The 72,089-nt window shown below is 39.9% G+C and overlaps 1 protein-coding gene across 1 annotated transcript; it reads right to left on the bottom strand.

The window, feature by feature from the left end:
- Positions 1–20,287: 20,287 nt before the first annotated feature.
- Positions 20,288–57,402, bottom strand: LOC115915402 (chondroitin sulfate proteoglycan 4-like). Its single transcript, XM_030968785.1, has 10 exons — positions 57,382–57,402; positions 51,939–52,102; positions 47,793–51,353; positions 46,452–46,922; positions 45,441–45,617; positions 39,435–39,633; positions 35,294–35,425; positions 31,027–31,199; positions 26,428–26,611; positions 20,288–25,934 (listed from the first exon to the last, which is right to left on the bottom strand). Exons 2-10 carry the CDS (start codon positions 52,065–52,067, stop codon positions 23,884–23,886), a joined length of 7,077 nt encoding a protein of 2,358 aa, XP_030824645.1. The 5' UTR covers positions 52,068–52,102; positions 57,382–57,402; the 3' UTR covers positions 20,288–23,883.
- Between the last annotated feature and the right edge of the window lie 14,687 nt (positions 57,403–72,089).

Genomic DNA, 72,089 nt, shown 5'->3' with positions numbered 1-72,089 from the left:
CTTTTTTCCCACACTTTAGGGAGTTGCCTCCTCAGAAACCTCTTGTATTTGAATATTGTGATGTGAATGTGATTCATTGAAAACATTCAAAAACAAGAAAATTTTCAGCCTCTGTTTATTTAATCAAATAAAGAGTGTTTTATTTGATTATGACAACCACAACATTTGCCCCTACTTCAACCATATATTTTATCTAAACCAGAAAATCAGTTCCCTGACTCGGTGCAGCATATGGGAAGTAGTGGGGCAAGAGGAAAGCAAAGCCACCAGGAGGGGAGGCAGTGCCTCTCTGACCAAGTCTAAGCCAGCAGGGATGCCTGAGGCCAGCCTAAACTGATGATGAGACCAAGGTTCTGGTCAAGGTGACCTTTTTGTGCCTTGTCATTGTCAGTAGATGCAAAACTGAGCTTAGGCCCAGGACTCTAACTTCTCAGCTAAAAGTCTGAATATTCAATACTGTGTTTCCACTTTTGTCCCAGTCCCAGTCAAAGTTGTACCTGCCTGGACTTAGAGAAAGGAGCTGTCAAGCCAAGTCAAACTTACAGTGACTTTTCTATAAGTAGACTATTAATAGAGTGCATGCGTTACTTTCTCCACATCATTGCATTTTTCCTCTACCTTTCTACATAATCTTGCACCTATTTTCCATATTTACCTGCTTCCTCACTATAAATATGAAAACTTCAGATGGAACAGAGTGAAATAAAAGAAGGAATACAGAGTGCACACAAAGCAAATCACAGCATTAGTAACCATTTGAGCAAGCTGTCTTGTACTCTGCACAGCAAGTTAAATCACAACCACAAGAAAAAGGTCCACCTAAATTTAGGATAAATTGTTCTCTTTTCTATGATTTTATTCTGAATTTCAGAATCAATTTCAGAATTTCAATGTTTCATTTCTGCTGCCCCGCTTCACCGGCCCTGCAAAAAATGAGAAAGCTACACTAAATCCCACATATTGTACAAGAACTTCTGTATAGGCTTTCTGTTTCCCTTAGAAGTAGAGTGTGAAAAACTTTTCTATAGTGTAGTGCCAATTTTTTCCAAGGAAAACAGCCCATGTAAAGTATTGCAATTCATCCACTCTTTGCTAGTTCCTGCATGCAACAATAGTATTTTTTAATATATAGAATTTGATTTCTTATAAACAAAAGTCATCCAAAACACACAATTTCAAAGATTTTTTTTAAATGAGAAAACAATTTTTTCCCCTTTTCTTACCTTTCTGGAAAAAAAAAGAAAAATTGAAGGATTAAATTAACTATCAGATAATAGAGACCTTTTGAGTCACCAGCTAGAAAGAATGTTTATCTTTTTAGGTTAAGATTTCTCCTTTTCCCTTGAGACCTTCTGCTAGCCTACTTTGCAGTGTCCAATTATAAACCCAGGAGAATCCTCCTTCCCTTATCTGGCTGTTGTCTGATACATTTTTTGTATTGTGCCATTCTTCTTTCAATTTGAATAATTCAAATGTTTGACAACACATAACAATTAGAAATTTTATTTACATTATTTTATAAAGGTTACTATATTCATGTTTGTTATTGGTGTCACTGGAAGTGAAGGATGAATGCATAACAATATTAACAAAATATTAACACAAAAAAAAAAGCCTATGCAGGAAGTGTGTACAATATTATTACCTAAGCAAATTCAGACAGCAAAAGTCTCCATGTCAGGAAGCTGGAACAAACAAATATGCACGATAAATGAGGAAATGTGGTGGTTTTTTTAGCATTCCGGATGGTAAATATCTGGAGGAAATTATCAGGAACAGAGATACAATCAAATGAAATGATGTGTCCTGACAGTTCCCTGACTCAGTTTCCTTGCAGTAAGACAGGAATACTGATTGTCTACTTTCACGTCCTACAGGACCAGCTAGATCTTCCTAGCTCCTGAGTGGGACAGCACACAGGCAGCCTCTGCCTTGCAGTCAGCCCTCAGCCATAGGGGCAGCCTCTGATCCCTGCTCTGTAGGACAGGGCCACAAACTTTGCAAAGGATTCATCCTGCCATCTTGACCCTACGGAATTTCTTATGTTGGTAAGAGACACAGAATCAGAGGTGCAAGATGACAAGTGATCACTGAAGGCATGGCTGAAGAGGAGAACCTGGAGGGGACCTCAAAAGCTAAAAGCAGGGTTTGAGCTGCTCAGGTGACTGGATTGCAGCCAGGACATAGCCAGACTCTGTTGCATTGTGCAGGGTGTGGCACTGGACACACACCACATCCCCAGCCTCACCACATCTCCAGTCTCACAGCATTCCCAGGCTCACTGCATCCTTGGGATTGCTTTTTCCCAATGCCAATGAGATTAGCATAGCCTCACAAACAGGTGTTAACTGAGTACTGGGTGGGAATCCCAAGGAAACTCTTTGAGAGGTGCCAATAACTTAGGTGACAGCTATAGCCGTTTCCTGTTCCAAGAGAAGGGCTTCGTGTATTATCCACTCAGTCCCAGAAATAGAGATAAATCTTTATCTTAGACATCAAAAATAGCAGATACTGCATTCATTGGGTCATAAATAGGGCAAAATTCAGAAAGATGCACAGGTTAATGTGCCATGTGAACCAGATTTGCTTTCAAATTGTATCTTCTTTGCATGGTCTGGGCTTTTAAGGTCTTTTCCAACAGGGACACAGGGTAATTCAATTAGAAAATTCACTTCCACTCAAGACCTCATTTGTCTTTCAGAAGGAGCAGAGTAAATAAGAACCCCATGAGCCACAGCACAAGAGAGTGGCTCTGCCTTCCACCTTGCTCATTGATCAGACTGACAGAGCACATCTGCCTCCGAGGTCTGGAGTTGGTCTTTGTGCCCCTGGCAGCCTGGCTGCAGGAGTGTCAGCAAGAGCCAAGCAGCTGAAGCAGAAATAACACCAAGCAGGAAACAAGTCATTTCCATGCCACTGGAAATGCATGTGCAGAGAGCAATCATGTGTAGCCTGCAATTGTGTTCATGAATAAATATTTCAGCTATCATTCATATTTATCATTCATAATTATCAACTATCAATACTGGTTATTGCTGGCAGTGGCCTTGTGCTGAACAGTGATGTCACTGGAACTCAGTTTAGTACTCAAGCTCATGTGAAAAACGACAGCAAAGCATGTTTTCTGCCAATTTTAATATGAGCTCAGCAATTAAGCAAAGCATTCTTTACAGATACTTCATTTGGGGAGCAGAGGGATTGTTTTGTGGAGCAAGTTAGATAATTTGGATTAGCCAGTAATGCATCTCTATCAGCAAACACATTTTCTTTTACAGGCATTCCCCAAGGGATAAACCACTTGAATTTATATATTTGTGATGTGTCTTCATTTTCTAGCCATGACCAGGATTACCTGCTTTGAGGGTGACACACCCTCTAAATGCATTCAATATGCATTTAGACAAACAGTACTATCCTATAAATAAGATCCTGACTCGACTCAGATGACTGAAAATATAGAAGGACCATATAGACTGGGACTGGAAAGTGGCAAATCAGAAGAGATATTAAAGACATAGATAAACTCAGAAATACTATGAAGAGATTCAGGCTAACACTCTTTTTTTTAAATATCCCAACATAGTGCTAGTTATTTAGTTATGCATGACAGAAACTTACTTATGCAAAAAAAAAATCACATAGGTTTAGGAAACAACCAAACAAAATAGCAGTAGAGAAAGCTAGAGAAAGTTTGTAAATCTCTTGATTTACATTTTGGGTAGGTATCCAATATTGGCCACTGGTGCACACAGGATAATGGGACAGATGGACCTTTGCACCAGTGTGGCACTTGTTACATATCTACCTTCTGAAATTGCTACTGAAATTATCCCAGTCTTCATGGGTTTGTAAATCATATGGAATCCGCATATGGATTCAATGTGCACATCTTGAAAAATTGGTGATAACATGGAAGAAACAGCACTATTTTTTAAACTGTCTGTGGAAATTACACCTCCAAATGTCTTAAAACTCTTATCCAAGTGAGAAATTTTAAAACATACTATGTCTCTGTCACATACAACACATTTTTCTATAAATGAATCTGTTTACTCAGAAGGAAACAATAGCAAGGCCTTGTGAATTTTAGAGCTAACCTGACTTCTGAGGAATACTAATGTTCAAATGGCACCTTCTGCTTTGTCCATTTGTGTAATGCTTGTAAGTCAATATGTCACTTTGTCTTGATAAAGGTTAAGTGCAGGTAATGGATTAATTGAATTATTTGGTGTAATGAAAATAGTCCCAGAAGAGCACTGATGTAAGGAAACATGAGTAAGATTGTGGACTACCAGCAACAGCTGAAATAACTTTTATTTCAGACATGCAGATCATGACCTGACTTTTAAGTGCAGTGATCCAGCATATGGTTTACAGTGGAGTCTTGGAGGAAGAATCACCATTGGTGGTTATTTTCTGGAATGTCAAGGCAGATACATAACTGGCCCAGTATCATTCAGTGTGAATATTTCAGTCTTCCTGGACTAGCACCATAGCTTTACTGTGACGAGTATGTCACAGTGAGCACTCTTTTCCTCATTTTAAGTAACTCAGACATTATATCCTACCGATGAAATGTCAGAAGTAATTTAAAAGCATTTTACCATGCTCTCTCCTAGTTTACCATTTATAATTTATGATCTGTAGACTATTACTGTGAGGTTCACAAGCAGCAACAGAAAGCCAAGTGAATTTTCAGCAGGCCTAAATTTCCTCTAAATGAGCTGTATTTTTCCATGCAGTGGAAAAGACAGGTGACATCTGCAGATGAAAGAATAAAATAAAATCAAGTTGTGCCATTTCAGATAGAACTTTTTAAACACCTAGTTTTTTCCAAAAGCAGTTCCAATTTTATAAAAGACAACAAGGAACTGATCCATCAGTTAATTCAATACAACCACTTCTCCGCAGAGAAGCAGAAAAGTGTGCACTGTGCTTTTGTTAAACATTGCTCAATATACACAACTGCACACGGAAATTGATGCCTTCCCCATGTTTTAACTGTTAATGCATAAACCAGCACAAACTCTCATGACCTAAAGTCTGCATGAGGAACTTTATTGTTCTCTCACTTCTTTCTTTCACATTGGGATTTACAGAGGTTTTTTTGTTCACGCTACCTTAAAATATCATAACAAAAGAAAGAAGGAAGAAAAATCATTTTAGGCAGTCAGCCTAAAAGATATTTTCTTTCACACTTTTTGAAATGCCTAATGTATGTAGGGCCAAATTCTGAGCCTTTTTAAACATGAAGGCAGGATAAATAATAACAATAACATTAACAATAACTAACAATAACAAAATTTTTTAAAATGTATTATTTCTATGCAGAGAAATTTCCATGTTGGTCAGCTTAACTACTCATTATTAATAATTCATCCATTTCCATTAAATAACTTTAAAACATTGAATCAGGTTGCCCAACTACCTCTCCTACACCACCAATCACACTAAAATGATGTGATCATCTGCAATACTAGTTGTGAATATTTAAAATTTAAATTGTAAAATATTTAAATTTTTAAAAAATTAAATCCCAATTAAGGACAAAGTAGCTAGTATGGAATCAGAAGCTGAATGTGTATAAATCAGGTTCCTTCCACTGAGGTGAAATAATCTGAATTCCCTATGCAGTGAAGGACTATCTTCAGTTCTTCATTTTTAAATGTGTGTTCTCATTTGCAGGACTGTTAGATCATAGTAGAGATATACTCAGTCATTCAGTTCAGTTGTGTGCAACAAAAAGATCAACCTTTCCTTGTTTCTTCCTGGAGCCATGCTGTCTATTCTCTTCCAGCCGAGCAAAATTACTCTAAAAGAACCTAGTTTTTAGTACTCAGTTTGCCATGTTAAAGTGCACCTTGCTGAGAAATTTAATTTAGTGAAGGCAGCCTTAACAGCACTTGGGATGGGTGATAATTGTAGGATCAGACCTTTCTTTCAGGAAACAAACCCCAAGAATTTTGACATTTCTTTTAAAAATAGATCAGAGCTAAGCCGGTAGATTAGTTAACAGTTCCTGTTTGCTGGAGAAGAAATCTTTTCAAACTTACTCAGCACTTTGTGTCAGATGCTGAATGTCTGCGGTCATAATCTTAAATTCCTGTTTCTTTTCAGTCAGCTGTTTTTTCTTTTTTCCATAAAAACAAGTAGTTTCACAGGACTCAGTTTCCCCCAGATGTCATACTTTTCAAGAACAGGGTGTCTTCCTTGAAGAACATTTGTCTTCCTCAATGCTGAGTTCATGAAAATCACTCTGATCACTCATTTCTCTCCCATTCCCTTCACATGCAACATCTTCTAGAGAAGATCTGCCTACTAATGGCTTGTTTCATAAACATAACCAGTACAAAAGCCGTTCTCTTCGTGTTCTGCAGAATAATTCAGTGCTAACAAGCTGTGAGCTCAGAATTCTAAGAGGACTGGCCTCTGTGCCATTAAAAATCTGTTATGATTGATATACAAGCATAGATGTAATCAACAAATGGAACTCTTTCTTCAATGATTCACTAACTGTGATCTTTGGATTCTATTATTACAATAGCTGGTATCTACAAATCATACTATGGCCCCTAAATCTGCCCCAGAGCATGCACAGCACAGCACAGCAGGGTAAAACCCATAACAGCAATTGCCCCGCTGTCTGCAAGACTCCTGACTTGACCTTGGGTCAAACCAAACTTTTCCAACCTCTTTCTGAGGCTTACACAGATGATGTGATGCCTTGTTCCATGAGTACCTTTCAGCGGAAGTGATAACTGCACCAGAAGGACTGGGTAGCCCCAGTACACATCCTTCTGGACAGCTATCACAGGAAAATGGAACTTTTCTTTGGAAAAGAAAAAAAAAAAGAAAAAAGCACTGACAAGTTCTTGTGCTTTTGGAATGAAATTTAAAAGTAATTTTTCCTGGATAGGAAAAGAGAACAAATACCAGCAATAGGAGCTCAGTCCAAAGAAGCCAATAGAAATTTTATTGTTGGCATTTTTATGAACAAAACACATATGAAATTGCCACTCATAAAAACTGGCTGCTTTCTTTCTCAGTTTTGGTCTTCAGATATAGTTGCAGCCACAGCTCTGCAAACTATCGTATTATCAACTTGTAATGTCAGAATAAAACAAAAAAGTACAAGTTTCAGAAAAAGTGAATATCATGCAGACAGTCATCTTTAATCAGTGTATCATTCCTCTAAGTCAGCAAGAGTACTATAGAAATAAATAACTTCAAAATAATAATAGATAAGGACTACCTTATTCTTTGTGCACTTTGAAGCTGCCTTGTTATTTAAGCACTGGGACAGTAACTTTTCCCACTATATTCTTCCCCCTGTATTTCTCTTTCATTTTTTGTTTCTTCATCAGACCAGTGGAAAATAAAATTGGAAAGCATAGGTGCCCATGGAACAAAGGGAAAACCAAGCACTGCAGGAGTGGAGGACAGAGGGGATCTGCAATAGTGAATTTAGTGTAGTTTGTAGCGTCATCTTTCCAGACAGCCCAGCAAGAGGCCAATTGCTCAACTCGTCATGTTTCAGTGAAAGAGAAACCCATGACTATTTCAACCAGGAAATGTTGACATAATGGAGTTACTAAGAAAACCTGAATCTTAGTAATTCTCTGTCTTAGACACATTGCAAGCAAGGTCACCCAAGTTTTATGCACATTAGTACCACCACTTTTTTTTTTGTTTTGCCTTGAAAGGCCTTATGATAGTCAAACAAAATGGTTTTGTTGTCAGCACACAAAATAAAATAGCGTTTTCCACAAACACATGAAAAAGAAAATGTTGAGCCTGTAGCATGGTTGTATCCTGTGAATAGATTCATTGCAAGGAAGGGGAACTGCCAAGAACTGCCACTAGGACAGATTCAGACATGTGTGGGTATCTGCCTCCAGTTGCTACCATTATTGCACTTTTTATGCCCTTGAGGAGACATTAATCATGTATTCAGGAATTCTCTCAGTATTGAAAATTCTGGACAATGAGCAGCCTGTCAGACTACAGCACTACTCCACCATACATTGAAAGAGTCACTAGTGGAACTAGCCATAGCTGGATTTACAGAAGATCAAGACAGTTAAATTCAGCTAAAGGGACTAATTCAACAATTGTAGGCAAGGGCTCTATGGCATAAAGCAAGCAGGAGAAAGGCAGAGTTAGCTGAGCGATCTGAGCAGGATGAGCAAGGCACAGAGAGGGATCAACCACCTCATGGTGGTTGGGACCTCCTGCCCTTGTTATATTACAGGTGGGTTTTTCCCACTGCGTTGGGAAAGGAGGGGGTGGATGCCACTGCAGGCACTGACTGTCTGCCCGCTGCCCACTGCGGTGATTGGCATGAGGGGAAGTGAGAACATGAGTTGTAAAACGTGACTAGAGCCTGTGCCCCTGCCTTGGCACCCCAGACTGCTGCCAAGTCCTTGCAGGGACCTCTGCTTTCAGACCACTTTCAGATCTCTCTCTCCTATGTTCTCCTATTAGCAGCAATTCACTTTCCATGCTCTCCTCCTTTTCTGAGACTGTAATATGACTGAATTGCATAGATTTAATCAAATTAAGCATCAAAAAATTCTTTTCAAAACATAAATATGTAAACCTTTGTGTCAAGTCAGCAAAGATGATCATCATTCAGAGTCAAGAAATGGTTTTGGGGACAAACAAAAGATAAGATGTAGGTGTTTATTTAGCCATTGTTTTCTGATGCTCTTAATATTTAGGCACTGGAGATGTGCGCAAATGGTCTCCATATGAAGACAGTCTCCAGCTAAAGACCCTGACTAAATCAGTGTGAATTACAATGCGAAGCCAGATTTCTAAAATCTTGACAGGCATATTTAGCTACCTCTTATTATCTACTTCCTCCTATTCAGAGCAAGTGATCATGGATAAATCACAGGTCTGCACATTTTGTACATGGCGTAAAAATTGTCGAAATAGTTGAACTGAAATATGAGGAGCATATAGATAAAATTTTAATTGCTTGTCTTAATGTTCCTGCCTGCTGCTAAGTTTGAATCCTTGAATTCTCTTCAATCCTCGAATGCTCTTCTAATCAACTCAGGAATACAAAATGTGCCTTTTGTTTAGGAAGTCATAGTATATCAACTTCAACTGAAGCAAGCAGAAATGAAACAAACATTGCTTACATTTTCCTGCAAAAGTGAGTGACCAGCAGTAAATTCTGGGCAATGAAAGGGTTTTGTTTCATGACAGAGAGATCTCAGGCAAAACCAACCATGAGTACGTGTCATTCTCTATTTATTGTGAAGTTGAGAGGGGAACACTAGTCTGCCTTTAACATTTGAAAGCTAAAAGTCATGTTCAAAATATTTTCAAGTTATTAGTAAAATTAAGGTCCTTACACTTGCTATAATTCCCCAAATATATAAATACTCTGCTTTGAATATGTACCTCAAATATATAGTTATTGCCATTACTAATGTAACCCAAATAATTGGGTGCATTCTAAAACAACCCATTAGGAGTCTTTCTAATTGATTGGCAAACAATTTCTTTTGGGATGGTATTACCATCTAATGGCCTTAAAAAGCATAAAACTACTGAATAATTGAATCCAATTTAAATTCCACTCTGAGGCAGAAAACCCACAACAAATCTGTTCTTGCTCAAAATAATCTTTTGTTGTTGAGACTTAAATGTTTAATGAATTTTCTGAAACCTGATTTTATTTATTTTGCTGATATATCATGTTTATAAGATACTGCGTATTTTTATGATGGGAAAGGCTCATGTCATTTACTTCTTCAGCTGCAATTAATGGTATACCTGTTTGGGGTTTTTTTTTGTATTGTAATGATTTTCATTGTTTTCACCCTAGCAATTTAGCTATTATAATTCAAAACAGTATTGTCAAAAGACAAATAAGAAAATGAGCTTTCTAAAAATAAATCATCTTGGTTTTATTTGTATTTTCCATCATTTAATTTAACACAAACATTTATTTCCTGATTAAGGTGCTCAGGACAGGCATACAGCACCTACCATGTGGGGCTCTGAGCAACTGGGTCTAGTGACGGGTGTCCCAGCCCATGGCAGGGGCAGCGGAATTAGGAAACTTTAAGGCCCCTTCCAGCCTAAGCCATTCTATGATTAGAAATACAGCAATACCAAAAACTTGGCATCAGGGTGTTTCACAATATTTTTGCCTGAGAAAAAAAAAAGGCAAAAACACACAGGCTCAACCTTACACAGTTTAACAGTCTAAACCTTACACAGTTTAACAGTCTAAAAAAGTTCATTAAGGAAAGGTTACTTACCCTGCATATCCCCAGAGATTCTGACCTCTTTATCATTTACTTTGGTAATTTCCACTGATACAAATACCTGTTCTGACTACTGTCCTTTTTCATTGAGGACATTAAACAGCATCTAGGTGTTATACAATTAAAAAACCTTTTAGGAATTTAAAAACAGAGTGAAAAACATATTTTCTTCATTTTTCCAAGAATGTGAGCAGTATACATAGTGGGAAAATGCAGGCCAAACCATGTAGAATATTTTTCTTCAGTATTGTAGACACTTCCTGCCTTGCTCATTGAGGTAGATAGGTTCATTTTCATGCTAATGTCATTTCCTTTTGAAAAGGAATAGTGATTTCTTCTGTTTAAACATGAGGAATGACCCAAAGGTTTCTGCATTGGTCAGTAGGAGAGCTGCTCTGCTCAGGGAGCACAGCACGGTGACGACTGTCTTTGCTGGGCTTTGCACAGGCCCCCAGCTGCAGCCAGGTGGTTCCTTGACTCTTCCAAAAAAGAGTATCAGTTTACAAAAGCCTAAGGAAGTACAGGGCAACCCTTCCAGATTTGCTCTTTCCTTCCAAGCCTTTAACTTCCTTCCCAAACCAAAACTTGACTAGTCTTTGAGAAAAACATCTGCTAGGACAGAGACTGAATGCACTGGGGCCAACATTAAAATTTAAGGCAGCTTTGATTAGACTCCAAAATGCCTGGCAGAATACTTACACCATAGACTGATTCCAAGAGGTAAAGAGCATTACCAAGAGGTAAAAAGCTGTTATTTTAGAACATTTGACACCAGCCTGTTTGTTAGAGCAAAGTGTGAAATAGTTAAGACTCGAATGATCCTCCCACCACCGCAGAAGCCCATGTGTTCAGGCAGGCAGTACCTACCCTCACTGGACCCAGATACTGGAGACTGTTGGAATGGGAGAAAGTAGAGGCGAGGAAGGGGAGAATTCATGTGTTGTGCCCATAAGGATGTACTCAGGAATCAGGATAGGCCAGCCATCCATCTCCCCCTTCTTCAAGGAGATGAGGTGAGTAGATCTCTTTGCTTGGCTGCTGGCATTCATTTTTTACTTTGTTCTTTCAGGACAGCACTTGAGCTTGGCAACACTTTACTCTGTCCTTGAGTTCATAATTTTTCAGACTTTAAGTCTGGTCAAGCCTGTGTATGTCTTTGGGTCTTCATATTTAAGAAAGGCTTAATCTGAAAGCTCAGTTTGAAGACTTCCCAATAAACAACAGTAAAATGATGTTCCCATGTATGTTTTTGCAATGCTTAAGCTGTGCACCACAAATGATTTCTACTCACTCTGCCTTTTTTTGTTACCTTGGTTACTTGTTAACCTAGTACAGGCCATCATCAAGACAGATCTTGGTCATTTTCTCATAAAGCAAAATATTTGTGACTTACTAATATTCTCACAAGAGGGAGAAATTTGATTTCCTCAAATATCTCTCCTCACTATAACACTGGTCTAGGTTCCTACCTTTACAAACATGGACATCAGCATCAAAAAATCTATTTAATTTTGCTCCTATCAGTGCTGCATGGATATAATGCTTCTTCCTTAAGCTACTAGAGCCTAAGATTATCCTCTTTGACCTAAAACTGGGCTGCAGACCAGGTTAAACTGATCAGGTTTTCTACTGTCATCTGCATTCATGTGCAGGTCCTGTTCACTTATTTCCAGGAAGAGGAAAAACTTCATTTTGGCTTTTTTTTTCCTCAGATATTTTTACGTGTGAATGCAGTTGGAGGTTTTTCCAAAGTCCACTCTCCTCCTGCAAATGAAGGACAGAAAAGAAAAAATGGAGTCAGAAGGGGAGAAAAAAAACCCAAAACCAATAACTAAGAGTACCACAGGAAGAAGAAGGGGAGGGAAAACTTTGGCAGTGTGTTAATAACATCTATCTTTGACAATCACAGAACATGTCTTAAAACAATTCCTCACTCTTCAATTATCTACAAAAATACCATGTTACTAGGTACTGTCAGTGTAGCTGTTTTACATTTCAGTGTTTTAATATAAGAAACATCATAAAATTACTGAACTGAATTGCAATCCTTCCTTTCTAGCTTGTTTTTCCATTGGAACCACCCCTGTACAACCATGCCATCTGCCTGTCTGCCTGCCATCTCCAAATTCAGTGCAACACCCACCTTGAGCGAAGTTTGAGAGAGGTGCAGCATTCTCAAAGATGACAAGTTATTACAAATTCATTGGAAAATTAGCAGCCGAAATGGGGAAAGAAGCCAAATTAAGTATCTCATGGTGAGTCAAAGTCAGATCCAGCTCAATGTCTCTATTTGAAGAGGCAGCAGCCATCTGGCCAGCATGTAGGCACATTTTGGCTGGTTTGTCAAGACACAGAATCACAGAATCACAAAGTAACAGAGTTATTTAGGCTGGAAAAAATCTCCAAGCATACCTTTGACCGATCACACCTTGGCAACTAGACCGTGGTATTAAGTGCCCCATCCAGTCATTTGTTGAAGACATCCAAGGACAGTGATTCCACCACGTTCCTGGACAGCCCATTCCAACGTTTAACAAACATTTCTATGATGAAATTTTTCCTGAAGTTCAACCTGAAACTCCCCTGGCATAGATTGAGGTTATGTCCTCTCATTCTGTCACTAGTTGCTTGGGAGATGAGGCCAACCCACCTGGCCACAGCCTCCATTCAGGCAGCTGTAGAGAGTGATGAGGTCACCCCTGAGCCTCCTTTTCTCCAGGATAGACACCCCCAGCTCCCTCAGCTGCTCCTCACAGCACTTGTGCTCCAGACCCTGCCCCAGCTCCATTGCCCTTCTCTGGACTCTCTGCAGCCCCTCAGTGCCTTTCCTGCAGTGAGGGCCCAGAGCTGGACACAGCACTGGAGGTGTGGCCTCAGCAGTGCCCAGCACAGGGGGACAATCCCTGCCCTGGCCCTGCTGGCCACACCATTGCTGACCCAGGCCAGGATGCCATTGGCCTTCTTGGCCACCTGGGCACAGCCTGGCTCATGTTCAGCTGCTGTCACCAGCACCCCCAGGTCCTTTCCAGCCACTCTGCCCCAGCCTGTGGCACTGCCTGGGGCTGTTGTGACCCAAGGGCAGGACCTGGCACTGGGCCTTGTTGAACCTCACACCACTGGCCTCAGCCCATGATCCAGCCTGCCCAGATCCCCCTGCAGAGCCTACACATGTAGCTCTGGATCAGCAACAGGAAATACAGAATGTTTTCTGTGTAAGACTGGGGGCAAGGAGCTGAAGGTGAAGCTGAACAAGGGCAGAACCAGGGCCTATAAAACACACAACCACAGGAAGGTATTCATGTTGCTGCTCCTCATCTCCCACCATTTAATATTCAAGAAATTACCACCTTGTTAATGAGAACAAGGAAAGGAGAAGCACTGATAAATTCTGGACTCAGTGCCAGATGATCACTGGCTTTAGTTAGTTATTTCACTATAATAAGGAAAGAACAGACAAGACACTGGGAAATTCCATTAAATCTGGAAAACTCAAAGAGATGACAGCATTATACAAACACACCTGTTATGCCAGATTTTCCCAATGTGTAGTCATCACCTCACACCATCCTTACTATATGCAAAAGATCACTGTGCCAAATGAAATATTTGAGCTGATTAAATTTTATATCAGCTTCCAATAAAATCATTTTATTTACACTTGATGGGACCCTTTCTTTGTGCCAATATTGCCCCTAACCTATTTGTAGCTTAGACATGTTTAGCTCTTTGTATTGCTTTCAGGTAAGTACAGAACCAGGTTTTGAAATGCACTGGCCTGAGAAACCTGGCAAGATGTCACAAGGGATTCTGCACCCTTATGTTATTATTCCCACTCTCAAAAAGCAGCATTTAATAAAAGTTCATTCAGCAGCAGGTTTGGGCAGTGTTCTGTGAAGGCTCCTGCATTTTTAAAAGCAAGTCAAAATAACCTCTTGCAAAGTGGTTCCAAAACAGCAGGGGTCTATGAGTGTGATTTTGTGTGGTACTCATCCGAGAAAGAGACTCTACCATGGTGAAATCACATCTGCCAGCTGGGCCCATTTATTGGATGTTAGAGAAAACAGTAGAAGATAGAGCAGCAACTGGAAAACAATCTGTCAAGACAAAGAAGACATAGTTGAATATAACCCATCAAAACTTGAAAACCAAGTAAGCATTGTTGCAAAAGCAATGGGAAAATGTGTCTGTTGGGTAACTGCTGTGTGACAGTAAAATGTCAGAAAATTTGCTTTGCCTGGGGCTGCAGGAAAGTGTGATGATATGATTTCTGTGGGACCATTTATATGAGAACTGAAAATAACAAAAAAGAAGTCGTAAAACAATTGGAAAAGAAAAACCCTTGGTATTAACATCTACAGGTGGTTGTCTGGAGAAGAAAATGTATGCAATGATGTTGTTGCAGAATACCTGAATACTTAGACAAAAACATGCTGGGAGTCAGTGGCTTTACATTAAAAAAAAAAAAAATTACAAATAAAACCATCAAGGTAGTGTGTTAGACGTGGAGCATTAGATGTCTGAAAAAACTTTTCACAGTAGCTACTGATACAGACCTGGAGCTGCCTGTGTCAAACCAAAGGAACAAGGTCTGTGTCGTGAAAGAGAGGTTGGTTTCCAGCTGTGGGCTGCAGGACAGGTCCAGTCTCCATTCACCATGGACTGCCAGCACTCACCAGTTAGTGACTCAGATAACAGCTAAACCAGCTCAGCAGTCCTTCCCAAAAGGCCCTGGAGAATCATCTGCAAGAAAACATATTTTCCCTTGCTTTTTGCACATAGTAATGGAAAAAGAAAACTCACCTGGCTTAGTGAAGTCTTGATTGTCTGGAGAGCACCCTGCATGATTTAGTGTCCTCTTGCTCCTTCAGTATTTTTGGAAAGAGCCTGTATGGCTCACAGGTTTGGACTCTCTTCTGGGAGTGAAGGGGACATTTTCTCAGTCAGAGACAGAAGGTTTAAATCTGGATTTCCCCAATATTACATGAATGCCCCAATCATGATCCTTATCTAACCTCACCAAGACTTTCCCAGAGTATGGGATTTGCAAACCTAGTGGCAAGATGTAGGCTAGAGCTGGATCACTTGAGACCCTGAACTGCCCGCCCAGGCTCTCTCCTCCATCAGTCAGCAGAGTGTAAATCCCAGGCAAGCCCAAAGAAAGGCCATTCTGATTTCAGCATCTTCGAGTGAAACCAGGCACTGTCAGGCTCCTACTGGGGTGTTGAAGGTTTAGTGAATGCTGGTGTATGTCATCAATATGCAGGTATGGTGATTCCAGGTCCTTGTTGCTCTTTATCCTCAGAGTGAAAGAGCTCACTTGATATTCTTCCTTTTTATCAATGGCTACGGCCAACCCAGGAGATTTCACAGGCTGAGCAACACCCTGGTGCCAACAGTGCTTGCTCCCATTACACCTCTGTGTGAGATTCCCCTGAGCCAGGTTGGAAGGAGCAAATTGACACGGAGGAGTCACTTCCAATCAGACAGGCTACAGATTTGCTGAGTAATTATCCAAGTTTCCAGCATCCATTTTATTTTCAAAGAATGTAGGCGTCCTGTTTGTCTGCCCTAAAAGCAAGAAAGGCCATGCTACTTCCTGTGTCTGTGGAATCTTCAAAGGCAGTTTGCAGAGACTTTGAGTCAGGCATCTCCCTCTTTCCATATCACGTGCTTGTGTAGAAGCTATTAGTCACTTGTGTCATCTATTCTAGCATGGGACAAAAACTTGAGCTCAGTCAAATGCTTTGTAAATAGAAGTATCTCCTAACAGGAAAACAACTTTCATTCCTCTATGGAAACTGTAAACAACAAAACAAAATACCTTTTTGAGATACTTGCTGGAAACTTGCTTTTGTATTTCTTAGGCATATGCTGTCAGTATAACCAGCTGGATGATTTACCCACACCGCATCCAAACACATTTCCAGTTACAGCTGCTCTGCACTTGCTAAAGAAAGGCACTCAGTTTTAGTGGACTCTGCACTGGCTGTACAAACAACTGGAATCATCATGTTTGCTTTATTTTATCAATAGCTAAGAAATAAACAGGTCCATGTCTTGCATACCAGAAAAGAGTGTGTAGACAAAATAAATTTTGCTATTTATTTCAAATTATTCTACAGTTACCCACATGTAACAGGGTTGGTGTATTTTTTCCCAAAGTAGTAAAAGTTGGACAAGTTGTCAACAGCAGCCAAGCTATTCTTTGAAATACACATATCAGCTTCAAGATGTCTGGAGTTATAAAGACTTTCAAATATTTGAAGAACTAGAAACCTTCTGTTCCAAAATCTATGTGCAGGAACATCTTGTCAGTGAACTTTCCCATAAAATAAACGTGTATTGGTGACTTGTGGCCAATGAGCAATTAAACCATGTAACAGTTACTGAAGAGAGATAAGTGAATTCCTAGGCAGTCAGACTTGTTAAAGAAATGAAGAATGACTTAAACTATCACTGAGGTAATGGGCAAAACTGCATTCAGTATGTACATCCATCCTATACAGATTGTAGCACTAGTGCCTGGAAGGAGATGCACTGTTTACAACTATTCCAATATCTGACAGAGGGTCTGATTTATATTATATATTTATTTATATATGTGTGTGTATATATGTGTGTGTGTGTTTATATATTATTCTTCTTCTGTGTTTGTGTTTCTCAAAAAAGAGGTTGGTTTTTTTTTTTTTTAAGGAAGATAAAACTCTAAAGCAGAGCACGTACTGAGCCTTTTCTTAGCAAAGTACTGCCCTCTGATTACAGCTGCCAGCCTGAGAACTCCCCAGCAGGGTGGCAGTAGGACATCTGTGAAACTAGATCAGGGCTCCACTGCCTGACAGCCCCTGAGAGTAACTTCTTCCTCTGCAGCTGCACTGAAGGTGCAGGAGAGGGCCTCTCTCTGAAAGCAGGAGTGCAGAGAGGCTGGGCAGTGAAGGCTCTTGCCCTCTGTCTGTGCAGCAGCCTAGTGAGACATGAAATAGGCTGCTAAATGTCCAAGGTCTGCCAAGCACAGCACAAGCTGAGCTTGGTGTTGAGGGAACAAGCTGCTGCTTCCTGAGCTGCGGAGTCACACAGAGGCATCATGAACCCACCATTTTACAACTTTCAGACTTTCTGGGGAACCAAAAAAATGGAAATGGGTTTAAAGTGCCTTTAAGTTTAAATTGTGGGTTCAGATTAGAGTAGTCCATTACAGAGATCGGTGGTGAACAACCATTACCTCCCTCCTTGTTCTTGAATGGCACGCACAGAAGTACTTGTCTTCTGAGGGCAGATTCCATGCTGAGAACCAAGGAGATGTCTCTGGATCCCAGAAATCAGCCCATAGAGAAGACTAAATGAACCTAAGTGCTGCAACCAGGAACAAGGTGACTTCAGGAAGGAAAACTGGCACTCACTGGTGATTATATTGCAGCATTCCTAGAAGCGTATAGGACTTTAAACGGCTAATACACATTGAGTCAATGTCTTGCTCAGATGGTTAATGAAAAAGGCAGTTGTTTGTTCTAGTTGATTCATCCCACTTCTGCTTACTTTTACACCTGATCTAATCATATCCTTGTGCTGCTTTTCAACAGTATTTTGTGCAACCATGTCTAAATGTGATCAGCTCTCCAGATATGTTCATTTCTTCAAAGATTAAGCTCAGGTCCATTTTTGTCTGTAGTTAGCTCAGTGCTCAAAATCAAGACCTCTGCTGCCTTACTTATAAATACCTTTTGTATCTGCAGATTGCTAGATTTACCATTAATCGTTAATTGCTTCCAATTAATACAATCAGTCAAAATCCAAAGCAACTCCATCCTGTTCCTTTCTGCACTTTGACCAAAACACTAGGAACACTGCAATTCTGTTTTAAAGGTAACATTCATGCCAACAGACCTAACATTTGAATTATATCCTAGGCAACTTAGCCAGTCTGGGTGGTGGTTATATAAAGAAGGATTTTAGTGATCTGATCTGATGAACTCCACCAACTGGACTTCTTGAAAGAATCTTCTCAAGTCAAAATTCAGAATGTTCAGGCCATAGATTCTTTATTTCTAACAGAAATAACAGCTCTTTCCAGCTACAGAGCTAACAAAAGAGAAGGCAAACAGAGCTTCTAGTTCTTGACACCTGTCCCTAAGCAGGATTCTCCCTTCTAGGAGGAGCAAAACTCACCTTGACACTTTCTTTTCCCAGGCAGTGTGGCGGATCATAGCCTGCTTGCCTAAGGCACAGCCCAGCACATCATCTCTGTCTTTCAAACAAACCCATGGGTCTGCTTCCAAATTACCTTCCCATTTTTAGAAACTCCATCTAATCCTAGAAAGCTTGCTTCTGTAATCCTTCTGTCTCTCCCTGCCTCTCTAACCAACTCCTTCCTCAGCACTCACTGCCAGCAAAGCAGCTTCCCAGGGGCTTTGCATGTCTCAAAACGACGTCCTACATGCCTCTCCCTGAGAGATTCAATTTCATTGATACGTACTTGAATGTCTATACTTGTATATGAAAAACAAGTTCTTAATTACTTATTTTTTATCCTCTCAAGAATTTTCTCACCAATGTGCTTTCATGCACTACATCTTGTACCTATGCAAGGTGAAGTGTATGAGCTGGAGCAAATCACTCCAATACGTGTGATCAGTCACACGTCTCACGTTGCATAAATTTATTCAGATCTATTGTCTGTGTTCTTGCAAGGAATTTTGACACTCCCATCCCGATTCTCAATCTGCTCCTCCTTTGTTTTTCCCCAACAAATTTATGTGAAGTAATGCCCCTCTCACTGTGAAGCCATGCAAATGTTTCACAGCTAAAACCTCAAACTGCAAATAACTTGAAGTCTAGCAGTGCCTACCCACATGTATAAAGCATTCCCACAGAAACAACCAAGCAGGAAGACTGGAAATGAGGAAATGATCACGTAAAGCAAGCATTTCACCATGCAGAATCTCCCTACAAATAGATGTGAAAATATAGATTTCACCAGTTGCAATGAAAGAACATTTTGTTCTGGGACTGAGTTTGGGATATGCAAGCTCTGGCAGGAATTACTTAGCTTGAAATGAGTGAAGATAAATTAATACACTTTCCATTGAATATGCCAGGACAATTATTTTCAGCTTGTATAAAAATATTCACAGAATGTATTTCAACATAGCATCACAAGGACTGACTTGAAAAAAGCGGTGCAAAGCAGACTGGAGGCCACGTAAGCAGACTCTCTGGTGAATATGGAATCGCAGAAGGTAGCAAAGGCTACTGCAGCAAAAGTTGTACCTGGCCCTCATCCATACGTAAATAAAAGGAAAATGTAAAGGGTTTATGACCATTTCTGTCCTATCTTCTTTTCTTTCCAAAGCAGTATTTTCTGAGGTGTAGGAGGGGGAGACAACTCATTACTGCTGACAGATTTCTGTGCACAGGGCACTAATGCATGGCGTACAGGAAGCTGCTCCCCAGGGCCACCAGCATTTCTGATGTCTCAAGAGGAAGTTCCTTACCCAAGTTTACAAGAACGACTGCAAACCAGCTAAGTTCTGATTGAGAAAAAGAATGGAGTTCAACAGTGCATTTGGAGCGAGGCTGGAGTGACGGGGTACTTTCAATCAAGATGAAAATCAAAGAAGAAACAGCACTAATGTATTAACATGAATGTATTTAAGAACTTGATATTTTAAAATCAGATGCAGTTAAATAACAGAAAATCTTTCTGAAATAAACCCAGTGCAGTCCTGTTTGAGCAAGTTCAAATCAATGCATTTATTTTGAGGTTACATTCCTGCCAGTGCTGGACATGGCCAGGTTAGGTGCACAGTGAGAAGTGTCTCCTTTTCCAGCCACACAGATTAAGTGGCACTGGGCACAGCACAGCATCCACTCCCAGCACATGTGCAATTTAAAAAATGCAACATTAGAAAACTCAGAAGAACACTGTTACTCGTAATGGGATTCTCTTCTGTCTCTGCACTTCAGAGGTCTTTTAAAAAAGAATAATTATAAGCATGGATTATAAACAAAAAGTTTATTGATTTAGTATATGTTTTCAAGGCATTTTCATGTTGCAGTTTATAACTCCATTTGGTAAAAAGGGGAATCCTTCAGAAACCCCATCTCCACTAAAAAAACACACAATTCCAAGGGCAAGGAAAACAACCAAAATATCTAACCCAGATTCTGACCATAAAACATGTGCATTCTTAGAATCTCAAAAGAATCCATAACCACAAAATGGGGTAGGTTTTTTTGCATTTTTTAGATTGACTGTAATTTAGGAAACCCAGTATGAGATTCATCCCAGCTAGATTTTATCATCTCAAACCTCGACTAGCCAAACCAGAGCAGATTTATCTATATTACATATCTATGTATGAACAAGATAAACCATCCTCTGCCAAAGACTATTCTGCACTGTCCAGAGGGAAAGTGTAACATAACCAGAGTTCTTAATTTTGGGGTTTCTTCACTAGGGATTCAGCATGGGATTTTAAAGCTAAATTCTTATGTAGTTATCAGTTACAACATTGTCTCTGCATTTTGCATTAAACCAAGTAATCACTGATTAACAATAAACTTACATTCATACAAAGTTTTCATCAAAACATTCCATAATATGGCAGGCACTTTGGCACAGTTGTCTCACAGTAGCAAAAACTGAGGAAGAAAACTGAATGCTGGCACAGTTCCCTGATTAATTAGATGTTAAGGCTGATTTTAACTATAAAAACAAAAGCAAAACTGAAAAAAACCCTCAATGCTTTAAAAATTGAGCAAAATGCACATGATATAATCCTATAATGGCTAATCTACTGGAAATGAACATCTCTTGTCAACCAGAACCATTTCGGAAACAGAGTACGATTTCAGCCCCTTATGCTAAAGTCAAAAGAGCCAGCACAAATTCTACCACCTTTTTTGATGTTCTTATATAGTGCTTTTCTCTCCTACCATGCAAATGCTCAAACTCAAGAATGCCCATTGAATTGCAGAGTTATAACTGAATGGCAGTTTCTTTGATTATTATGTCACAGTGTCATTTTTTACTCCATCAGCCCTATGTTCCATCTCCACCACACACTAAACACCACAAATTAACATACAGCTGTCTTTACACCGATACACTTATCAAAATCTCATAAATTACACATTCAATTTCTGTATATTTGTTCACCCGTCACAAGCTGACAGTGTGGATTCTGTCACCAGACTTCAGGAGTTTTCGGCAGTGCACTATTTTGGTATCAAACTGTAGGTGCACTGCTTGGAAGGATTTGGAGCATGAGGTGTGTTTTGCTCTTGACAGGAAGGTCCCAGAGCTAGAAAAATGTGAAGCAGGCTTCTTCATGTGTTACAAAAGTGCTGAGATTAAAATTTTTTACTCCTCTTTGGAGTGTGTCCTGGAGTGTGTCAGGTTGCTGCTACTGTCTAGAAGGCATTGGAGGCAGGCTGCACCTGGCAGCTGGGATCTGGAGAAAGCTGGTGTCTGCTCAGTGTTGGTAGAAGGGGTCCCAGCAAATGGCAAAAGACATACAGCTGTACCTCCACAGAGGCTGCAGGGGTGTCCCTGTGGTGGCTGGCAACACCACCTCTGGCTGACAGCTGCTCAGGAAAGTCCCAGAGACCTCCTCTGGGAAAGCAGAAAAGGTCCACCACACAGATCGACAGTGAGATCCAGCTGCGACACCAAACACCCAGAGCCCTTTACACTGATCACATGCTTGAATGCCACACCGGCATCAGGGAAGACAGAGTAATGACAAATATAAAAACTGTGTAACAAGGCTCTAATACATTTAGTTTGAGCATGTGAAGGTTTCATACCTTTAGTCTCTAGTACTCTAGTAACTTGATCAGCTGAAGACATGGCTTGTATACTTTCCACTGACATGGACTACTCTTCTTGAAACGGCCTCTAAAAAATGCACCACAATCATGTCTGCCCATGGCAGAGTTGGTAGTGATGAGGATTACCCCCATTGCTCCTGTGTTCAGCTCCCAGAACACAGCATTAAGCACAGTTTACATCTGGCCCACCCTGTGTGTGAAAATTTCCCATAACTAGAATCTCTAAATGACAGAAACACACTTAATCATCAAAAATTTTAAAAATCATCCAAAACAAAGTAGTATGAGATGAATAGCACCAAGGATCTTGAGGTCAGCAAATCCACTCCATAGAAGTGAAAATCACAGTACCTAAATAAAATTAGACCTAAATAAAAATGATAGTCCAGAGTTTACTGAGTGGGTGCAGTGCTGAGACTGCTGAGAACAGAGTTTTTACAAAGAGGCTGGATGGAACCCGTAGCAATTTAAAAGCTAAAAATAGATGAGAAGTTCATAAGAGGTTGTTAATAAGAGACTGGTTATTATCACAGTGCTATTTCCTTGAAGTCAGTTCATTCTTTGTAGTCAACAGGAATTATATTATTTGTTCTCAGTGGAAATAAAATTGGGCCTTAACTGGAGACTGCACATCACTACTGAGCTTGGATTTTCAAAAAGAGTGAAATATTCCCTTTGCACAGAAATTATTACACACTTTATCACCAGAGCAAAGTTGGAGTACATAGTACTTGGTAGCAGTGCATAAGGCATATTTGTTCAGTGTTCTGGAAGATGAGGGGTAAACTGTGAAACTTCCAAAGAGGATACATATTACCTTGCAGGATTGCTTCTGTCAGTAGCTTCCATGACAGTATGCAGCCCAGCCCAGATTCTACTGCCATCTGCTTGAGTACATAGATTGCAGAGAAAGTTGTGTTTGCTTCACTAGAAGCAGAATTTACCCCTTTCTCAGGAGCAGGAATTTTTATGCACATCCAGACATAATCTAAGCCTAAAGGTAATTAAGCAGACAGGCTGACTGACAGATACTCAGTTTTTGCCATGCAGAGTACAGTTAAAGGATATATTTTAGCAGTTTTCAGACACTAAAGGCTAGAGTTCAGTATAAAATCAGGAAAAAATAAACCAAAACAAAGAACAACAACATCTCACAGTATTCCACCAGAATCCTTATTCACTGCTATACTGTTGTTGCTGAATTGAATTCTGGATATCAAGTTTTGTGACCTGTCAAAATATGCAGTTTTGTTTCTTTACTACTGGCCTCTGAACAGCCTTCAGGTTAAAATTACATTATTGAAATTAGCATCATGGAAAAATACTTATTGAAACAATCTGAAGTTCTACAAAGAGAAGTAGTGATTCAGAAGGAATAAAAGACCTTTTCAGCAAAATCAGTTTAAAAACCCCCCAACAATTCCATAAAAATATATAATCCATGACAGAATATTCTATTTTACCTTTCATGATAAATAAAAAATACTGCATACATGGGGTGCACTCAAAATCCATAAGGCCAAATTTCCCACTGAATTAAGGAGAATTTTGCTGACATACCAACTGCAAATCTTCTGTCATGGCCACTGTAATCAGTAGGATTTCTGTTATTATTATTTCACAGGTTCACAGGTATTTAGATTTCATCTAACACACAGTGTATCACTTGACCTATAATAAATGAGTGTAATAAAGAACAAATTATATGTCAACAACATATATTCACTTTTCCATATGACATCAATTAGCATGACCAAAACTGGTGTAATTATACCCAGTACTGATTGTGCTTCAAAGTTGGGTTTGTTTTTCGACAATACTGGATCATTTCAGGATCAAGATTTAAAAAACTGTTTTTCAGATACCTTTCTGAAGTTGGAGAAGCCACTGTAGGAAGCAGCTGCTCATGTTTTACTGCCACAAATGTAGAGGCTGTAGTCCTCTCAGCCCCCTTCAGGAGAGGAGTCACTGTGACAGAGGGCACAGTCAAACTCCGTTCCAGACATCGATCTGCACTACTGAGGATTGCATTTGTTTGACTTTTGACTAAAGGTTTTGTCTTCTCTTTCTTCTGACACATTAACGAAATGCACACACAAGTAACAGCAATAATGAGTAGCACAGACACTAGGACCAGGGGAATAATAATGTACCAAGGGCTGCTTTCACCTGCCTGCTCTCTGGGACTCCTGGCATTAACCTGGTTTGTAATCTTCAACTCCATGGATGCACTTGTTCCCACGGCCTGATTTAGCAAGGGACTTTCCTCATGTAGGTTTCCCCAGTGATTCTGCCCTGGCCACATGGTTGGCTCAGTCTTCTGTGGTGCTATTGCAGGCCCTTCGTTCTGTGAGGAGACTAGTGCCTCATCCTTTGAGGCAGAGTGAGCCTTGAAAGTGGTCATGCTGGTTGCAAAAAGCACTTCTGTTGTAAAACCCTGCACAAGTGGAGGACTGTGTGGCACAATGGAATACTGAAAACAGCCAACAGCAGGCTGCACAGCATCTGCCTTGAGTATAAATGTAAATGAGTCATTCAACAGATCAATGCCCGTCATATTTGTGTCTATATCTAGAAGCAAAACACCACTATCAATGTCAGCCTGGGTGAACATCTGAATATCTTCAAATACTGCATCATTCACAAACCTTTTCTTAACAATCCTCCCGTGCAAGGGGGGCACTATCACTTCAAATCTAGGATTGCTGTTTGTCAAATTGGCTAGCTCAGAAGCATCCAGGTCACTGCTTCCAAATTTATAAGCTGCTTGATTTGAAATCTGCAGGTCAGATACAATTTGTACTAAAGGCTTCACTGTGATGTTCAGCACTTGTCCTGTTAGATTGCCTTCTGCAGTAAAAAGCATAAACTCCAGTACATCACTGGAAGCAGTAAGATTTGTCAGGTGGTAAGAGAGCCTTCCCGAGTACAAATCTGCCTGCTCAAATTTAGTAACCTGCTCATTTCCAATCATGAGGTGCCCATACTTGAGTGGCTGAGTTATTTCATACATAATAGTAGTGCTTTTTCCATTTGTGACGGCTGAAAGCTGAACGTCAGTAATAGTGACAGATGTCTGGCCCTGTGGCAGCACAACATTGGTAAGGTTGACGAGGACAAGAGCAATTGGTACGACTTCAAGATTGAACAGTTTGTATAAAGGGCGATGTTTACCATCAGTCACACTGAAATAAAACACCCCAGAAGATGAACTTCCATCCTGTACAAACCACACTTTACCACTGTCAACATCAGCTTGTGTGAAATCTTTTATAGAGACATTGAGATTGCTTTTCATTGCTAAGTAACCATTATTGGGGTTGCTAACAATGGTGTATTTCAGCTCAGCTGGAGCATTATCTAAGTCTTCAACTTTCAGATTCTCTGCCCCCAGCATTGACATATCTCCCTGCAGGACTTTCAAGTGCAGTCTTTTAGTCTTCAGTTCTGGAGACTGGTCATTCACTGGGAAAACAGTGATATTAAACATCTCCTCTAAAACTTCACTATGGGGCTTTGTAGGAGGCTTGCTCTTCAGGTTCAACCAAACAGCAAAAGTGAAATTGTCATATAGAGATTCAGAATTATCATGTATGTACATAATTCCAAATTTGTCCAGTACATACTGGGAGAAGTTAGGCTTTTCTTTGGTAACGTTTCGTTCTCCAACAACCATCATGCCATGTTGGGGTAAAGACACAACCTGATACCAGACTTCATATGCAGAGCGCTGTACATCAGGTAGCTTAATCAATAGGTTTGAAGCATCTAGATTTGTTTTGTTGATTAATACTCTACCTCCTTCCTGGACTACGGCACCTGGCAGAAATGAAAAGATAATCTTAGAAACGGAACAATTTATAGTTGCACTATTTCAGAAACTACACATCAAACACTGATGAAGCTCAAAAATTTTTATCCTTTGTGGTATCCTTGATTTCCATGTCATGGCTAAAAATATATTATCACTACTTCTAAAATACAATCAGATATGAAAGACAAGATTTTTGACTGATGCATACGCTAAGATTAAAGAAAGACGAGTATCTCAAAGCTTCTGATAGTGTTTTTCACCTACAATTATAGAAAACAAAATATCTTCTACAGCAGTAGGAAGCATCAAACCTATGTAGCCATCTCATTTCTAAGGGTCCAGTGAACACAGCTTCCCAAGCTACTACCCTACAGTACTCTCTGTCTCAGAAGTATTCTGGTCGCTGCCTACTGAAGGGAAAGAAATTTTTGTTTTTTCTCCAATGGACCTCTGACAGATCCAAAACAATTCTGAGCCAAAACAGTGAAGCATTTTTACCTGTATTTGCTAGAAGATGACTATTCTGATCATGCCTGTCAATTTCATATGAAATGACAATGTGGAACATCTGGATATCCAGAGCTGATGGTGGAGAGGATACAGTAAATGTAAAGAAATCTTCTGCACTCCAGTCAGCTGACTCAGCATGTAAGTGTTCATACATGATCACACCTTCATCAACCTGTTCCAGGTAAAAAGTAAACATATGTGTAAGAGCAAGGTGATTATAAGCAGAGGAGTGTTAAGGACAGAAAAACTATCTTGAGAACACTGTTCAAAGAGACCTTCGTACCTTACTCCATGCACAGAGTACAAAGAATCATAGAATTGTTTAGGTTGCAAAAGAGTTGTAAGATCAAATCCAGCTGTTAATCCAGAACTGCAAAGTCCACCACTAAATCATGTCCCAGGTGCCACATCTACACGTCTTTTAAAATATCCAGGTGGTGATTCAACCACTTTTCTAGGCAGTCTGGTTCAATACTCAGCTGTGTTTCACATGAAGAAAGGTGTCTTGCTATTCCATTTAAACGTCCACTGGCACAGACTGTGGCCATGTCCTCTCATGCTACTACTTGTTACTTGGGCAGATAGAGGCCAACCCACCTGGCCACAGCCTCCTTTCAGGCAGTGGTAGAGAGTGATAAGGTCACCCCTGAGCCTTCTTTTCTCCAGGATAAACACCCCCAGCTCCCCCAGCTGCTCCTCACAACACTTGTGCTCCCTGCCCCAGCTCCATTGCACTTCTCTGGACTCTCTGCAGCCCCTCAGTGCCTTTCCTGCAGTGAGGGCCCAGAGCTGGACACAGCACTGGAGGTGTGGCCTTAGCAGTGCCCAGCACAGGGGGACAATCCCTGCCCTGGCCCTGCTGGCCACACCATTGCTGATCCAGGCCAGGATGCCATTGGCCCTCTTGGCCACCTGGGCACAGCCTGGCTCATGTTCAGCTGCTGTCACCAGCACCCCCAGGTCCTTTCCAGCCACTCTGCCCCAGCCTGTGGCACTGCCTGGGGCTGTTGTGACCCAAGGGCAGGACCTGGCACTGGGCCTTGTTGAACCTCACACCACTGGCCTCATCACTCCAGCTTGTATATACACTGAGATTATCCTGCATTTCTCTTAAGGTGGACTCTGTGTTGCCAGATAAACACATGAAAATAAGTGAAATGTTACTGAGCATGAATGCTTAGTAAAAGCCTTAAAGAGATACATAACACTGAGAAACTGCCTCAAACTAGTAATGGTGATCATGTGCTCAGATGGACTGTATTTTTAGTAAATCAAAGTATCAATGTCTTGGGTTTTCTTTGCAAGGACACTACTACGGCTGGATTATTTGTCCTGAAAAAAGCATATGAAAGGCTGAAGAAGGACTTTGATGCAGTTATTTCCTTCAAATGGCAAAAGACACTTGGTAAGAGACTAAGAAAACCTGAAGGAAGTGTAATGACCACTGATATTTACTCTCACTTACAAGCAAAAAGTTGATGGAACAACAGAGTGGAACATTTCTACATCACAGCAAGACAGGGATTCATAAAAGATGAGAAGGAATCTGGTTTGTGCTCTCTCTGCCAGCACTGACCTTGCAGATCATCACACTCAAGGAATATAATCAATCCACTGTAAGTAATCAAGCTTCAAAGTATTGCAAGATACTGCAGTACATCTCCAGAGAATCAAATGCACATGTAACATAAAACCATTTATCTCTTTAGACCCCAAAGCAAAAGGCAGTATTTTCAGATTATTTCTCACCAGCTGGAACTATACCTGAATTTTATGATCAACACTGTAAAACACTGGAACTGTAAATAGAATTCCTAATGATAGCAAGACTAGACTACTTACTGAATCTTATTCAGTAGATTCAGCATCTGGTCTGCTTGATAATTCATTCACGGCCCTGGAGAGATGACAGCTACACCCATTAAATCCTTGGCAAGTTCCCAGGCAACCACTGACCAGACCTGCACATGTTAGTTTGTAACTGCCTGAGAGATTCCTGTCTGAGATGGTGCTGGTTTTAAATTTACTATTTTAACACACTCCTCACACTCTGCAAACACCTTGAAGGGACTCACAGTACACATTTCTATCATATATGCTTGAAAGATGCGAAAAAAAGAAACCAAAACCTCCCTACCTGGTTTTATCACAGATGAAGTTTGAAAGTATAGAACCTGAGGTGTAAATACAGAGAGATTGAATCCTGAAATTACAGCGACAGCCTCCACTGAGATCACTAGGCAAACTGGGCTTTCAAGGTCAGTTTTCTCAGCAGTCTCAAAACCATCTCAATTTTTCTCTAAAAAATTTAGACTGATGTGATAAAATCCTTTATGCACATCTCCAGGTTTCTGCTTTCCCTATACTGATTTAATTCTTAATGGCTATTATAGGACAAACAAAAAAAAATAATAGCAAAAGGGTATGTTAGCTCAGGGTAACTTTCCAAAACCTCTTTAGGACTTCAAGCTGAGGACAGCAAATTTTTGTAACAAATACAGGCACAATACAAATCCTCTAAATTCAGCAGTGTTTATTATCCATCTTAATTGGTTGGTAATTGTTTCCATCTTAATTGTTTCGGGGTTATTTGACTTCAAATCCATTCTAATGTCTATCTAAGAACTGAATGCAATTGGTGAGGATTTCTGTGTTTACCTCTGCAATGACTCTACATAATGAAGAAGCTGTGCCTTGCTGTGAGATGAAAATACTTCTAAGATATTACAGAAAGTACTGCAGAGAAAAACAAAAATCAAACATTATGTTGAAAAACTCCTGAGTCACTCAAGAGTGTTTAATGTGCAAATAATTTTCTTATATTAGCTCAACAACATCTGTTCAAGAAAAATCTCTTGGAACGCAATACTAATTTCTGTTTCTTTTTGCTGTTTTTTTCCCCTTTGGCAACAAAGCGATAAACCACAGCAAATACAGAAGAGATCAGCACCCCAGCAAAAGGAGTAACTACTTTTCCAAAGTGAAATTTCAAGTTCCTCAACACAGAATTAAGTCAATGAATACCCACAGACCTACACTAATACAAAATGTTTTTCAATTCCATTTAGTTTTTCAAGCTTATTACCAAACACAAACTAAATGCTTTAGTCTCCATGACATGGACAATGTACAATGTTTGTAACATAAATGCGATTTTCTTCACTCATATTTAACTCCCTGTGATTACAACACACTGAACTGAAAGTTTATTTAGGATCCCTTTTCTCTCTTACATCTCACCCTCTACCAGAATAAACAGTAATCTTGTTTGGATACTTGAATTCCACCTGCAAGAAGTCATTTAGCTCTACTTTTTTGAAATTAAAATGGCCAATAGAAATATCTCCAACAGACAAGAAAAGCATACATACTATTTTAGTCCAAAACCTTTCACAGTTTACAAAGTTAAAAGGAAAGTTAGCTATACATAACTAAAAACTAAAGCTACAGAGAAAAAGTCACATGCTCTGACATGGCACTGCCCGATAAACACACATAATGGTCACATCCAAAGGCAAAAGGAGTGACACTTCAAAACCTTAGCTGAAATATTTTCTGTCTAACATGCTTAATTGTTTCTTCTAATACTCAAAAAAAATCACATATTTTGGAATCATAAGGGTAAAGTGTCATTATACAGTTCATTGCTTTCATAAAACAAGACAAAACACAGCAACTTTTGAAACAAGAACAATGACATAATGGGATTACAACATGTTTTTCATGAAAACCATTCTGTGTTCATCTTGATTTATAAAGTCCAGGTGGAGACCCATTCTACAACCATCCTTGATCAGGTTGTTTTAAAGCCTGATGACAACAAATAAAAATGTTGTCCTTTTTTACAGGTTTTACTGCCCAAGTTCAAATTCTGGCCAATAGATTTTCTTATTCCTTCATATACTCAATCAAATAGCATTTAAAATCTGAAAAAAAAACGTTTTCCCATGAGCAAAGTCAGAAGATCGACCCTCTTTTATCTCACTCCCTTTAATTTTCTGAGAATCGCATAATGCATGCTAAAGATAGTTACATTCGAATTCTGCACACAGACAAGTAATTCCTTTTGCAGAAGAATTTTTCCACCAAGTTACATAAGCTGCCACGTTTTAGTCATTCAGTAAGAGTTAAGATACTTCACACATTTAGTACCACAGCCAATCCAGTCAATAGAAGTCATCTTGGGGACAGCCATGAAGACTTTGTACAGCTGAAACAGATCTGATACTTGGACTTTTCATAGAGAAAAAGGCTGCTCCTTCTGCCAAAAACTAAAAGCTTCTAACCTCTGACTGCTGGTTAATGGCATCAGAACAGCTCTTCTTGACAAATAGTCTTACAAGCAAAACAGTGGGAATTGCCAAGACCCTGTTAGTATCCAAGCAGAAGGGAACAAAGGTTCCTCTTGTGTTCATTACTAGATCCCAGATATTTAATGACATAGCAAATCTTGGTGATTGCACGGATGGGTCATATATGCCTGGTTACTTAACAGATATAAATGGATCACACAGAGCATGAGCAACTGAGATGCTCTCTGAAGTAACAATCCACTCCTCAACTAGTTGTTGTAAAGTAAATGCTTACCATAGACTGCGTAAAACTGAAGATTTCCTGAGTGGTATCATCAGAATCTACTCTCATCAGCCTTCCAAGTTTCGGGGAAGTTACAATCACAAAAGTTATAGTTCTGTTTCCTGCACTGGTCACATCATTGGTTATAGCTTTCAGATCATGTTGTGAAATAGGTTTCCTGGAACCTAAAAAACGTGAAGTATAGGAAGAAGATTTACAACAGATTTTTTTTCCAAAAGTCTAAGTTTTGCATGCACAACTCACACTCTCACCCAGGTATTCTACTTAGCATTTTAATAACATTTTATAAGATCAGCAGGGTTACTCTTTTTCTAGTTACCTTCTGGTTACAACTCTTCAACAGCTTTTTTTTCAATTAAAAAGCCTATTAATAGGAAGTACCCACATTTTAAAAATGCAAAAAATGCAGTTCTCTTCAGCACATGGAATTGCTAAATACTGGCTTCTGCAAAAACTACCTGAAGTATAGAATAGAGCATGTATAAGAAGTTCTGTTTGTACATCACATGTCTAGAACAAATTCAAACTCCAATGTTTTTGGTATTCCCAGTTGCCACAGAAGACATAGGTGATTTGACTCGGAGAAGACTCAAAACAGCAAAGTTTCTAGTGAACATATAAACCAAAATCAATTACTAACAAAAGTACGCTTTATCAATGTGAAATAGGATTTTCATTAATAAAATTAAAACATAAGTACTGAATTAAACAAACTAGGAAGAACACCAAGTAACAGAAGTAACAGCCTGAACTGAAATACTGTATTATTTATTAAGATAGACAGAGACTGAGAGGTAACAAAATTCTTTTAATTTAACATAGCACGACGCTAACCTTACTAAGGTTACTACCTTCTGTCTTAAAGATTATAAAGAGCTTTCTGGAATTAGTCAAAGCAAGACAGACAATTTTTGACACAGCTGGGGCAATAATTTCCCAGCTAGTAATTTCCTTAAAGAAAAAAATAATCTGGCTTCTTTTTAATACAGTTTCAAGGTACACAATCGGCAAACTAAAATTTATGCTCAATGATCATTTTAGAGGAGCAAGAGTCCCATCATCCTATTCCCCCTGTATCCCCACTTCTGCCTCCAGTTTCAGATTTTATCTTCTCCTTGAGCAACAAGCTTTATAGGCTTCAATACATAATTTCAAAGACTATATGGTATTAAATATACTTGAAGTTTTAATTCTCAATCTATCTCATACAAGAACAATACAAAATAACACATGTATTATATACAAATATATGCCATAATATTCAGAAGAAAAAAACATTGTAAGGACAGTGAAGAATAGGGATGCTTTGAAAGCCATTATTAATACCAGGAGCCTGCTTGTTCACATCTGCTTGTGCTCTGGTTCAAATAACAACTGCTTTGAAACAGAACTGTTATAAGATCTTCTGTCTCTTCCTGTTTTCCCATTTTTACCTTCCCATGTCTTTCTGTGTGCACACTGTTTTGAAAAGTGAAGGAATCTCTCAGGTTGAGAAAAATTTTCCCAGACAATATTTAATTCAAGAAGTCCCCCTCCTCTACCTCTCCCTTCTTTACCTTTTTTTTCTGTGACAGGAAGGGAGGGAACCATGACCTTGTGCATACAGCAGATGTGGTCAAGAATGTACAACTTAGCACAACAGTTAATCAGACCACATAAAGCTGCAAATGCAGTTATTTGCATAACCTGCTAGTTATGCAAATCAGGCCTTATTGCCTTAACAGACTAGGACAGAGTAACTCTAAAACATGGTCACGCTGTAATGATGGAAGTTACTGCTCCAACTTTTCTTGACCATACCAGGGTACCACACCACTGCCATCACAGAGCATGGCCATGGGGAGCAAGGGAATCTGTCACAAAACTCCCTCAATTCCTAGCAGACCTGACCTCACTCACTGAACTCCACAGGCTGAAATACAGTCTAGAGACACAGACAGCACAGTCTATCATGCTCTTTAGTAAATTAGCATCCTCCCCAAACTTAACCTTCTCCTTCATCCACTTCTCACCTGCACGTTGAGAACTTCCCTGGCATTCACAGTAGTTCTCAGGTCTGACACCTCAACAGGGAGAGGAAGGTTATTTGCCAGCCAGCAGACTGGGTGAAAGGAAATGAAGTGAGAACACTGCCTGTGTGTTCCCAATCACAGAAGGAGAGATCACAAAAACGCCACCCAAACACAGGGGACAGAACAGATAGAGGAGGAAGACACACAACAAGAACAGGTGACACTGAGTTGGGCCAAGCTAATCAATTCAAGTAGAGTGCAACAGCATAATAGTGGTGCCTCATCATTTTGTTACACATTTTTACTGCCTACATTTAAGATTTGGAAAATGATTAGCCATGAGCATTCTCCCTACCACTGCTGAAGAGTTATAAATCATCTCATCTACAGACTGATTAGACAGCTCTGCTTCCAGTTAACCAAAAGTCAGGCTTAACTCTCCTCAGAGAAACTCAGCTCATTTCTTTTTTGAGCAATTGCCTTCCTGAAGAAGCAAATCCTTCCATCGCATATATCTACCATACAGGAGAAAAAGCTAATATATCTAGCAGTCAATTTTCTGAGTATACTGAATAAAACAAGCTTCTATTAAAACAGAAAAAATCTATGAATTATATAAACAGATCTGGTATACCCAACAAAAAAAAAACGCAGTTCATGCTCTTATAAAATTGCAGAACAATATGCTTTAGAGAATAGTTTACACCCAGTCAAAGACATGGTAAATTCTTCACCATAAATTCAATTTTTACTACCCCAGAGAGAAGATTTCTCAAGCTGGTTCAAAATTATCCCTTTTTAGTAGGGCTATAAAATTTAACAGGACACTGGCTGTTGTTTTTATATATAGTAACCATTTGGCACCCTAGTTGTTGTAATAGCCATTTCATGATGGCAAAGTACAGCTGAAAGCCATACAGCTCCAGAATGTCTCTAAAAAATACCATAAAGAGAACATGTGAAAAAGCTAGTAACACTTTATAACATCTAAAAGGATTTTGCTAACCCAAAGTAAGTGAGGATTCAAGGAAAAAACTGCAATCTTGGATGAATACAGATTGCAGTGCTGAAAGAAATACTGTATTTTGTAAACGGAAGAACTGATTGACAGCCTAGAGACTTTGCCTTCTATGGAAGTATTAGGCATACTTTTCTTACAATTATCATTGGCTTAAGATAGAATTCCAGTAAATCCCTGTGCCCAAGGCAACCTTACACACCAAAATTGCAGGTTAATAACCTTTGTAAGTGGATTTATGTGAATCCCATTTATATTGACTGAATTAGAAGATCATGCTGCTACAATCTCATTTTTTGTTTAAGCGGCTTTTGCTGCAAACCTTTGTTTATGCAACTTATATTCAGGAAGTGTAAGAAGATAAAGTGCTCCTCTTCCATATCCAATTAATAAATCAAGGTACAGATTACAACCTCTAGAACTCTGCCAATTCTTAGTATCTCTCTGATTCTACAGATCACATTCAGAGAAACAAAAAAAGAAGGTATCACAAACAAAAGTGTGATGCAAGATATTACTGAGAGAAAACTAATCTTTATTTCTCCTTTAATCCTGCAATAAATGTTAGATTCCTAACTCAATGAGGGATTACTCTTGCCAGTGCAAAGGAATAAATAGCTCTGATGAGACCTCTTAGCACATCAACTCCTTCAATGGTATTATTTCATTTAAAAATACTCAGCTGCTGAACCAACTAGCTACAAATGCACAAATATGAATCAAAGTTTTCCAGCCTTCTGATTCCTCAGTGAGTCTGTGCTGCTGTCTATAATTCATTTTAAACAAAAGAAAAGTGAACTAGCAATCTGGAAAATTTACACGTGGTATTCAAAATCTCATGGCCACAATCTTCATTCCTCTTTTGCTTTTACAAGGCACTATCACAGTCTCCTAAATCTCTAAGTATCTGAATGGACCACAGAGATTTTAAACAAACCTAAATAGGAAATCTCCAGAGCTTAGGCAGACAGTGCTATTATCACATTGTAGTTGAACATTTCACTGCCAGTTTCCATGACTCCAAGCATGTACGTATCAAAAGGTTAAAGACTGCAAAGCAAAAAAGCAGTATGCTGTTTGAGAAAATATTAACCCTTTTTTAAAAAACACACATAAATATTCCAAGCTACAGTTTTCCATAGTTTAGCCAGTTAATTATCTGACAAATAACTCTCTATCAGGCAATATTTTCAAGTGGACAAAATCATGATCATCTCAAAAAACCTACCTGGAAAGACTCCGAGCCCTTTGTTCACTTCAAGGCTAATGACCAGCATCTGAGCTCTGATGCTAAAAATCTGTCGGGGTGCAAAGTTCAAACCATCTGTCACCTGAAAGTTGAAGCCTCCAGACACTGCTCCTGTGGAAATCAAAACCATAAATTTATTCTTATATTACTGTGTCACACAAAAAACAAAAATACACTGGACATCTTTCACTCTTGGCTACAGTGAAATATTGTTGAGGAACACATTCAGGGCAGGTAGCTCTGGGTGCAGCTGCAGTAGAGCTGTGTAGGTTGAGCTCTGGGTGGCAGGAGACTGAGGCAAGCAGCCCTGAACTGCTGAGCCTTTGCTTAACAAAGGGCACTGGGACCTGCTGCCAGGGGACCAACACTCAGAGACATGGCAGGAGCTGAGGACTTTAGACTTTCGTGGTTTAGACTGCAAAGTCTTTTGGTCAGGGTCCCCTGTCAGGGGCTGCCAGCCAGAGCCGTTATTCTGTAGTTGCACAATAATTAAATTAAGGATACAGGCACCTGAGATTCTGCTAAGGGAAACCTGAAGTGAAGTCAGTGAGGAAACCTTGTTTGACTGTGTGAGTGTTGCGTATGTAGAGAGTCAAGCAAGGTTCACTGGAGCCACCAGATGAGAAAGGGGTTCCATCTCAACAATTAAAGTCTTGGGTGGTGTCAGTGTGACTGCCAAAGGGACTCCCGGATGAGCAGACAGGAGAGTTTCCTTAGCAATGTATCCAAGATCACCCCAAAAGCAACTTTTTATCAGAGCCCTTGTATCTTAATTAGAATTAAATAAATTGATAATGCAATTAACACATTCCCCAGGAAGAACTACTGGCAGTTGTTTTCAGTGAAAGCCAGACACTGCTTAGATGTAAATCAGCAAGTGCCCCCTTCTTTTTCTTCACTGACACGGTGGAGCTGAAATCTAGTTAAACTTGAGGAGAAAATTACTCCCAAAATTTTCAATTCCATTTATGTCTTAGGAGGGTCCAAAGCACTTAGGCAGCCACATTTTGGCAAAGAAGGAATTTGGGGAGAAAGGCAACTCGAATGTTCTTTCATTTTGTTATATATTTAAAGGTCTGAATAAACTCTTCGGTTGTTTCCTTAGCCTCTTCACTGCACTTCAGCTTTGCTGAAGGTATGTTGTCACAGCTTAAACTATTTCAGAGGTTATGTGTACTCATAATAAATGCACATTTTTCCCTTTAATCTTAGGACCTGTATGTACTTTGGCACAAACAATAGCAAAATACCTCCAGGAGTCTGAGCGGATTCCTGTAAAAATACATATCTCAGAACTGACAGGCTGCTTTTAAGCAGAGGTTCTCCATGTTGTTCAATTAGGTAAAAAGACAAAAAAAGAAAAGTGAAACATTAACTGCTGCAAAGAATTACCATGCTCTTGTATTTGCTTTCCCCAATTTAGCCCCAAGATATTGCTACAAGAATATAGATACTAAAAGCCATAGAGTACCACATACTTTCATGTAAAGATCATCATACTTTGCCTAAATATAAATTAACATATCAGAAGAATCAAATGTGTGTTCTGAGATTACAGTTAAAAATATGCCTAGGAAATGCTCTTATATTAGCCTGGCAGCTGCAGAAGCTCTGGTAGACCTGACCATATTGCTTTTATTTTAAAAGTTTTTACTTTATGGCATATTCTACAAAAAAGAACCAGTTGCTTATTCAAAAAAGCATCTGGGAGTCTACTATTTGTACTAAGGTGAAAAAAACCCCCAAATGAACCTGCTTATGCAGCCTCGCTTTTTTGGCTAAGGCAGGTCAACTGCTTGATTGACATTGACATTTTGTCATCAGCAGTCAGGAACAGAACTGCATCTTGAAGTTCTGGTTGGGTGGAGCATTTATCATTTTATCACAATTAATTTTTTAAAATGTGTCTGATCAGAGATGATTAAAAGGACACCAGAAAGAGGGTTTGTAAAAGCTGCACTGAGAAGCACAAAGACTTCATCAGCAACAGGAGTTCCATTTATTACTGTCCCTAAGAAAAACACTGTGAGGGTTTAAGGGCAGGGCCCATATTGCAAAAGTGAGAGGGGAGAACTCTAGAGAGAAACAAGAGTGAAAAAAAAGAAGGAATTCTTACTCTGAAAGAGGGGTACAAAAAAGGAAAAGTGTGTTCTAGTTTTGCATTTACACTGGTGATAGAATAATCAGGGATTATGGAGGAAATAAATAAAAATGCAAGGGAAAACAAGCGAACAAAGAGGAAGATTTGCAACTCACACCACAGAATAAGCAGCATAATGTAACTCATAAGGCTGAGCAATGGGAAGGGAAAATTCTGAGGTCTAATTTAGAGGCATAAAAGCAAAGTATAATAACACTTTCGTTGGCAGTAAAAAACACACTGAGAATGAAGAGTCATTGCCACGTACAGGTGTAAAAAATGTATAGTGCCATGAGGAGTAGCCAGAGGATGGAAGAGCTGCCTCAGACAAGAAGAACCTGTGCTTTTGGAAAGGGGTTCAAGTGAGTAGAAGGAGTAGATGGGGGTACTTCCAAGAGGAGACAAAGTAGCCAGCACACACTGTAGGACTGATGACAAGGAACAGAGGAAACACAGAGAAAAAGGATAAAAAGCTGAATGACAGCAACAACATAAGGAAAGGCCCCAGGTATAAGGAAAGGCCCCAGGTAAGGCTGGAGGCAATAAGATGTTAGTAACAACTACATTTCCAGCAACAAGTCAAGATGAAGGAGGGAGGAAAATCACTGCCCAAGAAATGCAAAGAAGCGAAATGACCAGAGTACTTTGTGAAGCACTGGAGACCATAAGGTTGAGCAGACAGCAGAGCCAGAGCAGCTGCAAGACCTGACACACAACTCGGGTAATTTTATGTTACAAATTTACTCTACACTCCCACTCACTGGAAAATGAAATTTTCTGTTCTTTTCACTTTTATTAATCAAGATTTACTCTCTAGGACTACATATGTGCATCTGCCCTTTCTGGAATACAGTGCAGATTAATTTCCCCACACTTACCACTGTCCTACCATCATAGGGCTTCTTACATGTCAAAGTCTCCAAAGTCTTCCTTGGAACAATTTAAATAGTTTGGCTCACTTTTATCATGCTCTTGACCTTTTATTTCCTGACCAAATTATTTGAGCAGGATACCTAAAGCTCACCAGCAGCTGATTGTAAACCAATTTCAGCAACACATATGCACCTTGCAAGACAGTGCATCATAAGGCACAGTACTTCAGCCTCATGAAGACATAGCACAAATCTGGAGTGACTTCTGCACCCAAGGGAGCACTGGAACTCCAGCCTGCCTCAGGGCTGGCAGGAGAGCAGTTTATCTCTTCTATCTCCACCCCAAAACAATGATTTATTCCTTCTGTAGCAACTCCTTTCTTCTTTCAACTGAGGGAAGTAGTAATACTTGCTGCTGGAGCAAGAAACAGATAGCTATCACCCTGTGAAAGCCCTACCTCTTCTGGCTGGAATCCCACTGGGAAGTTCTTTCCTGTGGCTTCCCATTACTGCCACTCAAGGATGCATGAAGCTGCCCCGACTTCTTTTATTCCCCACACATTCTCCCAATGAAAAAAAATCCCCAATCTCTAGCTCTGGACAATAGGAGAAAGAGTCAATGTTTAAAGCTTAATTCTTTCAGAACGTGAAAGGGACACTGACATCACAGAGATGAACATAACTCCATCATCCATCACTGCACTATGGCAGGTATCTGTGAGATTGCTGGTCCATAAACAGCTCTGCACTGCAGCAAGATAGAAAGGCTTCAGGAAATTTTCAATCACGTTAGTCAAAAAAATGGATTTCCTATCTCTGAAAGGTGGATGGAAATGTTCCCCTACTGCAAAACTGCTTTCAGAAAGAAGGCTGCTATCTAATGAATCACAAGAACACCAAGGTTTCTCAGTGAGCACACATTTAAGCAGACATCAGACATCTTGTTTAGTTTTAGAGATCATGTATAACCAGTGTATAATACTTCACATAACCAGTGTTCCAAGATCTTTGTGACATTACAATGGGATTTTTAATGGATTATAAACACAAATATACTGAATAGGAGCACTATTCTGTTATCAGATGTGTTATTTTTGAAATCACATACCATTGTGTACAAATACCAGCTGCCCTTTAATTATGTGAGCCTGGGTAAAAGTAAGGATGCTCTTGTTTGGAGAAGACTTCAGAGCCAAGTGTCCATTGGTAGGTGGAGTAATAGAATACACCAGTTCTGATGGTGAGGAGTCCTTGTCTTCTGCACAGAGGTCATCAATAGTTATTTCTGTGACTGAACCCACCCAGACCTAGAAAAGCAAAAATAATTTTAAAAAGAAATAAATAAAGAAAGAAAATGCATACAAAAGAAAAGTGGGGCAACAGGAGATGAGGGACAGGGATGGATGACACATGACTCCAAGAAAAAGGAAGAATAAAGATTTGTGCTGTGCAACAGTCACAGCTATAATAGGTTTCCTAACTGTCCATCCAAATCTCTGATCACAGACTGGCACAGCTCATCCTGACAAATAGTCTGCAAAATACAAGACCTTGAAATAATACAAGCAAACACATCCTACACCAGTTAAGAGTTTCAGACAGTTGGAGTGCAAGAGCTCTAAATTCTCAGAAACATAACAAAAATTGTATTATGATAACTGAGTCAAGGAATTGCTTTCCAACACATACACATGAATATTAGTGTCATGTATTTCACAGCAGGTAAGGCACTGAATATGTTCTACTTTCACCAGCAGAAAAGATGAAAGAACAACAGCCTGGGGACAGCACGAACTCTAATACAAATGGGAGAGTTCTTGTAGCTGCACTATTTTCTTCTAGCAAAATGCACTAAAGGCCCTTTTTTAGTGCACTAAAAAACCGAGAGACACTCAGTCAGAGCACTCAGGGAGGTGAAACAAGCAATGCCTCCAACAGCTGCCTACCATTTACCAGGTTACAACTGCAGAAAAATAGTTAACTAGTTTTTAGAAAGATGGTATAAAAACCATTATTTACTTCTGGTAAATCTAAAGCTGGAGCAAATTCTAAGTCTAATTTCAGAGGAGAGCCACAAGATTGATAAAAGGACTAGAGCACCCCTTCTATGAAGTCAGGCTGAGAAAATGGGGGCTGTTCAGCCTGGGGAAGAGAGGACTGTGTGAGGATCTCACAGACACCTTCCAGTACCTGAGGGGGCCTACAGGGAAGCTGGAGAGAGATTCTCTGACAGAAAGTGGAGTGCCAGGGCAAGAAGGAATGGGTACACTCTGAAAGAGCGGAAATTCAATGAGGTATTAGGATAAAATTCTTTACTGTGATGGTGGTGAGATACTGAAACAGGTTGCCCAAAGAGGTTGTGGATTCCTGAATTCTGGCAGTGTTCAAAGCCAGGCTGGATAAGGCTTCAAGCAGCCTGGTCTAGTGGGAGGTGTTCCTGCCCATGGCAGGGGGAGTTAGATCATCTTTAAGATCCCTTATTTCAAGCAGAAAGGACTGCTCTCTGGGTTTCATTCCTATCTGATTGGGTAATTTCTTGTTTAGAAAGGATAAGAAATGGCCATTTTGTTCTTCATCTCTGCTGTATATATCTGGAAATACAGACAGAAATGCTAACAAAGAACCATACATATTTATCTCAACATGAAGTGAAATTTCTAAAATATTCACTACATCAATATCAATTATTTCCATACACAATTTATAACATAGCATAAAATCTTAAGAACCTAAACCTTTAAATACCTCAGCTTGAGCTTCAAAACACATTCCCTGCATCATTCCTCCCTGTCTTCCTACAAGTCTAAGTACATTTAATAAATATCTCATAGTAACATCACACCAAATGGTTGAAGGGGACAAATGATCCTTAGCAAAGAGCATTTTACCTCTGCCAAAGCCAAAAATCAGCAATCACAATTCAGTAAGTATTAATTCTACTTTTTAACATGAACCATGAAAGAAAACCTTTTAAGAGACTGAAATTTGTGCCACCACACTTCAACAGAGGAAAGATTTCATTCTACACTGTCACAAAATATGTGCCATAGAAAAAGAGATACTAAAATGAAGGTTTTTTTTTCCTAATCAGAAGAATTTTGAAAAGTAAGTTTATAATAGAAAACTCCTTTCAACTAGCAAATAGTTATTTTCTCCCCTGAAATATGTATTTTGCTGTAACATAATTATTAATATTCAATTTTGATAAAGAATGACACTTACGGCACAGAACAACAACTAACAGCACATGGTGACTTAGTGAGTGGCACCAAATAAGCACATCAGTGTCAAAGGTTTTGTACTGAGACCTTTTAATTCATCTCAGTAGTACTTGCGTAGATAATTCTATGAAGAAAATAAAAGGTCATATACAGAATATGCAAAAAAATAAGAAATTATAATGGACACATGTTATTACAAATGACTCACTAAATTTCAAGTTATTTTCCTTACTAAAGGAAAAAAAATTAAAATTTCTAATTATAGAAAACAGTTTCTTCTGTAATGTCAGTATTTAATTCTGTTGTCTCAGCACACTACCACTTAACACTTTTTAAGTACTATACATGGCCTGCAACATGATCCTTGAAGAATGAAAGGAGATCTAAGAGTTGAAAAGAACCATAGGGAAGCAAACACTGAGAACACAGCAAGAATGTTACAAGCACATTATTTTTCATATCTGAGATCAAAATCTCCCTGAAGAGCACCATGAAGACTGTATCTGAACTTCCATGATGTAGCATGATGCTGATTTTTTATGCGCCTAACATATTCCACAGGCATAGTCCAAAAAAAGGTTCATGACCTTGCTGATGTAAAATTATTTATTCTGCTCTACTTACAGGATTCAGCTCATCAGTATCTCCTTGCATGCCACATATTCTACCAGACAGTCTTATTCACATTTTAACACTTAAGACAGCAACTTAGAGAAAACAACAAAAATAATCAGTTCAAATGTGTGCATTTTTTAAAAAATCTAATTCCAGGAAAATATAGCCCTCTTGTGGCAACAGGAGAATACAGTAACTTCATAGCATTGCCACCCATGTATTTAAACACATATAACTGCAGCATATAATGCCAGAACAGTGATTTTCTTCAAAACATCCTTTTTCCTTCACCCATTCCCATTCCAGAAAAAAAAGTCCATGGAACCTGTGGAATTTTTAAGAAATTATATCTAAAATGGTGATAATTTAAGTTTCTAAATAAAAATACATCTCACAAATTTGCTCCAATGGAAAGGATTTAAATTAAATGCATTACAGAAGTTCTCAGGACAGTAAAAATTTCTGCATCTCAGATGTTATGCCATAAATTCTGAGACAGGGAAAAAAAAACAAAAACCAAAACACCTTAAACCTTCATTTACTTTTGCTTCCTAGAAAAAAAAACAGAGAAAAATTCCCAAAATGGTTGGATGTCTGTCACTCTGAAACTCCCCCCTGGTGCTCATAACATTGATAGCAATAGACAAGGCTGTTTGAAGAAGGGATGTTATGGCTGTCTCTGAAGTGAGGAAGCTAGAGTTAGACTCATTCATCATGTGTGCACACACCCAAAAGTTTCTTGCGTTTGGACAGAAGCCCAAAGGCCTAAATTAACTTTCACATGCCCACACCAACATCACTGGCCTCTTCACCCCTTGACATGTACTTCTTCACAAAAGCTACTTCTCAGCAGCAGATGCCATATCCTAGCCTGTATTTTTAATCATTCAGCATTTCTTTCTGACTCTTTATATTGCGATCTGCAAAATTTCTGAGGTCCTAAACTTCAGTCAACTCCAAAAGTTCTAGGAGACTTCTGTTTTCACAGTAGTGGTCAGTCATTTTATACTTTTGTACATTTCCACCCTTACAAAACAGATAAAAGAGCTACTGAATTTTTAAAAGCAACATTGTCTGTAATTCAGTATCTAACACTAGCAATGTTCTTGAGGAGCACAGACTGTTTGGCTGAACGTGGAGCCAGCCACCATCACCCTACACAGGAATGCCCATCTCACCTCAATAATTAGCAGAACTAATAAAAACCCATTTTCTTCCATCCACTGAGGATGTGCAAGCTTGATTTGAGGAAGACTCATCTTAGCATATTCCTCCCATCAGATAACTTGCCTGCCAAATTCGTTTTAGATTGCACATGAATCTACCATATGTGTACATAATGGTAGCCACCCACAACAGATACAAATTTGAGTTTTCAACAATAGCTTTTGCATTAGCAGAACCACAGGCACAAATGCAGCATCCTGGTTCTAGTACACAGACTGCCTCCCCAGTAGAGAGGACCAGCTCAGGGTAGGCGAAGCTTTGTTAATCCTGTTCTTGGGAAGCCTAGATTCACAGATATTTTTAGAAAAATCCATAAGCTGCATTGCAGTGCACTACATAGCCTTAGGTCTGTTAACAGACTGCAATTCCAGCAGTTCAATGCTGACAGTTTAATGCCAACAATGCACCAGAACAGAGATCCCAAAAAACTTGGCTGAACATGGTGCTCTCTTCTCTGTGACTAGATAAAGATTGCTGCATGCTATGCTGATGTCTGTAGAGTACCACTGTGATTACTTAAAACGGGGAAGATTTTGCTCTGTGCCACCCAAATGTTTGTCAATGCAGTCTGCCCTTCTGCCAGCAGTCTCTGCACAGGGCAGGCTCTCTCCTGTTGTGGGCATCTGCAGATTATCTGCTTTCACAGTGAAGCTGTAAAAATTATGTATTTTCTCATATGAAAAGATGTGAAATATACAAGGTTATCATCATCTTTAGAGTAATACACTCTCCCTCTCCAATACACAATTAACTACATAAAATTAAATGCATGTTTTGGTACCACCCATTTATAAACTGCAACACAGAGCACTGGGAATGACTGCAGCTTCAAAATATCCTGCTTATCTTCTTTCAAGCCTATTCCTAAATACCTTCTCCACATTGATGTCTTCCAGCTGGTGACCACTTAGCTGACCATGTTCATTTCATCCTGCTTTTTGAAGTCACTTAATTTGTTTTTACTCATCAGATCTCAGATTGAAAGTCTTTACGTGTGGGGGGCTTTTTGGGCACAGCGTCTTTACTAAAATGGTTCTCATTACTGACTGCTATCGTAACACAAAAAAATACTATACAAATACGTCCTGGTTTAAATACTATAAACAAACAAATTAATTAATTAATCAATCTAAAAATGCACTGAAACTGAAGTGACAGTAGTCACTTCTGTAGTGGTAGATAACTTTTCAAAGATCTGTAGATTAAAAAAGTCAGCAATTGTTATTAAGAGCAAAAGGTAGCATTAGCTAAAGGTAACTTTAAAATTTTCTTCAGGACTTTCTGGGGGGAAGGCAGTTTAAAAAAAGTTAACATGTTTTTTCTTAGCTCACAGTATCACACTGTGATATTGTGAAGTAATAGCTTCAGTGATTGGACTAATATTTTGATGACCCTAGATTTCCACCAGACTGCATTATGTTATTTGCAACTTTTTAAAAGGGAACCACTCCTGCTTTGTGTAAGAGATATCCAACACATAATAAATTCTCTCTTGTCCCATCCTACTAGCATATCTGGACAAAAGCAGGCAGTAGAATGTACTTCAGCAGGTCTGACCCTTTAGCACACTTCATGGCAAGAGGCATAGGGTTGGAAAGCTGAGCAAATACAATAGTGAAAAGCTGGCATTCTCATCATCATATTCTTGGTACTTTTCTAAGTTACATGTTCATTAACAGTCCTCAAGATACCTCAGCAAACAACACAAAAATATAACAAACATCCAGGTGCAAGCCATCCACCCTCAGAAGCCCTACATCAGTCCAAGAGACTTCACATAACTTTAAGATTAAAAGCATGCTCATTCAGACATCTAGATAAACTTTACAACAGCCAAAGGAGTTCTCCATGTCTAAAACCTTCCTAGATACAAATAATCTATGTACTGCCTCCTTTCATTAGCATTAATTTCCCTAAACCCAAGGACTACTACATATTACACTGGCTATCCTACCAGATACAAACCTAATAGCCTGTTAATGAAGGTGCATTAAAAATGGCATCAGAACTAATGGAATTATTTTAACACTTCAAAAGGTTGAAAAGCATACCTGAAGAATTTTGTTTACTTTTACAACAGGAGCTTCATCATTTACTGCAGTAACAGTTACAAACACAGCTCGGGGTAAACTCTGTTTCCACAACTCTGTGTTATTTACTATAACAGTAAAACTGTCCATCGGTTCTTCACTGTCATCATGAACATAGTAGATTAATTCTTGTTCCACCTGAAAAATATAACAAGCTGAAAAACTAAAGAGGCTAGAAGAAAATAAATGTCACATTGAAAAAGATCCTAGTCATAGCTCTCTGTATTTATTGTATGAACATTTTGTTTATGCTGTAATATCATATTGTACCTCTATCTTTGCTCCATTCACAACAGTAAATTTTACTGCTCATCTGTCCATTCCTCTAGTCAGAATATCTTCCCAGTCTTGGCATTCTTTCCTTCCTCCTGAAGCAAAAATGGAAATCCAACCCCACTATATTTAACAATGTTTCCTGGAATCTATAAACTGAACACAGTGCTAGTAGTAGATGGTGACCTATGATACCATCTTGCTTCTTGGAGCTAAATTACTGAAAATTAGCACATTGTGCATATAGTGGCTATCTGTGAGCAAAGAAATTACCTTAAAATGTGCATATAGTGGCTATCTGTGAGCAAAGAAATTACCTTAAAAATTACTTTTTTCCCCACTTTTCTACTTGTTCAATCTACATAGCACTTCCTCTGGTCTTTTAAAAATGCACCCAAAGTCTCACATTTCCAGAGTATCTACAACTCTGCCTGAATGTGAGTGGCCCATCAGTCTACTGTGGCTACAGTACATTAGTCTGTGCCAAAAGCGCCATCAAGGAAGTGATGTGGCTCACCACAACAAGGCAGACTCCCTCCCCACTCCAAATGACCAGATAGAAAAAACAGAAAGATCTTTAACTCAAGGCCAGAATAAAGCTCAAACTCCTGTATCTCACTACCTCTCACAAAATCCCACAGCTTCCAGCAAAGCAAATAATTAATCAAGACTATGTCTAAGAAGATCTGAAGACATTACCTGTTTTCTGGTAAATGTGGCTAACTTTATTCCAGGAACACGAGAGTTTTCAACATACCCATGTTTTGGCTGCTCAGTTAAAATGAATTCACAGCTGAGTCCTGCAAAGTGTCTACTAGAAATTTTTAGATAGTCTTCCAGTAGGGCTTTTGAGCCCCCTTCAAATACTGTAAAGTTCTGTACTTCCAGTGGAATCATTCTGGGGATGATGTCTACAGAGATCTCTATTCCACTCACTGTTCTGACACCATTGGTCACATCCAGAAAAAAATGGTCATGTAGTTGGTCAGAAACTGTCTGCACATACTGAACTTTGCCCTCGTCGACATCTTGCTGTGTGAAGCTCAAAGCTGGCCTTTGGTTAGAACTGAGATAACTTTCTTCCGAGGAAAACTTCCGAATGTATCCATGTATGGGAAGCTGTCTTACTGTGAACACAATCTCAGATGGAGGACTATTTTCATGAACAACCTTCAATTCAAGAACATATCCCAAAATTATTCAAGTGGAAGTGGGAGAAATTCTATAATTCTCTTCTGAATTTTTCACTTTTAATTCTGGGATTGTCTACCTAACTAAACTGGTACTTAGTTGGGTTACACAGTTCCCAAAACAATATAATACTTTAAGTAGACACATGTTAAATAAAGGTTGCATGGGAGCCATTTTGCAACCCCAAATATGTTCTGTAAGTTTTTAAAAGGAACATACTGCATAATTAACTACTGGCCTCACATCTACAGATCCCTGCCTGAAACAAGGAATTCAGGATTTCAGCAACGTGCAGCCAGAGCCCTCTCGCGGTGGTTCCTGGAAGGCTACACACAAAAATTGGGCAGAGAAGCATTAATCAAACAGAAATGGCCTCAGGTTTGTGACTTATTTTTTTTAACTTTTGGATGTCACTCTCAAACGATTTTAACTGGGCTAGCTCCAAATTAAATTTAAAAAAACCCCTTTCTTCCTTGGCATTCCCAAAAAACCCTTCTTCCTTCCCATCAGCTCAATTAAGACCAATTACATGGAGTACAAATAACTGTTACACCTAAGACAAAAATATACATGGAGAATCTCCTAATGATAATTTTCTTATGCACCAATATGTAATAGAGTCAAAAACTATGGCCAGTATTTTCTTTAACATGATCAATTTTCCTTCCTAAAAATGGAAGCTTGCTAGTGTCAGTCTCTCCTGAACTAAGCACCCAGAATGCAGTCATATTAGTGGTAATCAAAAGGAGTTAAGGAAGAGAAGACACAAACTAAAGACACTGCCAACAGCTAAAAAACTGAGGAAAACTTAGTACAAGATTGGAGGAATAGACAACACAGTTAACATACTTGCAGTTTTCCTTTACTGATTTTAACTGGTTTTCCTTCTTCAACCAAGAGATTGTTTTTGTTCACAATCCTTGGTGGCTGCTGATGACTTTCCAAGTACACACGAACCTGTAGTCCAGCATCCAGACGGACATCTCCAGCATGGACTGTAAAGTTAAATGCGTCAATAAGGTTGTTGCTGTCATCATGTCTGTAGCTCACATGTCCCTTTATCAGATCAAGCTGAGTAAACGAATCCTTTAATACATTATTCACATATATTCTTCCATATTTTGGGAAAGAGAGTATCTTGTATGTAAGCTCATGATCATTTCTTATGTCTTGGTTTGTAGCAGCACTGAGGATAGCTGTTGAAACAGTTTCTTCTTTCCCTTTTTGAACCAACAATCCTGTATTATTTACCAACTTAACATAAGGATCGGTGGCATTCACTTCCAGAAGCAAAGAAGTATAGTGCTTGCCATCTGTCACAAAAAGCACAAAACGCCCAAAATCTGCACCATGGTGTATGAACAGGACTTGCTTTTGCTCCAGGTCCACTTGTTTGAATTGGTAGAGTCTATGCAAAGTATCATTTGTTAGCACCAAGTCCCCATTGGAAATACCACGCCTAGTATATAGCAACTGTCCATCATCAAAATCAGAATCAGGATCATGATAGCAAAGATCTGCCAAAGTTAATAATCGCTGTCCGTTTCTCACTATGTCAAATATCTTATCAACTACACGAACTGGCTTCTCATCATTCTTCAGCTGGACAGAAATATGGAATCTGATTTCTACTGACAAAGGTTTTACTTCTGGATCAAAGTTTGCCCCCTTTCCCAACTCTTTGCTGTAAGCTCGGACAAGAAGTTCATCAAACATCGTCTCAGAATCATCATGCACATACATAAGGCACTTATCAGTTATATCTTTATTAGTGAAAGTTGTAAGATTGTCATTATTCTCGAATGAACCAGAAAAATTAGTATATTTTAATTTCCCATGCTTAGGAAACTGTATAACTTCATATTGGAAAGTTTTATTATCTGGTGTTTGCACAAATAGTTTTGTGCTTGTTATTAATTCTCCTTCCCCTTCAATAACATTAAGGCCGTTGTTAGTCAAAATAAGGTTTCTCAAATCTGATTTGATGTAGACTTCAAAGTCATAGAAATTTGAATCCAGATACTTTGTAGAAATGAGAAATCTAAATGAATCATAGCCTTCATGGTACTGGCTGATTAATTCATATGCCACTTTTTGATCAGTAATATCTTTTTGGCTAAAGACTGAACCTTCTTTCAAAGCCTGGTCATTAAGCACTATCTGTCCATTCTTTGGTAGGGACAGAAGTTTGAAACGAAGCTCATCTTCAGGTATTTCTAGATCTGCAATCACAGCAAACAGATTATCAGAATTCAAGTACTTCTTTTTTGGTTTTTCAATTTCTAGAGGGGCATGTTTCAATAGATTGTACCTTAACCATTTCACTCTGATTGGAAATGTGTGCTCATCACTTATTCTGTTTCCTATGCTAACTTTGAACTTAAATTGGTCGGTAATGTTTTCCAGCTGAATGTCTTTAAAAGTGCTACAGTATCTCACCCGGCTGCGCTGAAGAGACCGCTGAGAAAAAGAGTTGACTTGCTTCCATACCCCCCCTGAATGCTGCCTTTGGACCTGACCAAAGTGAGGTGGCTCTGTGATCTCATACCGTATCTCCAGTTCCTGGAGGACAGCATTTGTTTCAACTGCCAGATGCCTAGGTCTTATAAGAGCTGTAACACCTTGGAGGAGATTTATTCCTGAGTTGTTGACAACTCTGTAATCCAAAGGAACTGCCATGACACGTAACACAACAGTGTTGCTCACCTTCTCACCATCACTTGCCCTGAGAACAATCCTTGAGTTCCTGACACCTGTGTGGACAAAGTAAACAGTGCCGTTGTCTAAATCCTCATTAGAAAAAGTAGTGATAGCTTTTCCAGGATGCCTTGAATTTTCTAAAAATCCTGCATCTGCATTCAGATTTCCAAGCACTGAAAGTCTGAGGCCCACAGAATCTGTATCTTCATCTAGAACCTTTATCAGGTCATTAGTCAAACGCTTCTTTGAGTTCTCTAAGAGAAGAAGCAAGTTTCCCTCAGGAAGTATGATCTCAGGTGCATCATTTACCGGAGTAACAGTAATGCTAAACATATGCTGCTCATTTCCTTGCAAATATGGAGGCACAATCTTCTCACTGCTGGCAGAAATGGAGAAATTAAAATAATCGTAAGTGTCCTCAGAGCCATCATGGACATACAGAATCTTCCCTTGCCATACATCCTGCATAGCAAATGTATTTACCTCCTGCAATGGTTCAACATTCAGTTTCAAGTGTCCATGAGAGGGTGGTTTCTTTACATCAAAAAGAATTTGTGACTGATTAATTCCTAATTTCTGAAAGTCTAAGTTAACTTTAATATGCTTAGATTCAAGTGAAGCCTGTTCACCCTCTAGCACAATCAAGTTACTCAGAACTAAAAGGTGGCTTTTGTCTTCCTTGCCCAGAGAAATTGAGCTTTCATGGGAAATGGCAAATACAGGAGCTGCTTTCACAGGAGGGTTTTTTTCAGCTGTCTCTAAAGAAAGATTTGCTTTAAAAGAACTTGGCAGTTCACATCCAGCTGAAATGTCCTTAGTTACTAGAACATTCTTCAGTGATTTCTTTTCTGAGTTGGCTTTCAGGTTCCTTAAGCAGCCTTTGAAGGATCCTCCTCTGGCGTACTTCCTAGATACTGAGATTAACTTCATCACTTCTGATCGTATGCTGTCATCTACACCACCTACAAAGAAGGATCCCTTCAGAAGAGGCAACTTACCCTGGGGAGGTAATGACTTTTTCACAGTTTCCTCATCCAATGTTAGCTGCAAATATTCTGCAGTAAATTTCAGTTTGATGTAGTGCCAACGACTATCATTGACTGACCTATGAGAAGAAAGATGGGTTCTACTTTCATGTTTTCCAACATAAGCTTTAATTAAACCATCTTCCATTTCCATCGCAATGAAATCTCCTGCTTGCCCAGGCTGGTAAAGCAGCAAGCCACATGCAGCTGAGGTTTGTAAAGCATACTCGAAGATTCCCTCGCTGTCCACACTCCATGATGGGAAAGAAATATAGGACCTGGAACTGAAGAAACTAATGGGTTCTTCTTCACCTGCAAAGAATTCATCACTGCACCCCACTGAAACTTCATGGATGTTTTTGAAGCCAGGAGAAGGTCTCAGAGGCATCAGAATGTCTAACTGATTGAATGACACACCATCAATACATCCTCGGAAACTGGGTAGTGCTCCAAAAAGGTAGGGAACATGAAGTTTACCAGTACCACCTATGTAGAATCCAAAATCAATGTTTAATTCGTAAAGAATTCCAGGCATTTTTGCACTAGTTCTATCATGTTTATCAATTACCAATGTGACATTATCATGTTCATGATGCAGTTCAACCAGGTGCCAAGCCAAATCATTCAGCTGAGATCTTTGCTGAGAATGCAGTACTTGTTCTCCCATACCAAAGTTAATTCTCAACTGCAAGAGATAGAATTTTAACTATAAAAATCCAAAATTATATTCACAATCATACATTAAGATATAGGTAATACATTAATTTTCATATCTTTTCACACTAACCATATAATTTACAAAATAGATTTGAAAAAATAAAATCCTAATAAAATTCTATGTAGATTTACTTGTCTTCACAGATGTTTGAATAACTGCAGAAGAAGCAACAGACTCCACTGCAATTTTACTAGAAACAACTCGTGAGAGCCCAACCGAAAGTGATCTTTCAAAAACTTACCTTGCAGAAATACAATTACTCAGATCCAAGCATTTTCTGTAATGCTAACATCATCAAATCTGAAATTCTGTCTTTGCTGAACCTCATGCTTTGAACACAACGATCTTGATTTTAAGATCTAGAGATCTCAAAGGCTATAGAGATATAACTATAATAAAAGCCATACTTTGAAATTATCAATTATATTAAGTGACTTTTCAATTTCTCTGAACAGCAACTTGTTTAGATATCTTGTTATAGATAACAGCCTTAAGAAAAACTCTGATAAGCACAGGCTACACATAATTTTTAGCTACAGTTATAAAGCATACCTGTACATATCCTGAGCGCAGTTCCATTAAACAATAATCAGTCTTCCCAGCTGCAAGAAGAAGCAGTCCCTGTGGCTGGCTTGTTCGAAACTGCAACTGTAAGGATGTCTGAGGGGATGCCTCTGCCATGTTCACCTCCACAAAGCTACCACCATAAAATGATACTGAAAGAAATAAACGAAAATAAATAGGAAACTCAATCACACACAAACACACACAAAAAAATGTTTTCTCATTCATACCCATATATATGTGAACAATTTCTATTATTATCTACATACTTACGCATATACAAATGAAAATAAATCTCAGATATCAAATTCACCAGTCCAAGCAATTTAATAAGAGCCCAATGGCCATACCAGAATGGGCAAGGGATGAATACAGCCCAGCTTTCTTATCTCCAAAAGTGATGACTGGAATGGTAAGAACCATGCAATTATACTGAATAATTTCTTTCAAATACTCCTTAATTTTTGTTTCTTTGTTTCTGGTCTTTTCCTGAGCTTGTCACATCCAGTCTATTTTAGAGTTGCAACAGAATTTCTCTATGAAGTAGAGAAATTCTGGTTTCTCTTCGGACACATTTTCATCTTCAACATGCTCTTACATCTCCATCAGAGACAATCTATGTCATCTCTGCAGAGAAGACCCACAAGTCTCCTGCCACCTTTGTCATTTTCAGATGTTTTCATCCCTCTTTTCCAGGCATAAGTGCCCTCTTGTTTCCTGTATGCAACTTCCAAGCACCCCACCATCCTGGTGGCCACTCACTCAAATCTGAACAAGCTTCCTTCATTGATTCTCCCCTCTTTTCTGCTCTGAGGAACAGTAACATCAGTAAGAGTTTTCATGTGACTGCTCACTGCTTTTTCCATCCCCATTGTTTCTATTTTGAACAACACAACAGATCCAAAAACCAAATCCTCCAAAATTCTGCTGGTAACTTCCCTCTGACACATAAAAAATATATCAATCATCTACCATTCCTCCTATTTAATCAATTACTTAATATACAGAGCCCTGCACTCCAATGAATGCTAAAAAGCCTTTGGCAGCAAACTTCATAAAAAGTCTTTTGAAACTCTAAATCTTGGTCAACTTGCCACCCCCACCAAGAAAACTCCAAGGGGGTTTTAAGGAACTCTTTAAAGAAATCTTATAGACTTCTTAAAAATCGATCCATCTCACTTGTGCATCTTTTATCCTTTGTTACAATACCTACAAATTTGAGTTATGGATGTCAGGCTTACAGCCCCTGGTAATTCTTGCTTTAAATATTAGCATAAAATCGGCCACCATCCAGGCTTCAGGTACCAGGGAGTTTAAGCATGAGATCAGATATTACCCTTAGCAAGCAAATTATTTCATCACCAAGTTTTTTTAGGTCAATGCCTCTCCTCCCCTTCCACCACCCCAAAAAAAGAAATTCAGTTTGGGAATCTTCCCAATTAGCAGTAAATACCATTTAGTTTAGCTTCTCTGCAGCAGCCATGCCCTTTCTGAGTGCCTCTTTTATACTAGTAACTTTATCAACTGGCTGCACTGACCCTCTGCAGGGCTTTTGTTCTTGATGTACTTAAGGAGGATTTAGTAAAAGCTTTGATTCCTTCAAGCTGATCCTTGACCTTTTTCTTTTTTCCAGACATATCTATTTTCAAATTCCATCTGCCAAAGTTTATGATGCTTTCAGCTGTGTTTGGATACAGCTTGTAAGAACACCACCAGTTAAATATTTATTTTGCAGTTTTTAGCTTCATTCTGAAATATTTTTCTCATTTTAAAATCAAGCATTACTGCAGAGGACTTTTGAGGTTTAAATGTTCCAGTTCCTACATTAGCTGTCCCCTTGCTTAATCTAATACACTCTGACAACTCCTATAAAGTGTGACTTTGACTCTGAACTGGATTCTGTGCAGAGTACCAAATCAAAGACCTAATTTATTAGCTCATTCATGAAATAACAATCAATAATAGTATCTAAAGATTTGCTATAGGATATATAAGAATTCTACGTAGCTTTCCCAAGAACAAGATTTCAGCAAAACCCACAGCCAACAACTATGTAATATCAAGTTATATTAAGTATGCAGAGAAACACAGGGAAGGTCTTTACATTACTGAAATACATATATTTCTTCCAAAGAAAGAGTCATCACTGTGCCTAGAAAAACTGATCCCAAATGGAACAGCGGTTTGCTTCTAGTTTAAAAGAAGCATTCGTCAAAAAGCTCAAATACACCTTGCAGGTTTTAGATTAAATTTATACACTGAGAGGACCCATTGTTGTACATAAAAATGTTTTTCTGTGGGGTAAATAAAGACCTCCTCTTTAAAGCAAGTAGTGGAATAACATAACTAGAGACAAATATAAATATTTGTTTATAGTCCAGTATAAATATGGACTAACTAATAGGACAGGAAATAGGTTAAATATTTTTTTAATATTATTCTAAATTCATATATTGGATTTTGGGGGAAGAAAAAGCAGAGAGATTATGGATTATTCAGTGCAATTTAGAATAAGTAGAATGAAGCTGTGAAGTCAAGATTTTGCAGAGTACCACTGGGCAATAGTTTAATATTTATACTATAAATGAATTTTCTGGAAAGAAAAAAAAGAAATCTAAGTTAAACCTTCTGCCTTCCATAAAACTCCTAGAGTCAGAAACCATCACTGAAGGTGGGGCAGGTAGGCACTGATCCACCAGTTAACAAGATTTTGAACCACCTACAGTACATTGGCATGATTTCTTTTGCAGCTAGCAGAAACATATTTTAATTTTCTTTTCCTGACACATTACTTGCCATATCACAGATAAGAACAAATTCCACTGTTGAGACTGAAAAACATCACCATTACCACAGAATACATAATATGGTTTGCTTACAAATCTTACACTCTTACAAAACATGGTGCTGATATTTCAACCCACTGAGCTGGGTTAATGAAGCTTTGTTACAAGGACAAATAGCAAAAGTAATGCAGCAGAATGAGAGGTGAAAAAACCTCCAAAGAATTAAAACAGGACACTTCATAATGAAAAAACATTCCTCCATTTTTGTCAGCTTATCTAAGCTGATAGATGATATCAACAGCACATAACAGACACAGGAAAAATGGAAGTGGAAAGGGAAGCTGCCAGATTCATAGGTAATACTTAGCCCTTTAAGGCTAAATATAACAATTATTCAAAAGGGAATTCTCAGGGTTGATTCACACTTTTTCAGTGTAAAATTTAGCGAGATTTTGAGGTTAAATCAAACACTACCAGAGTGTGTAAGCCTCTTACACTCACCTAAAATGTATACAATGAAGAATACCCCTATGCTGCATCTACAAATGCTTTACACACCAGAAACAGTGTTTGAAGGTCCCTTCCAAACCAAAGCATTCTATGACTCCCAGATAAAAGACAGTCCTGTAGTTAAAGCACTGAATGTGAAATGAACAGTGCTGATCTTAATTTCTGGTTCTGTTACAGAAACTCACTGAAAACTGAAGAGCTGAAAAAGCCACTTAAAACCTAATTTCAGTGCACTGCCTACAAGAAGCTCATGGGTTTTTTTCCTTCCCAGCCTTCGACTGTTTCCTTCCCTTTTGCTCGATTGCCTCTCAGTGAGGTTATAGCTGTAACAGCACCTGGAGTAAATGAAGAAAGCTGGATTTTAACAAGCTCTCCTGGTGGTGCAGTCAGTCCACATGGCCTAGCAAATCTCAGCTTGAAGGCAGCTCAAGCAGAGCATCACAGGTTGGTTCACCTAGAAGCAGTAGGCGTGTATCCCTACCAGGTGGTTTGGAAATGTATTATCTGGCTTTGCACCTGCACTCCCCGCAGTGCCAGGGACAGAGGACGCTACTCTAACAACAAGCCATAAAGCACTGGTTGGCCTAACACCACTATCAGTAATATCCACAAAACCCTTTGTCATGTCATTTAAGAGAATGCTACTACTACTAAAGGCTGACATTTCAGTGGCAGTCAAATCTTCTGACATCCTTAGTATGTCTGAGACATCTCTATGAGGAATAAAAAAATTCCTCCATCCACTCTGGCTGCAGAGTCTTCACTCACAAAACTGATGAACATCACTCAGAGCTCCATCAGTGAAATTCTCTCATGGAAAGAAAAGATTGGTGTATTGCATTTACAGTATCTGAATTTAATCCTTTCATTAACTTCTGAGGTAAAAACTATTTTTTTTTAGGTTACAATTAAATATTAGTTCATTTCTAACCAGTCTTCTCAGCTAGTGAAACGGATGCCACACAACCACAGAAACTGACCATTCGACATTTCTAAAGAATGTTACAGCAATTGGTTTGTCTCATATGGGATTGCAGCGAGGAACAGAAGGTGGATGAAGGTGGATGGAAAACCATACTTCTTCAATTGTGTGCTAATCCAATAGTTTTTAAAATACATACAATAAACTTTATTACCAGTCTTTCAAGCTCAAATTGCAATGTACTTCAAGTTGTATCTCAAGAGGTTTTTGGCTGTTTCAATGGTTTTGATGACTGCCCAAGATGCGCACTTTAACGTGCATCACTGCTGGTGAGGTGCCTGGCCCGTCTTGAAAAGCCACAGGACAGCCGAAGCTGTATGCTAAAACCCAGATACCTGCAGCTCCTGGCTGATACTTATCATCGGGACTACTACTTTCCGCAAGGCGCACGGAAGGAATTGCAGGGAATATTCCTGTTTCTACCTCAGCACTTTTCCTCATGACATACTACAGATATGATAGGAGGTGGAGGGAGAAAAGTTTACATCTACGTTGCTTGCAAAGCATCCACGCTTTTATTAGGAAGTCTACGTCAGGTCCCAGCGTCTCTGCAGCAGGAGGGGAGGCAGGCACAAGACGAGCTCACACGCGAGCGTACAGCCCGGCCTTCACTCCAAGGCAAGAGGACACCACGCCCTCACAAAATGCCCGCCGTCCCACCACCTGTGCCGCCGCCAGCGCCACCCGCCCGCCGCCCCGCTCCCGGCCAAGGGGCTGCGGTGGCAGCTGGCCCGAGCACGCGGCCCACGCCGCCCCACCGGGACGGGGCAGCGCCACTCCCCGTCGGGCTGCTGCTTTCGGGGGAACACCGGCCACAAGTCGCTCCCAGCAGCGCGGGCGCCGGGGCTGCGGCCGGGCCGCCCCTTCCCCGCGGGCGCAGGTGCCTTCCGGCCCCCGCCACGGCCCTACCTGCGAGCGGGCCGGCCGGAGGCCAGCAGCAGCACCAGCAGCGCCGGCCGCAGCAGCACGGCGGGCGCGCCGGCCATGCCGGAGCCGCGGCCCGGCCGGGCTCCCCTATCCCGGGCGGCGGAGGGGCCGCGGCGCAGCCCTAGGGAGCGGCGGGGAGCGTCACAGCCCTGGCCCCTGCTCCCCGCCCGCCGCCCGGGACGGCCTCCGCTCGCCGCCTTCCTCCCCTCCTTCCCGCCCTTCTTACAGCGCAGCCCCTGCGCCGGTCCGCCCCCGCTCCAGGAGCACCGGCCTGGGACGGGAGATGGGGCAGTGCTTTCCCATAGCCGGGAGCGCCCTTCACAGCTGTGGGTTAGTGCGTGCTTCGGGTGGGACCTGCTGTCCCACTGATGTGGGTACAGCGTGCTTCGGGTGGGACCTGCCCACATGTGGGTTACAGCTGTTGTCAGTACTCACCCACTGCGCACCCTATGTGTCCGTGGCCTGCCTGTCGCAGTGGGAGGCTGCTCTGAGGTACCCCAAACCTTCCCCTCTGCTGGCTGGAGCATCTGCATCCTTCAGAGTGTTTGCATGCTGTCCATAAAGAAATGCGTCACACTGCTTTAGCAAAGAAACATGTTACAGGTAGACCAAACAATTTGGTTTCAGAAGCTGAGATGATCGTAGAATCAATTAGGCTGGAAAGACCTCTGAAACTGTGGCCAATCTATGACTGAACACCACCGTTACAACTCTACCATGCCACTGACTGCCACATCCAGCCTTTCCTTCAACAGCTTCAAGAGAAGGTGACTCCACCATCTCCCTTGGCACCCCATTCCTATGTCTAATCACCCTTTCTGAGAAGAAATTCCTCCTAATGTCCATCCTGTACCTCCCCTGGCACAGCTTAAGTCCATGTCCTCTCATCCTGTTTCCTGGGAGAAGAGGCTAACCCCTACCTGGTTACAACGTCCTCCAAGTTAGTTATAGTGATAAGGTCTGATTATAACAAGTACAGGTCCTAAATTAGGAAAAAACATACAGTTCACACCTCCTCACTGCAGTCCTGTGCTTAAAAGCACGAACTGTCGCCTTAGGAAACGTTTTTAAAGAGCACATTTCAGCCAGTCATTTATAAGCCTTTACCGCACTTAATTCAAATATGCAGACATGCCTTAAGTTACATAAATGATCCGTGCCAGGAGCCGCCTTGCAGTCATAAAATTTTCTGTGATTTTATCAGCTAGCAGGGTGCATTGCAATGTGTCTCAACAGGTCGGTTGTTTTTTTAACTTGTTGCTCCCTTACACATAGGACTGGAATCTGTGAACTGAAATATGACACCAAGCAAGCAAAGTAACTGAGATACCAAAACTGAAGAAAAAAAAAAAAAGAAGAAAAAATGGTGATGGCATGAATATCTTTTCTGGGTCAGCTGTCTGGTTCTTCTCTTCCTTTGAGGTTTGCAATCAGCATTTAGTCTAGATCCTTAGAAATTTTTGGCAGGCTTTGCTATCTTTACAGTTTTAGAATAATGTATGTGACAGCAGGGGGAATCTGTGCCCAGATGGAGAGGGATCTTCCCCTAAATATCACTTTAAAACTTTATTAAAGATCTCAAAGGCCTGAAAAACTTCATTTACTTCAGACTGCACTCTTTAAAGATTCGTGAAAACCTGGAGAAGGTATTGCAAAAAGCATCTATTTAAGATGTGAACAAGAAGGTCAGAAAGAGGATTTAATGTGGGATAACAATTTATAGCATGACTGATACTGGAAAAGCAGATGTGCATCAACAAACTCCTGTGCTGCAACAGGGAAGCCTGGGGGAAAGTTTTGCCTTTGCATCATTTACGTGAGTTGCGCAGGTCTCAACTTATCCCTACCCTGTGCAGAGAAGGTTGCAGGGAAAGTCACTGGATTATATCTCAGAGGGGACAGCATCACTTGCAATGTGGGTCTTGAGAAGTAGTAGTCAAAAAAATACTGCAGCAAGGTGCTTGAATGAGGGGCACAAGGTAGGTAAAGGAGTGTCCCATACATGAGAGGGGTTTGGGGGCTAAACGCAAAGACAGCAAGATAGGGAGCATGAGGGCCCTGGTATCACGTGCACACCTGGTGAGGCACATGCAGGAGGACACTGTGCAAGCAAGGAGCACATCTGTGCTGGACTAGAGCACTACTGGAGGTCTGAGTTCAAAATAAATAAACAATGTTGCTGGGCTGAGCTACAAAAACGTTGTGAATATGAAAAAATATGAACGAGATGTATTTTTTTAAATACCTCGTGATTCATGGTATGAATGGATGAAACTTGGGAATATGATGCAGTTATTTTAGGTAATCTATTTCACGTTAGAGCAACCAGTACAGTCACAAAAATGTAATCAGTCTCTAGTTAGTAATGGCAGGAATCCCTGAACTAATACTTTCCTTAAACAAAATAATCTTCTTTTTTGTATGCTTATTTAAAATCTGCCTTTGTCCAAAGAAAGGCAATTGACTCTGAGGCCAATTGACTCAGAGAAGAGAAGGGACTGACAGAGCTGCGATGTTCAGCCAAGAGAAGAGGAAGTTCAGGGGAATCTAATCCATTATTCTATCAATGTCTATGAGCAGGTGATGGGAGCATGTGAAAAGAGGGAGTAGGACTTGTTACAGGGGCCCAAGGAAAGTACAAGCACAATTAAGCCCAAAGTGAAATAAAGGAAATCACATTTAAATACAAAAAATCCTCCTCACGCTTGGGATAAAGCCCTAGAACATGTTGCTCAGGCAGGGTCTCCATCTTTATTCACAGCCAAAACTTGAGAGGGCACAGCCCTGAGCAACAGCTTGCAGTGGCCCTACTTGGAACAGAGGGGTTGGTCTGAACAGGCTCCAGAGGTATCTTCCCACCTCAACTGTTCTGTGGTGCTGTGACTTTTCATGGATGTTTAAAACAAACATTGAGACTTCTGAAAAGAGAAAGGCCATATCTTGAGCAATGCCTACATGGCTATAGCTTTAAGGCACATTTTCTTAAGTCATTTAGGATTTTCCAACCATGGGTCCTACTTACTTTTAGTGGAACATAGGTTTCTAAAGAAATGTGTTAAAGATTTGGGTAAATACTATTCCTGTTAAACCATATTTCATCATTGTTAAGCACCATCAATCTTATTCCTTTTTTATTTCTGCTTTTCCCATATGTCTGTGATTTGGGGTTTTAATTTTTTCCCTTTTTATAATATTTAGCATATATTATTCAAGGATTTATTATGGCTTAAAAGCAGGATTTGTTGCCTACAAAAAATCCCAGTCATGGAATGGCTTCTATATGCCAGCTGCATATCCAGTAGTTGATCTCAGTGCTGAATAGTTCTGTGCAAGTGTGTAAAATCATGCAACTAGTTGACCAATTCTTTCCTAAGAATGATGATCTGATTGTTTGCATCTGACAGACAGAAAACAGTTTCTTTTTATTTTATTTGGTTGGGGAAAGGTTCCACTGAGAAGACAGGATTTTCATGTGGTACTGGAAACCACTTTAAAGATTAGTTCCTATTTAATTTTCAATTAATAATACTCTTTGCTGCTGCGGACAAGATTTTCTTAGGGTTCCCATAGGCTTTCAGACAATTAGGGGGAAAAAATGCAAAACCAAGAACAAACAAACAAAAATCCCCCACCAAAGGTCTCAACATGTTTTGAAACAACTTCTATCCTATTTCTTTGAATTTGGTTAAATTATGCTGAAATTGCCGTTGTGGGTGAATTACAAACACTTAGCAGACATTCCTGGATAAATATAATGGGAAAGATTGAACACTGGCTACACTGTGTCAGGTGGAAAGCACTGAAGTCCGATTTCCTGAATGGAGGTGCCCAGCAGTGGATCAAAGATTCTTAGTATCACAGATACAAAGTAGTTGTGTCTGTACGCTCTGTTGTCTCATCAAAAGCAAGCACAAGCTTTCAGTGGTCCGTACAAATCCTCAAAGATGTTGGCTGGAATGACACTAGAGGGAGTCCTTTTTTCTTGTAACTCCTTAAGTAAATAGTGCCTTATAAATGAAAATGTTGAAATAGAGCTTCTGGGAAAATTGAAGGAGCTGTTAATTTAGATGAGATGAAACAGTATTTAACTTCTAAATTCTAAGCTTGCAATGATTCATTAATACAATTGAATTTTTAAAAGGGCATTTTTTTTAAAGAAAAGGTTTTTTTTTTTTTTTAGCAAAGAGTGTATTTAAGTCATCATTCAAAACTAATCTCTCACATTATTGTTCTGGTAATTTAAATTACAAGGGACCTGTTCTACAAAGCTATGCTCTTCTCATGCTCTTCTCTTAAGATTGATAGGCTCTACGTTTTCAAGTTAGACTAAAGACTTTTACTGAAGTCAATGGCAGTTGTCAGCTCTCAGCGTCACATTTGCAATAATGATAGGTTTCCTAAAAGCAACTTGGTGCATCCCACAAGTTATCCCATGCATGGGCCAGTGATATCCTGGCCCATGCATGTTGCTAAACCACATTAACAATTTTGGAAACTGTAGGTATCTGAAAAAGAAATTCATGTACATGCGGGACTGGAAGTACTCAGTCGCACACAAGTGTCGTTTATCCTGCACCACTGGGATTTATTGTGATGTGGCAGATCCTAAATTGTAAGTCTAAAGCAAGGCAAAGCTCTATGCTCTTAATTAAGCAGGAGGAAGACATAGGCATTCACTAGGGATCAAAATGCTTCCTTTCTTCCCCATGTCTCAAACCAATACCTCTTAGCCTACTTCTGGTATTCACCATATTCTTGTCCCTTCCAGGATCTCACAGAATGAGTGCTCACCTCTTGCTCCTGTCCTGATGTTGAGTGAGCAATACTGGAGAGCTCTAAGATTGACTCGGGCATAGGTCATCCAGGAAAATATAATCTTTTTCTGCTACAATGGCATAGTCTGAGAAACTCAACACAGCAGTCAGCACAGGAGGCTGCAGCTCAACAGTTACTGGGAAGAAGAGGTTTGGAGAACCCCGAGAAGAAATTAGTGGAATAACCCTGGTGGGGAGTGTTGCTCTTTACCTGCACGGCTGTAGTGTACCTTTGAGATCAAGCTATTAAGAGGCCAGCCCAATGGAGATCCCCACTGTAGTAATGTTATCAGGGCAAGAGAAAAATTACAGCCATGTGATTTTTGCAGGCATAAAGCAGACTTTTCTCCCTTAAGCTATTCATAGGGTAAAAGTTTGCTCATCTTCCTTTTTTCCTCTGTGGGTGGTAAGGCTCAATTACATCAGTTTGCAGCTGTGCACAACTTCAGGCTGTGCAGTGGAGGATCTGCTGTCCTCACTTGCTGTCCTCACACTCATGCTTGAATTGTCATGGCTGCTTAATTGCTCTAATAAAGGCTGCTAAAGCGAAAGTGTTTTAGAGCATGAGTGCATATTATTATGGCATGGCATAGAGTCTGCCTTATCCCCTGTAGGGTAAATGCTAGCAAACACAGGGCACTCACCCTGTGATCTCTCCTAATTAAAGATCAAACTGTCATTATTTTCTAGCAACACATTTACTTAATTTAGAGAATATAATAACTAGTATAGTAGCTTGCATATTAAGTATTATTGGAATCAATCTATTTTTAAAACAAATTAGGGAAATGCAGGAAATAATGCAGAATCTTTAGCTTGTATTATTTTTGCTTGCTTTTTCTGCTTCACTATGCAGAAAATGTGGTTCTTTATCCCAGATGTTTACCGATTTACATATATGAAAGGGTCTGAATTTTCACACTGGCCTTAAAAGGAACCTTCCTTTGCCCCAGGTTCAGTGTTAAGTGTTGCAGTTTAGTGTCATCTCTTCTGAAAATCTGTACAAAAGTCTCGGGTCATTTCTTTCTTTGGTACCTATTTAAAACATCCAACTCCAAAAGTGATAATCTTTCCTCAGAGATAATCTTTCAGAACTGGGAGTCTTGAAACAGACCTTCATTCCTATCTACCAAAGCAAATCAACTGTCAGTCAGCCAAAAGTCCAGCAAAGAAAAAAACAGCAGCTACAGCAAAACTATGCAAGTTATCTTTGCACAGGGAGGAGACTAGAATGCAGCTTTTGTACAGGTCAAAGGAGGCAGAGGAACTCAAAGGGATGCTGCTAAAGAAAATGCTTTCATGCCCCTGGCTTCAGTACACTGAAAGAGATAAAGCAACTCCCTGGAGAGGGCTTCACTTCCAGGGCACTTGTGTATGGTCTTTCTCAAGATATTTGAAGAATTTATGTTCTTAGGTTTTAGTAAAAAATATCATCTCATTCCATTAAGTGGTTGAGTTAGAGGCTGTATAGGGATCAGAGAGTGAAGCAGCTCAATTACAAGCAATATGTCAGAATGCTAAATAAAAGTAGTTAAATAGGAAAAAACCACTTTCCTACATTTTTGAGTTTGGGGCCTTTTTTTGCTGCACTGATTTGTGCAGTTCACTAATACTTTTTGGCTTTAGTAAGTTTTTATGCCACTTCTACAGATCAGAACCTTCATGACTGTTGTTTGTACCCAGCCTCCTTTGGTTAGACACTTTTTCTTTAGGAAAAGCACTTCTGTTTCTCCACACCAATCTGTTTTTCTCAATTCCCTGTGCAAATGGTTTGGCTTCTTCCAACAAAACTAACTCATCCTGGATCAGTGAGAACTGTCCAGTGCCACTGTTATTGATGTGGTGGAGGATCTCGTATTTGTTCATATGCTGTCTTTAGCATCACTATAAGAGAGTGGTGTCTTTCTAGCTCTCCTGCTCTGATACTCACGTGACTCTCATTCCTGCTGCCTGTATTAAAAAGTGCATTTGCAAATATATTTTGTATGGCTTTGCTTTTTGGATTACTTATTTGTCGTGGGTTTACAGGAAACAGGTTGTCTGGGAATGGAGTGGCCAGAGGCCAATAGGTGTTCAGATTCTAAATTGACACCAGGCTTGGCCACTGAGGGTGGGTGCGCCTCTGAGAACACAGGGGTTAGAAGCAGAGCACTCCCTTGGGCTCCCTCTTTGATTTCCAGCCAGCAAAGAGGCAAGGCCTCCCCTGCCCGGCTTCGAGCTGGGCGGGGGAGGGGAAAACCGCGGCCCGGCAGAGGTAGGCCTGACCCCTCAGGATGGAAGGGTGGTGGGGGCACCAGGAGGCGTTGGGCAGCCCCCAGCCAGAAGACGAGAGGGAGAAAGCTGGTACGGGCCTGTGGCCTTGAAGTGATATCGGCTGTGGAGAAGGAGGGGGAAGGGGGGAGTGCAGCAGGGAAGGAGCCTGGCCGCGTGCAGGAGTTTGTTAACCCCTTTCTGGACAATGAAGACCTCACAGAGCATTTGGACCTTTCCTGGAGGGGAGATGGAGTGGATGATAAAGAGGAAATGGGCAAGTGAATGACAGTTGGAGCAGTGAGTGAGGCTGGGAGAGTAAAGAAGAGGCCGGAAAGAGATGATGGAGTAGCTGGTTGCTGGACTCTTTTTGGTACAGCCATGGACAGAACCATGCTTCCTCGCGACACAGAGGCTGCATGCAGGGGGGAGGCGATGGCTCAGAACTGAGAGGGTTCAGTTTGGAGACCCCCCGGCCCCAGGGGGTAGACAAGTATGGGGGGGACAAGAGGTCCCGAGAGTGAGAGAAAACTGTGCTTTTTTGGAACTGGTCAAAGCACCCTTAAAAGGATAAACCTTGAAGCAGCTCTGATCCATGCGCAGTGGTGAGAGCACTGGGCATGCAAGGAAGACGTCACCATGGCCTCAAGAAGGACTCCTCTCCTCTTGACGGACTGAAATTGAGTATTTACAGGGTGATGGATGGAGACTTGAAATTTGGAAGATGTATTGGAAATGTGGTGGGGGGAGGAGGAAATGTTTTTGTGGAGTTTTCATTTTCCAGGTGTGGGTGTGTGTGTGTATGTTGTTTTTTTTTTTCCTTTTGTAGTTTAGTTAATAAACCTTTTTTTCTAAGCTAGAGGCCTGCTTTGCTTATTTCCTGGTCACATCTCACAGCAAACACCAGGGAAGTATATTTTCATGGGGCACTGGCATTGTGCCAGTGTCAAACCATGACATTATTAAACTGCAGTTGTAGTAAGTTCATACCATTACTATGCAGAAAACTCTCTTTGCCTAAATCAATACCCTCTGTTGATATCTGGATGGGATTCCTGTCTTGCATCAATCTTACAGAGATGCTTCTGCACTGGCTAAACAACCTCTGGCTCATGCTAGCTATTTTCACAGCCTTGACGATTTTTACTGTTTTGTTCTTACTAAAGCACTCGCATTAGGAGAAATATGATCCTGCCTCTTTTTTCTGTTAGCCATGGTTACAGAACAATGTTGGCTGTGCGTGATAATAACATAGGATAGAAAGAACCACCTGTATCATTAAATGAGACCTTCCAGCTACTGCAAACATTACGTCATATAATAATCACTGTTACTCAGTTATTGAAGTCTATCTTAAAAGCATTCAGATGGTTTGGACTCATCCCTGTCCTTTACCTAATGCAATTTTTGCAAAGCCTCCCCTGAATATGATCAGAGACTACCAATTTTCAGCTGCAGTTCTTTATGGGCAGTTGATATCTCGTTTTTGCCAACATTAATTTTGAATCAAACAAACTCTATGTGCTGACATTTTCCTTAATGTATTTGTAGCTAGCACTCTTTTTTCCATCAGCCCTGGCTGGACAAGCCTGTCTTGTCAATCTAGCCTCTTCTAGTAAATTAAGTTCTCAGTACCCTCACTGTTGTTTTCAGCCTTCTGCTCCTCCTTCGCTGGTTTGAAACCACCTTTCAGAAACAGAGGTGAACAGAGTAATGTATAGCCACTCAGATTTGGTCACAGAAAGGCTTTGTCTCACACTTTCCTCTCATTGCTTCAGATGGTCTGGCTATTAGTGGACCAGACAATCAAATCCAATAGAAATCCATTCACCTCAAACCTGGCAAAGGAGGGGACAGCTGCAACATTTGGAAAGGGAGATGGCTGCCACCATGCTGCTCTCCAGAGGCTCCAGATTTCTCTGGAAATTTATTTGGCTTTCTGATAACAGCCTCTCAGTGATGGATCAGACCAATGGAAACATTGGATTAATAACGATGCTCCCCGTGCCCCACGTGAGGAGCATGGCTGGCATTGGCATTGACCTTGTGTCTCAGCAGGGTTTACCACATTTATTCCAACTTAGAGCCTATGTACACACTGTATTAGATTCACTATTTTAGCTCTTTAACCCCTATAATTATGTTATTAATTTCATGCACCTTTTAGAACTTGTGTTCTTTTGGTTTTCTCATCTCTAAACAAGTTGCCTCATTGCAACTTTTCTTGAGAATGCTCTGCAAGTTCTCTTTTGCTGCATCATTGTCATTTATTTGTCTGGGGTAGTACAAGTACTGTACTCCCCCCTGCCTGGACAGTTTAGAAACAGTCACAGCCCAATCGTTTAGGAAATGGGTCTGATAAACAACAAGAAAAGAGTGAAATGGTGGACCTAGGTATGATGTGATGACCAGGACTGCAAAGGCAGCCTGTAGGTTTTTAATACTTTGTTATAGTGTTACTGTAATGATTAATAGGGTTAATATTTTATATACAGTGTAAGTTTTGCCACAGAGTTTGGAAGAATAGGATTTGAAGGCTGGGCTGTTGGCTTGGTGGTCTGGTGCTTGGGAGTATTGCATCAGATAAGAGTATGTGAAAAAGTACATGAGAGTTTTTGAGTGAAGAGAAGTTGGAAAGACCATCAAAGCTACTGTACTTGATGAAGCAGATGACAAAAATTCAGTGATGTATGGCCTTGAACAGAAGGACAAATAATATTATGACCTAAAGGCCTGCTAACCCTATCAAAAACATTTGCATTGAGCTTTACAGAGCTGGAATTTAATAAAAAATTTTTAATTTAGCACTCATAGAAACATGGAGACATGGGAGGTCTTGAGATGACTTGGTCACCAGTAGAAGTGGATTCTTAATGGCTGTAATTTTTACAGGAAGTAGGAGAAAGTTCTGACATATCTTCAGTTTTTGTTGCTCTGTGGCTAAGTTGCCATGCAACTAGGTTTCCTGGTGTCTCCCAGCCTCAACAGTTTCTTATATGAAGAAGAGACAGATTGCTTTCATTTTTAATCCATTCATTTCCTTAAGAAAGACAGTGTGGATTTGAAAAGCAATGTCTTGACATTTCGGGTATGTTTGACTCATCCTGTCTGGCTGATCTCTCACTGCCATAACAAATCTGGTGTGAACACTTTGTTCTGGTGTGTGTGGTATTTTAACTCTGAGATTATATTTTGGAAACAGTCCTGTATCCCACTCCATTGTCCAGACCAACTGAACTGGAGCCAGTTCACTCTGTGCTGTTACTACCAAAGAATGTTTCAAGGGTTTGGGTGGCCCTGTGGCAACTGGGAGAGAGAAAGATGTACTCTGAAACCAGCCACAGACCTCCCCAGCTGTAAATGGTGTCCATGGTGCCTACTCCATTTTATCAAGTGTTTTTACTACACCAGCTCATATGCTTGTAGACTACTCTGTAGGAGGTACTGGACTTCTGCTGTCTTCCCTACCTGGTGTATAAGTTGTCCATAAAAATGACTGTTGCCTACCCACTGGCCCTGCAAATAGTCCCACAATTATTGCACATGTACCCAGACACCCCCTCAGACAGGGCCTCCAATATTGGTAATCCAGTCACCCTGTGTTTTTTGTCCAGCTGTCAGACCTCGTATTAATCCTGTGTATCTCTTTTAGACTGATCACTGATGAAAGTTTGTTTTCTTGGTGTTATTTAGGTAGGAAGGCTCAATACAAAAGACACAGATGGCAACAATCATCTAAAGATCTTGATGTCTTTTGTTCACCAAGGACTGCTTGTAGAACAAGGAATATGCATTTAGGCCCTGAGGAACCACAGGTGTCAGCAGGGTTCATCTGTGCTATCTTTCAGTGAAAAATTTTAAAAGGAAATGTTGTGAGATTTAGTTTCTCCTTCCAGAGAAGCTTTGCTGGTCATCTCAGATCTGTGTAGTGTTGTTGTTCTATACCTAATGCTTCAGGCTAGAATGGGAATTATTTTTCTCTTCAACAGTTTAAAAATGGCAGATCTCATGAAGGCAGGCTGCATCCATGCTTTCCCACTGCCCCTGGGGTACTATCAGCACTAGCAAAACTTGTGCTCTTGTTGAAGAGTGGGTCTAGTGATATGGTGGTTGAAAGCAGTAGCTGGGCTTGGAGACCGTGGCAACTTCACTGAACCATGGCATCGTATGAACGTGTTTGAGTTGGTTTTGAGAGCAAAAATAGGGCCAGGTATGTGGAGTGGCAGTATTACTTTCCAAATTATGTCCAGGCTTCTTTAGAGATATGTCCACTCTACGGGGAGTTTCAAAGTAGAAATTCTTCATTGCAGCATCACTGGAGTCAAAAGGAAACAGAGATGAGTTGCTTCAAAACAGAGGTATCCTGGATTCTGGTGGTCAGTCCAACTTCTATCTGGGAGACCTAGAAAGGATTGTGGGAGGTGGATAAAGAAGACAGAGAAAGGAATGTTGGCAGAAAAGAAAAAAATGTGAAAGGAAAGAGAAGGGAATGAGTGTCTCCCTCGCTGTCTGCTCTGCAGGTGGTAGGTATGTGACTGGGATAGAGATACTAGAAAGAAGAGTGTTGTAATGAATTACAGAAGAGGTTTCATTGACCATTTATTTTTACAGTCTGTCAGCATTTCCCCTAAAGCTAGGATAATCCAGAAACCTTAAAATTACTTCATAGGCAGAAACCCAAGCTGCCAATTGCAAATTGCAGACTCTTGTTCTCCTTCAAAAGAGAGATTCTCTCCCCTTTTTTTATGCTCACAATGAAGGGTGATTTTCTGAGGCTGTCCATTTTTATTCTTCACACAGAACATTACTTTTACTGTTACTGTCTTGGTTTGGAAAGACAGCAGTCTGCTAAGGAAGGCAGGAGCCTCCCCTGAAACAGAGAATGTATACCCTCCCCACCCCTCCAAATTGCTATAATTTTAACTTAAGGGGCTCTCAGGCAAAAATATGGGAGCAGGAAATAACAGTTCTTTAACAGGGAGAAATAAAAATAAAATAAACAATGCAGTCCACTAGAACAACACTGACAGAGTCAGAACCCAACCTGACACCCTGTCGGCCAGGGTGTTGGTGGTAGTCTGATTGAAAATGTGGCTGCAGTCCTCTGAAGTATCAGGTGTGATTCTGTTGGAGCAAGGAGGATCTGTAGAGAAGGATGTAGTCTTCCTCTGAAGATCCAGGAGGAAAAGGCAGCTGCTGTTCCTCTGGGGAATCTCGTGGAGAAAAGCTGTGTTGGAGTGTCAGAATCTCAGACTATATCAGGGTAGCAGTGCTTGGCTCCTCCCTCTGGGCGCAGCATCTCACAATGGGATGTTATAGTTCTTATCAGTCATGAACAGATATTCAATAGTCTGTTATCAGCAGAGGTCCCCTCCCGAGGGAGGTGTGAATGTGGTCACTCAAAGAGAGAGATAAGGCAAACTGCTCACTTGACAAGGTAATCAACCATACAGATGGTGATGGAAAACATCTTGCGTGCAATCTTCAACAGTTACATACTCTGGCCATGCTTCTTCTGCAAACACTTTAGCTTTTAAACACAGCATGTCTGGTTTATTTTGGCTTCCTTTCTCTTTTTACCCAACGTATTAGGAAAAACAGACATGTATCTCCACTGCACTCTGTATTCAGAGCACACTGATCTGTGCCATTTTGTATCTTCAGCCACTGTTGATCTAGAGTGGTTATTGAGAACTCTTTGTGGCAGACATTGACCAAAACACTCTAAAACTACAAAAGTTTTATTTTCCCGGTATTATCCAAATTTTCTCATTAAGAGTGACAGAGCCAAATCTAATTCAATTCTTGTGATGAGATCTCAGGACTAAGCACTTACCTAGCTGTTTTCTGAAGAGAAGACTCCCTGCAGGGACTCGCGCTCCATCCTCAGCCCTAGTGATATGACACCACTGAATCCAGTTGAACTCCAGTGTTTGAAAACACTGCTGACAATGAGAGCAGCATCAGACCCCCTAACTGTGTATTTGATATTTTATGTGTATCTGTAATTTTTTCCACCCCACTCCTAACTTTCTTTTCAGGTCTGTACCACCGATGCTCATAAAGTGTAACACTTAACAGCTCAAGATAGATTTTGTTGTTGTTGTTGTTGTTGTAGTTATTAAAGAATTTGGAATTTTGAAAGAAAGCAGTCCATTGCCTTCCTTTGTGTGAATACCATTTTTCATACAGAAAAAAACAGGATTAGTCATTTGATAGCTGACATTTGAGTAATGTTGTGTTGCAGTCTTTTTCAAACACAATGCTACACAAATACCTGTTGCTCTGACAATCAAAATCCATCTATTGTAAAAATGTCCTTAACATTTGGGTTTGCTTGAGGAGTTAGCTTTTATCCTCTGTCTGACAGTCAAACAGGAATTTTTCTGTTATGGGTAGCCTAGGAACTATATTTTGCAGCTGCTCAGCCTTCTTTGAATGCAGCATGACTTCAGAAATAGACCCATTGAGAGCACTACTTTCCCTTATATTTAGTCTTCTTTATAGAATATTCCCCCATCTGTGTAGCAGTAATCAAGAGGGAAGTAATAACAAAGGGAGAAATTTACTTCTTCTGTTATTCTTCTCCTTTGACACAATCACAATGCAGGGAGTGCATGGCTCAGCCCTCCATCCTCCAGCAGAAAGAATTTCCTTTGTGCTTCCAGTCCTCTTACCTGAAAGAGCTGAGCATTCAGCACCTCCTTCCAGTTCCAAAACAAACTGCTTCATGGCCAGTTGTTTTTAAAAAGCTAACATCTTGTTCACCTGTCTAGGAGATGGAGTTAGGATTTGTACACATCTTAACCAATCATCTTAACATCTTGTCCCTGTCTCAAAACTTAATATTCCCCATTTGCTGCTGTTTTGAATGATCAAATTAAATGTTTAACACTTCCTTCTTTGTGTTCATTTTCAGTGGAAAGACTTGCAATTAAATGTCAGTGTTGCCAAAGAAAACACAAAGTCACCAGTTGTTTCCATCTGTGAAATCACAGAGTAGCCCTATAATCTTGCCTGCACTGGCTAGTGAGAATAGGCACATGCTAGCACCGATGTGGCAGACACCACTGCAGTATCCAGCAGAGAAAACTTCTGAAATGTGAAAGGAGATGCCTTGGAGATCATTGAGAGTTAGGAATGGATTCCATTAGTTAATCACTGGAATTTGAACATTACAGTAATTTGCTTTTCCACAGAGAACTTGTGAAAACTTACAACAGACTAACTGGATCCCAAGTCCAGCTGAGATAGAGATTGCCTCAGTTCTGCTTCGGTGATTGTAGCAATGATGATTTATACCATCTGAGCATTTGAGCTCATGTTGCTGTTTGTAACCATGGTGAGAAAGGTATATTCCAGTGAGCTGAGTAACATAGCATGCTGGAGTTTAATTATTTTTCTGTTTCTAGTTCCTCACTTTCTCTTTGTCTTATTAATGTTACGAGCAACAGCAAAAGTAATATGAAAAATATACAGAAATTCAGATACAATATTTTGTAAGTAGCTTTTACAAACTTCACTTGCTGATACGGGGACACAGTAAGTTAAGTTTATTTGTCTGCAAATATTTTGGTAAATTTGGAAATATTACTCTTCTTGTTAAGAGATCAAAATCTTAGATTTATTTTCCAGTGGGAATGTGATTCGTTCCTGATGTTTCTGATGACTCATCCCGTGTTCTTACCTTGTCTTCTTCAAATGTAAATGGGAAAATATATGCAGCCTCTGTCTAATTATCAGACCTGTTTTGGTACATAGGTAAAACTCACTATGTGTTTTAAGACATTCTTAGGAAGCATGCAAGGCAGTCACATTGTTCTTGCAACAATGGAGAATAATGTTTGGAATAAAGTTATGGCATCTTTGT

This window comes from Camarhynchus parvulus, chromosome Z, assembly GCF_901933205.1.
Source record: "Camarhynchus parvulus chromosome Z, STF_HiC, whole genome shotgun sequence".
In the NCBI taxonomy this organism is placed as follows: domain Eukaryota; kingdom Metazoa; phylum Chordata; class Aves; order Passeriformes; family Thraupidae; genus Camarhynchus; species Camarhynchus parvulus.
Note: the sequence above shows the minus strand (reverse complement) of the source record. Positions and strands in the feature narration are given on the sequence as shown.

What these genes read in the sequence shown, in the direction of transcription:
- LOC115915402 (XM_030968785.1), bottom strand. Translation starts at nt 52,067, where the DNA reads ATGGCAGAGGCATCCCCTCAGACATCCTTACAGTTGCAGTTTCGAACA. An exon ending in TCAGTAAAGGAAAACTGCAA is followed by an intron (nt 46,923 to 47,792) that starts GTATGTTAACTG and finishes CTTGAATTGAAG; the next exon opens with GTTGTTCATGAAAATAGTCC. An exon ending in TCAGTTTTACGCAGTCTATG is followed by an intron (nt 26,612 to 31,026) that starts GTAAGCATTTAC and finishes TACCTGGAACAG; the next exon opens with GTTGATGAAGGTGTGATCAT.